Source organism: Rhinoraja longicauda, chromosome 12 (genome assembly GCF_053455715.1).
Source record: "Rhinoraja longicauda isolate Sanriku21f chromosome 12, sRhiLon1.1, whole genome shotgun sequence".
Taxonomy (NCBI): Eukaryota; Metazoa; Chordata; class Chondrichthyes; order Rajiformes; family Arhynchobatidae; genus Rhinoraja; species Rhinoraja longicauda.
This window is the reverse complement of record NC_135964.1, coordinates 39096185-39164104: the sequence shown is the minus strand read 5'-3', so window position 1 is coordinate 39164104 and position 67920 is coordinate 39096185. Positions and strand designations below refer to the sequence as shown.

The following is a 67920-nucleotide window of genomic DNA, read 5'->3' as shown; positions in this document are numbered from 1 at the left end:
ATCTGCTTTGTAAACAATTCTTTGGGTCCAGTAAAGTCATTTGCAATTGTCTTCACAGATAATTGAGTTAATTTTGTTATGACAAAGTTCTAAATGTTTCAAATTTATATAGCGTAAGAGAGGAGAAACAAGCAGCAACTGCTAAACCCCAGGGAAATTTCACAGGATACCATCCTCCAATCGTGCACGGTGGCGCAGCGGTAGAGTTGCTGCTTTACAGCGAATGCAGCGCCGGAGACTCAGGTTCGATCCTGACTACGGGTGCTGCACTGTAAGGAGTTTGTACGTTCTCCCCGTGACCTGCGTGGGTTTTCTCCGAGATCTTCGGTTTCCTCCCACACTCCAAAGACGTACAGGTTTGTAGGTTAATTGGCTGGGTAAATGTAAAAATTGTCCCTAGTGGGTGTAGGATAGTGTTAATGTATGGGGATCGCTGGGCGGCACGGACTTGGAGGGCCGAAAAGGCCTGTTTCCGGCTGTATATATATGATATGATATGATATGATATGAAAACATCCATTAACCAACTTTTGGTTTTCAAGGTTTTATTGAATTTAATATCACCACATTGTGTCATTGTGGTGTTTGACACTAAATTTTCAGGCTCTTTCGGGGTATTTCTGAAATTCAGAAAGCCAGAACAAAGAAGTAAAATCAATGCATTTCTGGTGCATACAAATAAGATTGCTGTCATAATAAGGTAGCTGTGTATTCCTCTGACATTCAAGTGACTTCAAAACATCATAGAATGCCCAAGGGGATATAAAACTAACATCAGTTTAACGTAATGGGAGATCCAATTGGAAGTATCCTTGGAATTAACAATGTCGCTCAACAGCTGATGAACTAAACTGAAAAATAGTTGCAGATGCTTCAAACTCAGAGCATCACCGATTATCAGAAAGTACTGGTAAGGTGCACTATTTATATAACAAATGACACGGCATGAAATGATTCCAACATAAACGTCAGGATGTTTGTCTGGCGTATTTAACATCACAATTTGTCATTCTGTTCCACAAAAGCTGTAGATTGATTGGGCAAATATATGCAGGGTCGTCGAGTAGTACTTTGCCACATGGAAACAAGACTTCAAGTGTTGGAATCTTAAGCAAAGAAAATATTGGAGGAACTCAGCAGACCAGGTAACATCTGCGGCCAAGGAGTTTGCAAACTCCACCGAGACATATTTGCCATTTCACAATGCTTATTATTCTCTTCGAAAAGTGTATTGTACAATGGCCTGAAACCAAAACCTTTGCATTTGTCACATGGAGGTTTGTGCAGAACAGAACTAAAATTTCCATAAATAAAAGATGATGCACCAGTCGAGATCACACGGAATATTCACCAATCTCGGTTTATCTGAAACGTAGCAAATATCAAGATACCAATACATAAGAAGCACTGCTCTATTTAGAGCTTAGAAGCTGCAACCTTCTCCAGAACATATACCCTTCCAACTAAGTAAAAGTGAAACAAATCTCGTTTGCGTTTAAATGGCGATCCCAAGAGTTGAATAAGAAGTGAAATACTAAAAGGGAGAACTTTACAACCCAGTTCCATGATGCATTGTAAGTAAGTGTGGAGCAGGGTGCATTGTAAGTAACGCGCCTGGTCCCCTGGAGTTCCACCACCGACCCGAGCCAGCGTCCACTGCCAGGGCTCCCCTCATTGAACCGAGTCATCGTCTTGTCAGCCCCATTGGCTCGCCCCATCACTGACCCGGGCCCCCCGCCTCCTCCAGCCCCACCCCCCGCCGCCGCCCGCTCCCCGGCCTAACACACAACGCACCGGCTGGGTGTGTACAACGCCGTCTCAGTTCGGAGAGCGCCGGCGGTGGTCGGCCTAACCCCAGTTCCAGCCGTCCTGTCCCGTCCCCACCCCCCGGCGGTCGGGTCGGGTCCGGTCCCTCACCTCGCTCAGCGCGCCGCGGTCGTCCGCCGACGAGTCCTCCCCGTTCAGCACCTTCTTCAACTTGTCCATCTCTCCCTGCCTGCCTGCCTGCCCGCCGACTGACTGACTGCGCACGCGCAGACCGCTCACAGCACCCCCTGTGGCCACACAGTGCATTCACACCACCAGCTGAAAAATAACCCGAGGCGGTCCCAGGAGGGCAAGGATAGAAAACATAGAAAATAGGTGCAGGAGTAGGCCATTCGGCCCTTCGAGCCTGCACCGCCATTCAATATGATCATGGCTGATCATCCAGCTCAGTAACCTGTACCTGCCTTCTCTCCTTACCCCCTGATCCCTTTAGCCATAAGGGCCACATCTAACTCCCTCTTAAATATAGCCAATGAACTGGCCTCAACTACCTTCTGCGGCAGAGAATTCCACAGACTCACCAATCTCTGTGTGAAGAAATGTTTTCTCATCTCGGTCTTAAAAGACTTCCCCCTTATCCTTAAGCTGTGACCCCTGGTTCTGGACTTACCCAAAATCGGGAACAATCTTCCCCCATCTAGCCTCTCCAACCCCATAAGAATTTTATATGTTTCAATAAGATCCCCCCTCAGTCTCATAAATTCCAGCGAGTATAAGCCCAGTCTATCCAGTCTTCATATGAAAGTCCTGCCATCCCAGGGATCAATCTGGTGAACCTTCTCTGTACTCCCTCTAAGGCTAGAATGTCTTTCCTCAGATTAGGAGACCAAAACTGTACACAATTGCCCAAGAGTCCATCATCTGTCATCTCTATCTGTCATCTCTATCTGTCATCTCTCTCTCTCTCTCTCTCTCTCTCTCTCCATCTCTCGTTTCCACATGAGATCTCGTTTCAGCATGGGGTCCATACACAAATAGAAACATTTCTTCCATCGAACGTGTTCAAAGACAGGCAGTTCGATTTGTTACAAATACCTATGAGAGAGAAGCGAATGTTACCAAACTTCTAAATTCATTGGGGTGGAACCCACTCCAAGATAGATGTAAAGTCCACTGTTTGACCTGTTTTTACAAAATGTTGAATGGTCAGCTTGACATTGATTACCAAATCTACACCAAACCCAAACCTAAGGAGCAGACGGGGGCATTCGATTCAATTCGAGATACCAGCTACCAAGACAGATATGTATAGCAATTCATTCTTCCCTCGCACAATTAAAGCCTGGAATAGTCTTCACCCTACTATAGTTACTCAACCAGACACAACTAAATTTAAGGTGGCTCTTGTTCTCCAAGAAGCCCTTCTTGCTTAAGTCCATACTCCACCACCTCCAGTTTAAATTCCATTTGGAATATTTTGGAGGACCAAGAACCAAGAACCACCCCAGATTAGGGGAATCGAGGACCAGAGGACATAGGTTTAAGGTGAAGGGGAAAAGATTCAATAAGAATCTGAGGGGTAACAGGAATTTTGAGGCAAGTGCCCTCCAATAGATCTCTTAATGGTAGGGAGGTCCATATCTGTGATGGACCGGCCAGCGTCCACCACTTTTTGTAATCCCCTTTGTTTTTTGAGCTGTAGTTGATGAACATCAACCTGGCGTATGTTTTTTATAGTCTAAGTGGTCCAGTAGAAACATAGAAAGTAGGTGCAGGAGTAGGCCCTTCAGCCCTTTGAGCCAGCACCACCATCCAATATGATCAGGGCTGATCTCCAGAATCAGTACCCTGTTCCTGCTTTTTTCCCCCATATCCTTTGATTCCGTTAGCCCCAAGAGCTATATCTAACTCTCTTGAATACAGTAGTGAGACAACGAGAGTACAATCCCCATTGATCTATTGTGGCAATTGGCAATTTGTAGTCGGTCCAAGTTCTTGCTTGATAGAAGTTAATATGCTCCATAAGTAACCTCTCAAAGCACTTCATCACCACTGCCTTTAGTGCCACCAGTCGGTAGTCATTAAGGTATGTCATCTTACTCTTCATGGGCACCAATATTATTGATGCCCTTTTAAAGCAGTTAAATAAGTTTGTATTTCAAGTATTTTGGCTGAAGAACTCTATTGGTATTAGTTTTCCCTATTTCTTTATTGCCAGTCACACCTTAATAGAGGTTTTCCTTGAAAAAGACACATCAGCCCACCATATCCACGCTCAGTGCCAAGTACCCGTGCCCATCTATCCTGACCTTATTTAGCAGCAGTTGGTCAGTATCCTGCTAGATCTTGATAATTCAAGTACATATCAGGCTAATTCCTAAATGTTGTGAGAATATCTGCTTTAACCACCCCATCTGAATAGTATCATATCATATCATATCATATATATACAGCCGGAAACAGGCCTTTTCGGCCCACCAAGTCCGTGCCGCCCAGTGATCCCCGTACATTAACACTATCCTACACCCACTAGGGACAATTTTTACATTTACCCAGCCAATTAACCTACATACCTGTACGTCTTTGGAGTGTGGGAGGAAACCGAAGATCTCGGAGAAAACCCACGCAGGTCACGGGGAGAACGTACAAACTCCTTACAGTGCAGCACCCGTAGTCAGGATCGAACCCGAGTCTCCGGCGCTGCATTCGCTGTAAAGCAGCAACTCTACCGCTGCGCTACCGTGCCGCCCCACCCTCGGGATCAAATAAATCTTACTCTGATTGCAAATCAATCACATGTTAATGGAATGGAATCCTTGTTGATTGATGTGGTTATATTGATTGTTCTGGTTATTTTGATTGCCTCTTATGCTATCTATCATCCCTGCACCTGTGGGAAACAGACCAGAGGCCAAAAAAAACACAGGTCTTGTTCAAGGAGCTGGTAGGGTTCTACTGCCACCTAGTGTTTTAGCCTGAGCCTCCTTATTTAAGAAAACAGAAAGTTGGTCAAGCTGTTACCTCTCCATATTGAAGGGCCAGTTTGATGTACCAGGATACCGTGGGTATCCAGGATAACTGACTCCAGGAGTCAGTCAGAAACATTGGGATTTTCAGTATCCTGAAACTGACTCCAGGAGTTAGTTCCAGGACACTGAAAATCCCAATGTTTCTTTGGCCTCTTTGGTTGGCCAGCCTGCACCTCCACTTCACATCACTGAATCACTTGCTGTGTGAGCATTACCCATCTTCAAATCTTGGAGACCTTTTAACTGTAAGCAAACCAGCAGGCAGATCCAAGTCTGAAGAAGGGTCTCGACCCGAAACGTCACCCATTCCTTCTCTCCCGAGATGCTGCCTGACCTGCTGAGTTACTCCAACATTTTGTGAATAAATCGATTTGTACCAGCATCTGCAGTTATTTTCTTATACTATAGGCAGATCCAAGTGTCTTGATAATGAGAACTACAATCAGCATGAATCTTTTCAAAATTCTTCCACGAATTTCAAAATGAACCAACATTTGCGAAAAACATCTATTACAGTCACTTGAAAGTTAGGTGAAATAGCAGGTCTTGCTTTTTTTTTTGCACTATTCCAATCCCTTTCAATATGACCCAAAGCCAATTAAGTCTCGCCCAAAATAAGGTCAAACAGAACATTAGTAGTCACATTGTGCTCCTCAGCGGAACATTGTTAACCCGCAGTATCTGTCCAAAGTCATTCAATTTTTTTTTTCTTGGCAACATTCAAAGAACTCGGGAAATCTGTGCTTCCATAAACTTCAGTTAAAGTCACTGTTAATGAGCAACTAATATACATGGAAAGGTCTGAAGAAGGGTTCCAACTTCCTACACATCATCTATCCATGCTCTCCAATGATGCTGCCTGATCCGCTGAGTAACTCCAGGAGGTTGTGTAAATTTTTTCAATCTCATTTTTTTGTAAACCAGCATCTGCAGTTCCTTTTTTCCAATGGAAGGGTCTTTGACCTGAAATATGAATTGTATTTCTCGTTCCATGGATGCTCTGAATGTTTCCAGCACTTTCTGTTTCTCTTGTGCAAATTACCAATTTGCTACTCCTGCAATTAAATCTAGGATTGATGGGTTTGAAGATGGACACAAAATACTGGAGTAACTCAGCGGGTCAGGCAGCATCTTTGGAGAAAAAGAATAGGTGGCGGGTCAGAACCCTTCTTCACACTGAAAGTAGGGGGGGGGGGAGGGGAGAAATAAACTGGAGGCAAGAAAAGGGCCAGCAACAGATGACCTCAGGAAGGGTGGAGCACATAATCGCCCATTGTTGGCTAGGGAAGGTGTGATAACAAGAGAAATATACAAGGATGCGACAGTGGAACTGGTCGGACGACAAGGGTGGGAAGGTTTCAGACAACTCTGTTGCCGCCCTTGATTTCCATAGTCTATTCAACTTTAACCTCAAAGCTGCAGATGACAAGAAAACTCTATTTAGGTCAGGTAACAAGGGGAAAGCAGAGTTAGTGTTTCAGATTAATTGCTTCATTTCAGAACACATTTTCTGCAACCAACCAGGAAACCAGATTTACAGAAGATATTAAATTCATTTTAAGTCCTCGGGGCTTTAATGCTTGGAGGCAGAAGGTGAGATGATGTTCCTGAAAATTACACAGGGCCTTATTCAAACATCTAAAGAGTCCAAAGAGAAGAATGTGGAGATGGGGTATCAGGACCTACAATGTTTTGGAAGGAAATGGAACAGATGATGTTTCAGGTTGCCACTCATCTTCAGACAATTCCTCCAACAGTTTGATTTTGGCTTGAGATTCCAGCGTCTGCAGTCTCTTCTGTTTCCATCCTAATAATCAGCTGGTCAAGCCAAATTTAGGAAATATTTCGTTCTGAAAGTAAATGTCCACACTGGTGATAATATAGAATTTTTAAAAGATTCCAAGTGTTAAAGGTATTCCTCTTTCTCTATTCTCGGAACTACAGCTGATCTTACAGCCAAAGACTGTTTAGCTATAGTCTACAGCTGTTCCTACAGCAGAACCACAGTTGGGCATATTTAGAAAATAAAGAACAAAACAGAAATGGTAAACTTGTCCGAATTGGATGAAAGTTTAAAGTGATGTATAAGATGAATAAATATGATCATGATAAATTGGTTCATTATGATCAGAGCATAAAATTAAATGAATGAAAAGTAAACTTAGATGCTTTGGAAACAATTGATCTGTTCCAAAGTATCTGCCAAAGAATGTGCCAGTGGTGGAGGGAAAGGGAAAGATTGGTGTTAATCAAGACAGTTGCCTTTTCCTGGTTGAGAGCGCTTTTTGAGGGTTGTTGGTGCTGTATTCAGCCAGGCAAATGGAAAGTATGTCATCATATTTAACCTATCCTGTGCCTCAAATGGTACTTTATTGTCACATGTACTCAAGTACAGTGACATTTTTTTTTTGCATACAGTTCAGTGACAATCCTGCTGTACATTAGGCACAATTGTACCAAGTACAAGTGCAAGTAAGTAGACCACACCGAGTCCATACATAAGTGTAATCATGTTTTAGGTGCTTCATTCATGTTACAGAGACTTTGGGACATGAGATGCCTTGCTTACCAAAAACGGGCATTAACTTGTTTATTAAATCCTTGACCACATTTATGATTCTCAAATTGGGAGATGGTAACATTATTAGATATCCTGGGACATGATAGACCTCCTCTTGTTGGAGATGTTCATTGCCTGGCATTAGTGTGACGTGATTATTACAACTACTTGCATTCCATGCCTGAATGATTGACTGGTTTTGGCTCACATGGGCATAGGCTACTACATTATTTAAGGAGATGCAAAAGCCATTGAATGCTGGGCAATTATTCGCAAATAGTCCAACTTCAGTCTTGTTATTGGTTGCCCTTATCTTAAGATATGGTGTCCTTCAGTCATTTATGCTTGAACAATTCATAGACTCATGAAAAATTAAATTAAGAACAGCAATTTTAATCTTTTTTGGAAACAAGAGGCAACAATATTTACATTACAATAACATTTAACAGAGACTAAAATATTTAATGTTACTTTTTATAATTAAAGAATCTTCATTTTTTTCAGCAATCTAGATCCACTGGCATAATAATACATTCTTATAACCATCTCAGCACAATTTGAAATGTTTTGTCGCCAACGTATTATAAAAGCATTACAAAGCTTAAGAAAATTTATGCATATCTGGCAGTAAAATTAAATGAAAAACAAATCAATTTAAAATCAAATTTTACCATTCTTTAAATTATGCACTAATTAAGACAGTTTGGAGATTGTTTTTGGTCCTTGCTGAAAAGAGATTGCATTGTTAACTAGCTCAGTGAATAAATGAAACAATACAACATTTAAATTAAGAACTGAATCAACTTCAAGAGTTGTGCTTGTTTAACAAAGAAATAACATCATATAATATATTTCTCAAAATATACATTTCATTCACAATATGTACTGCTTACCTGCCTATATATTATTTAGGAATGCATAAAGGGAAATTTACGTTTATCTACAATGCATATGTATATAAAATGCTGTTTCTACAAAATAATCTATTTAAATCCTTTTTGTTTTAATGGTTAAGCTTTCAGTTTCAAGGTTTCGCCTACTGCACACCAAGTATAGATCTTTATACTTTGTAAATATGACCTGTAAATGCTTAAGATTTTAAAATTGATTAGATAAGTATGCAGATTTGGAAGAAAAAAAATTGAATTTTATTATTGATAACATGGACCAGTAGCTTCCAAAGTGGCTGTCATCTGGAAAGCATTCTGAGCCCATGGGTACTCGATCAAATCAGTAAAGGACCATGGTTTGTTTGCCTTAATTGAAATATGTATATTTATATCATGTAGTAACATTGACATCCTACAATGCAGATTAAGTATGTAAAAGTATGCGCCAATGTTCTGGCAAAGCAGGTAATAAATGCAACATGTTTAGCTCTGTGGCCCTGGATCATCTTCCATCTCATTCTATACTTGTGCATCACACAGGGGTATTACATTTTAAAAAGGAAACACAGTGGCAGCAGTCTTTGATGATGGTATAATCTGTTCCAAATCAACTTTCTACCCAACATACTAGAAAATGTAAATCTTAGTTAAGAATAATAGGCTGGTTCATATTGTTAGTCTAGAAAATGATTCCAGATTAATTCCCAGTATCTTGAGTGTAATGGTCTAACATGACAGTGCTTTTCTGTAGCAAGAGGTAAATGAAGTCAAATATTGAGGTATTGAATAATAGGTGTCATCAATATCTCAGCACAAATAGTTATCATGTAGAGAACTAGAATGCTGATTTCCTGATTCTGAAAAATTAAGACATAATCATTTAAAATATATATTTTAAATGGTTAAGAAGTATGTTAATATCATAGTTTTGTGAGGACTGTTACATTAGGATACATCAATTTACTACATCTTGTTTAGACAGCAAAATCTGCATCAACCTTGACTAAATATTAATATTTCCACGATTAGACATGTTTGTGTTCTGTCTTCAGCCTCCTGTGCTTTTTTTTCTAAAAAAAAGTATTCTTCTCTCAAATGAAGTGATAAAGCTTTTTTTTTTAAGGAAGATTTTTTCTTCCTTTAACATTGTTTTTAAACACGATTAGAATATGCATAATGACAAGACAGCATTTCTATTTGTAAAATGGTCTAAGAGGGAAAAAAAAGCAGGGCATTCTATTATTGAGATTGGATTAAATAAACCCAAATAAGAATCGTCTTGGAACCCTTCAGGCACCATCACCTTAGCACAAAATTGTTGGAAGCATCACTAATATTCTGAACCAAGTGTAGTTGTGGCGGCCAAATTCAAAAATACCCCAGGAAACACAAGGCACCAATAATTTCTAAAGTAGAACTTAGACTTGATAATTTTATCTTGATTTGCAAGGTTTATATAATTGAAAAAAACATAAATATGAATAAAGTACATGTGACCTTTCTACAAATGAAAAACCCAAGACTTTTATCATTGTACAACTCCAGCAGAATTTTTGCAATGATGTTGCTGCAGATACCTTAAGCATACGATGGTGGGCAGCACTAGTGGAAAGAATTACAATTTTATCTTTGACTGGAACATGAAGTGGAGCCATGGGAATCCTTTAGCTAGCGTTGACATTCTTGTCAAATCAATGCAAAACTGATTTCTAGTTCTCTATGAGCCGGTTTCATATAATGGCACAAACCAATTCCATCCTGCTGACCTTTATTAAAAATTTCTATGTGATTTTTTACATTTTTATATTTTGTATACCATCATAAAACTATTGAACTTTTCTAACATGAATAATGCCAACCAAAAGCCAAGCCATTTTCCCATTCACATGGGATATTATTTATTATTGATAATCTATTTAAAAATGGAGGGCAGCCCAAGATGAATTGCCCTCTTTCAGAGCATATGTGGGTATTCAGAAAGGATAAACCTTTGAGATTCATGAAAAGTATCAAACCTTCTTGGATATGCATTTAGGTTACTTATTTTCTCTAAATGGAATCTACCCTGCAGGGACATTTTGGAAATGACTACAATTATGATTAGACATTTATTCTCTCAGACAGCCAGCCAGCCAACATTTACAAATCACCTAAATTTATATTCTAATTTTGCTGGAAACTAATCAGGAAAATTGAGATTCTAACAAAAATATAAATTTCTCCTATCTTCCATTCCCTTGGAAGAATAGAACACAATATTAAGTTCTGATTATTGCAAAAATTGCACAATACCACACATTGTTGCCAAACTTGTCAAAGGTTATGAACGATGCAAGAAAGTATAGATAATACAGTCCCTTTCCATGCATAAAGCATTTCATCATAGACACAGGTTTTCCCATAGGAAAGATGTCAACGAAAAATTACCAAAGGCTTTTTCTAAAGGTGTATTCTAGTAATAAAGAAGGCATGGTAGTAGCAAATATGAATATTTATCGTGCTACATTTCTTCTTCAGTCTCTTGGTCTTGATCAGAAGATTTCAGCAGTCCCATCTCCAGAGGATCAATTTGTTTTAACTTTGTATGAATTACCCTACAAGCACAAACAGTGTAAGTAAATTGGGCGAGTAGAACAGTGAGAATGATACTGATTGCAGCATAATGATTGCAGTCATGATGTTAAGCTTGGTCAATACCAATTAATAGCCTAAACTTTAATTCTGGTGCAATACAGCTGGAATGTGTAGCATTTACAAATTACTCATCAATTACTCGCCAATGGTTAGGTTTACTCTGATAGTACCTACAAAACCTACAGTCAAGGGCAGGGGTGGCAGGTACCATCGCCTTCACAGTTACTATCTCATTGTTTAATATAAATGCTTGATCACCCCACACAACAGGTTGCATTGGTAGCTTACTACCAAGTTCTCAAGGCGGAATTTGGGATGGCCAATAAATGCTGGCATTGTCACCAATACCCATGGCCTAAAAAAGTACTAAAGTATATAATTCAAAATTAAAAAATAATATATTTTCTGTTTATTACTGCTTTTATTTATCCACGTTTGTAAGTTACGCAAAGCCGTGTTTCTAATTGTTATCATATAACTGATCTTTTTCTCATGCAGAAATTACCGTAAAAATATCAGTATAGATTCAGGTTTTCTGGGATCTCAACAATTCTACTGAAGTCTTTTGAGAAATTATTTCTGCAGTCAACTTTAAAATGTTAAATGGCAGTAATGCCCTATTAATTAACAATACAGCTGCATTCTTACCCTACAGTATGTTTTTAAACACCAAGGGGCAGGAAAGCAACTGTATTGTGAAATAAAAATGCAAGCTAGCATGCACCAACATAGCCAATAAATTGCACATAACACATACTTTTGTACGTGGAGTAGCAATGCAATGATACATCTTTGTGTCATACTTCCAGAAGTTCCGATGTGATGGATTTTGATTGATGATCGGGATGGGATGGTGTTACTATATTATCAATATTGGCATCTTTGGAAGTGGCATTGCAAATTGTGTTGCTACCTCACAGCTTCAGTAACTCGGGTTCACTTTGTGTGACCATACGCGTTTCCCCCTACGTGCTCCAGGTTACTCCCACATTTTGATCGGTCACTTAATTGGTTGTTGCCAGTTATCCACAGATGGATGGTTGGGGAGTCAGGGTAGAGTTAGTGAACAATGTAAGAAGAATAGGCACTGAGTTAAAAGAGCCAGTAAACATTTGATGGACTGAATGGCCTCCAATGTTGTAGTGAAATACAAAATGATACGAAAATTGAAGGTTTGTTGTATGCACACAAATTCCAATAAATAAGCCATGTTATTTCAATGAGCAACAGAGCAAGACTGAGGTCACTATCTGTTTCCGATGTCAATGTTGGTTTATGGTGCAAAGATAGACACAAAAAGCTGGAGTAACTCAGCGGGTCAGACAGCATTTCTGGAGAAAAGGAATAGGTTTCTGATCGAGATACCATGGAATATATGCAAAAGTTTTAAAACATTCACTGTTTACTCTGCTGCTCCCTGATATCTTTAAAACAAATTAGTCAGACACTTCAAGCATTTGAGAACTCTAAGCAACTATTCAATAAAACCAGCCAACTTTTAAAGCCTGCATGTGGTTTGATATTTTGTATGGAGCTGATTACAATTAAAATGTTTTGTAATTAGCATCACAATGGCTCTAACCAATTTAGTAAAATAACAGTCAAAGACATCAATAAATGTAGGCAATAAACCAAGATTAATAATTCAGCCCAAGAATAATATAAAATCCAACTACTGAGTTTTATATTTTAACAGCCAAACATTTTGTTTCCCTTTTTGGAAGAGAAATAAAGCGAACCAATGAAAGAAAATAACTGTTTTGATTTAGTTATTTGGACAGTGCTTGTACATTTTCTATTTGTTTTTAAGTTGCAGAAGAAGAACAGTGGAGAATGACAAAAAAAAAGTCAACACAAATCAGCTTTTATAAAATTTGAGTTTCTTCATATCCTGACCACTTGGTACCAAGGTGATACACGTTCCAGGGCATTTGCCTACACTCGAGATACTGGTGGTATTTTTAATTTGGGCATTAATGCAAAGAAAAAATATTGCCTCCGTACAGACTGTCCCCAGATTGCAGCAGGGTTCCGCTCCTGTGAGCACCAACAGTTCACAAATCGCAAGTGCAGCCACAAACCAAGTTCCCACATTGCAGCAGCTGATAAATCTATCTCGCTGATATCCCAAAAACTTGATAAGATGTACAGAGTTTGGGCATTCATAATCTGGGGAGAAGTTAAGAAGAATGAAAGATGATCTCATTAAAACACACAAAATTATTTCAGCGCTCAGCAGAATGGATGAAGACTTTCTCGGGTATCTAGATCCAGGAATTACTATCTCAAAAGGAGTCAGTTGATCAGAGCAGAATTTAGAAGAAATATATTCACTCGGGACAGTTATCTCTCTTTTGGATTCTCTATCTGAGAGTATTGTGGTGGCTTAGTCACCAAATATATTCAAGGGAGAGATCAACAGAGTTTTAGATATTATATCAGTGCAGGAAATAGCACTGAGGTAAAATGTTAGCCATGATCACAATGGATGGTGGAATGAGCATGAAGGATTGAATGATGTACTAGTGCTTCCTTATTTCTTAACTTGTTATATTCTTAAGTATGTTCTTAACTACTTTTGGCTTCAGATACGTGAAAGTAAATAGATCTACTTACCAACTGACAATTGCATAGCTAATAGCCACAATCAAAAGCGCAACCATATAATGCCAACAGTAGCATATGGTCAGAAACATCATATTACCGGGGCTATTTTGTTCCCAATTAGTTCTTCCATTAGGATGATATAGAATAAACCCAATCTGTAAAAAGTTAAAAGATGTGCATATTAAAAAAAAATCTAATCTAATAAATTAAATGTCAACAAATGAAACCATGACACTATTTTGAAGATGCTGGTTTAGTAATAATAACTTTCAGAAAAGAGTCAAAGACACATCATTGTTACAAAACAGTGGGAAATGTATCTTTTGAAATGGGTTTTATTACATAACATTTACAGCAGTGGATCAATAATGTACAGAACAGAGGCACAGAGACTGCAGATGCTGGAATCTGGAGCAAAAAATTATCTGCTGGAGAACTCAGCAAGTTGAGCAGCATCTGTGGATGGAAAGGAATGGTCTATGTTTCAGGTCAAAATCCTGGATCAGTTCCGTACACAACGTAGTTGAGGACACATTCTGCAATAGGAGACTGGTAACTGGAAACGGCTTCAGAAAACATTTAAAGTTGATCAAATTTAGAATGTTCAACACAAACATTGTGTGTCGAAGGGCCCATTCCTGTACTGTTCGGTCCTGTGACCTAATTCAGACATAAACAGTGTGCAAAGACATGTTGGATTTACACCAGGAGGTATCAATCTAATTGTCACTATGAAACTGAGCACAGAATAAATATTTAAACAAATACAAAACTGATCTAATGATACTCATTAACTATTTAATTTAGTTTTTGAATGGGACAGTTAATCATTCTGCTATTTGTGATATTATCTGTTTGCCACCTGGAAACACTGCAAGTATGGCAGGAAACATACCAAAAGGAAAACATAATGCAAAACCTTGGAACATACACCATTCTGGCCATCATGGGTTGTCACTTCATTTTGTATTTTTTCCTTGCAAATTATCAGTATCATAACTTATAGATAAATGATCAACAGAATTCCATTAACTAGAAATAGAAATGAAGGTGACCACAATTGTGGAATGGCAACAATGCTGTATCCTCATTTGAAAATCTAACAATATAATTAACGTTACCATTCTATAACCAGAAACAAAGACATCAGCAACAAAGTGTTTGCAATGTTAACCAAAAAACGACAGTCCAAAGAGTTTGTGGAGGCATTAGTGGTGATCTTTCAAGGATCACTAGTCAGGAGTGGTTCCAGACGATTAAAAAAAAATGCAAATATTACTTCATTGTTCAAGAAGGGAGTGAAGCAGAAGAGTGGAAACCATAGGCCAGTTAGCCTGACTTCAGTGGTTGGCAATATTTGGGTCCATTAAAAAGGATGAGGTTTCTGAGTACTTTGAAGCACATGATAAAGTAGGCTGATGTCAGCATAGTTTTGTGAAAGGGAGATCTTGCCTGATGAACCTATGGGAATTCTTAGTAGTAAATAGCAGGATAGACAAAGGGGGGTCAGTGGATGTTGTTTACCTGAATTTTCAGAAGGCCTTTGATAAAGTGCCGCATGTGAGGCTGCTGAAGAAGATGAGAACCCATTGTATCAGAGGGATACCAGCATGGATAGCAGATTGGCTGTATAGCAGAAGGCAAAGAGTGGCAACAAATTTCTGGTTGGCTGCCAGTGACTAGCGGTGTTCCGCAGGGGTCGATGCTGGTGCCACTACTCTTCACATTGTATGTCAATGATTTGAATGAGGGAATTGGCAGCTTTGTGGCCAAGTTTGCAGATGATACGAAATAGATGGAGGGGCAGCAGTGTAGAGAAATGACTCTATAGAAGGACTTGGACAGGTTGGGAGAGTGAACAAGTGGCAGATGGAATACAGCAAAGCAAAGTGTGGAGTCATGCATTTTGGTAGTAGGAATAAAGGTGTAAACTATTTTCTAAATGGGGAGAGAATTCAGAAATCAGAGGCACAAAGGGACTTGGGAATGCTGGAAGAGGATTCCCAAAAAGTTAATTTGCAAGTTGAATCGGTAGTAAGGAAGACAAATGCAAAACCAGCAATTATTTCAAGAGGACTAAGATATAAAAACAATGTAACGCTGAGACTTTGCAAGGCACTGGTTAGACCACATATGGTGAGCAGTTTTGGGACTCGTATCGGAGGAAGGATATGTTGGCACTGGAGAGTGTCCAGAGGAGGTTTGTGAGAATGATTCCATGAATTATTGAGTTAACATATGATGAGCATTTCACGGTCCTGGGCCTGTACTAGTTGAAGTTTATAAGAATGAGGGGGGACTTCATTGAAATTTACCAAATCGTGAACGGTCTGAGTAGAGTGGATGTGGAGAGGATGCTTCCACTAATGAGAATCTAGGACCAGAGGCCATAGCCTCAGAATAAAAGGACATACCTTCAGAAAGGAAATGGAGGAATTTCTTTAGTTAGAGGGTGGTGAATCTGTGGAATTCATTGCCACAGAAGGCTGTGGAAACCAAGTCTATGATACTTTTAAAGTGCAGATTATCAGATTCTTGAATAGTATAGGGTTGGGGATTATGGGGAGAAGGCAGGAGAATGGGGTTCGGGGGAGAGATAGATCAGCCAAGATTGAATGGTGTACACTTGGTCTAATTCTGCTCCTATAACTTATGAACACACTATAGAATAAAACACAACAAAATAAACCACTTACTAGAATGGTATGAATCCCTTTAACCTACAAGGTTCAGTGTAGTTTACCATTGTCTAATTCAAATAGTCATTGTTGAATTTATCATATTGTCAACTGTATTTTAGCAATCTATATAATCAGTACCGACTCTCCCTGGAATGTGGAGAAGCAGCTTCTTCGTTGAACGACAATTTAGAGATCTGTGTTACTGAAATTGAGTAAAGATATAATTTGCATGTTTCACTAATACTTTAAATAGTTGGTAATAAGAGCCCAAAATCAATTCAATCCACACAAAATATTAAACAATTTATTGAGAAAAATCGGTTATCCACTTTCATCCCAGTACAATCTCTATAAAACTTCTATGATCCTATTAATCACGAGGGTCATTTCCCTCCATTCTAGTTCCAATTGTTTTTGCCTACACCCACTGATTTGGCCATGAAATATGGAAGGAAATACTAAGTTCTGCTTATTAGACTGGAGGACAAATGATTTGGTCACTCATAACTATCTGCTGCTAAACATGTTCTAGATGTTATGCATTGAGCAATAAAAGCAAGAGGAGCAAGTTGTTTGTGTCTCTGCAGAAGGTCTCGGTGTTTGAAGCATTAATAAAACCCTATCCCATCTGCATGCTTTAGGTTTTTCCTATTTTTTCTTACTACCAAGCCTAATGATGCTGTTATAATCTCATTGTTGTTTCCCCATTCTGTCTGCAATGTTATCGTCTTTCCTGTGTAACTCTATCATTGTTTCTTACTCCATGTTGATAGTAACATACCGAATTTAGTGGAATGAAGAATGTGGTTTATAAATGGCTAAAAAATATAACTGGGAGAATCTCTTACCTGCCAGAACCAGCTGCCCTGCAGTATACACAAGCTTGTCCTGAAAAGCTCCAGTGCTATATTCCCACGGAGAAAGACTTCAAGAAAGATGCTGATGGAGCCACTAAACACAGCCACCAACAAGAGAGTATGAAGATGAATGTCAAGCATCTGACGGCCATGCACATGATAATAAAATAAGAAACCTGTAAACAAAAAAAAATAAAATAGATGGATGTTGATTCCTTTATGATTCTACCAGACTCTGGACTTCACCAAGTAGTCTACTAATAGTACAGAGGTCAAAACGTAAGGAGGAATTGAAGGCATAAATATTTGTGGCGTTTTTCCATTTAACGTGAACACAGATTAACTAGAGGTGAAAAATAACAATGACATATATTAATGAAATTGCCATTCCTTGTTATTCATAAACCAGCAAATAATTTTCCTTTGGCAAACAAGAAACTACATATGCTGCAAAATTGAGGATAAAAAATAAACTATTGGAGGAACTCAGCAAGTCAGGCAACATCTATGAGGGAATAATATCATCTGTCCATTACCTCCATAGACGTTGTCTGACCCACTGGGTTCCACCAGCTGTTAATTTACCGTTTTTGCACTTGATTAAGCTTTGTGTGCTCCCCCCAATGCAAAAGATTGAATCACGACAAAGATTTTCCTAATCATCTAATCAGGTCATAAGGGATAGAAGTAGAATTAGGCCTTTCGACCCATCATGTCTACTCTGCCATTCAATCATGGCTGATATATCACTCTCTCCTTACCCCATTCTCCTGCCCACATCCACTCCATCCAAGACTTTCTCTATTCTGTAGGTTTCAATGAGATCCCTCCTCATTATTCTAAACTCCAGCGAGTACAGGCCCAGTGCCGACAAATGCTCATGATAGGTTAACCTACTCATTCCTGGGATCATTCTTGTAAACCTCCTCTGGACCCTCTCCAGAGCCAGCTCATCCTTCCTCAGATATGGTGCCCAAAATTGCTCACAATATTCCAAATGCGGCCTTGCCATCGCCTTATAGAGCCTCGGCATTATATCCATTTTTGTATACAAGCTCAATTGAAATAAATGCTAGCATGGAGTTTGCTTTCTTTACTACCGATTCGACTTGCAGATGAATTTTTTGGGAATCCTGCATCAGCACTCCCAAGTCCCATTGCACCTCCGATTTCTGGATTCTCTCCCCATTTAGAAAATAGACTGTGCTTTTATTCCTACTGCCAAAATGCATGACTCCATGCTTTGCTACACTATATTCCATCTGCCACTTCTCTGCCCACTTTTCCAACCTGTCCAATTCCTTCTGCAGAGTCCCTGCTTTCTCTATACTACCTGCCCTTCCACCTATCACAATGGTTTCTAGCTTTTGTTCATCATGGCCATTAAAAGCACAAAGTAAATAAATGAAACCTACACAAACTAGTGAGTAAGAAAAAAAAAACTGCCAGCATTTAGCACAGAATCTGTTAACACAAGCAACTGCAGATGCTGGAATCTGGAGAAAAACACAAAGTTCTGGAGGAACTCAGCAGGTCAGGCAGCATCATTGGAGAGAATGAATATGTACATTGCTGGTCGGGGCTTATCGTCAGAAAAAGGGTCTGAAGAAGTCTTGACCCTTCAACAAGAGGGTATCTCTATATCTCAAACTATACTAAACGACCCAAAATGCCACCTATCCATTCCCTCCACACATGCTGCCTGACCCACTGAGTTCCTCAAGCATTCAGTGTTTAACTCTCATCTTGTATTTTGCTCAAGAAAGAAAAATGGATACATATTTCAAAAATTCTATTAAACGTCACGGGGAACTGGGCTAATTGGATACCTTTACAGCAATCTGACATAAACCTGGGAGCCTCAGTTACCTCTTTCTATTAAGTAAAATTTGATGGTGCAGGTAAACATATGGGCTACATGGTAACATAAACATTAAACTCAACTTCTGATATCTAGTTCCACTGAGCAAAGAAACAACGCCCCATAAATGTTGGAAATTAAAACAAAAAAGAAAATGCTGGAAGCACTCAGCGGGTCATCCTTGAAGAGAGAGAAAAGGGCAATATTTAGTAAGTCATGTGTGGCAAGTTTGGTTTCTAATTGATTGGTTGATTGAAAGATACAACATGGAAACAGAACCGAAACTTTACCAGAGCAAATAAAGGGTCCTTGACTTGAAACGTCACCTCCGACCTTCTCCAGTTATGCCATTATCTGTTGTTAGTGCCATGAATAGGCGGCACAGTGGTACAGCTGGTAGAGCTGCAACCTCACAATGCCAGGCACAATGCTAGGCTTGTATACACTGGAATTTAGAAGGATGAGAGGGGATCTTATCGAAACGTATAAGATTATTAAGGGGTTGGACACGTTAGAGGCAGGAAACATGTACCCAATGTTGGGGGAGTCCAGAACAAGGGGCCACAGTTTAAGAATAAGGGGTAGGCCATTTAGAACTGAGATGAGGAAAAACTTTTTCAGTCAGAGAGTTGTGAATCTGTGGAATTCTCTGCCTCAGAAGGCAGTGGAGGCCAATTCTCTGAATGCATTCAAGAGAGAGCTAGATAGAGCTCTTAAGGATAGGGGGTATGGGGAGAAGCCAGGAACGGGGTACTGATTGAGAATGATCAGCCATGATCACATTGAATGGCGGTGCTGGCTCGAAGGGCCGAATGGCCTCCTCCTGCACCTATTGTCTATTGTCAGACACCCGGGTTCGTTCCTGACCTCGGGAACTGTTTCTGTGGAGGTTGCACTGACTACGTGGATTTCCTTCAGTTTCCTCTCACATCCTAAAGATATGCAGCTTTGGAAGCTAATAGGCCTCGTTAATTGCCCCTAGTGCATAGTTAGTGGATGCAAAAATAGGATAATATAGAACTAGTGTTGAAGGGTGATCGAAGGTTGGCATGGTCATGAAATGCTGAAGGGTCTGTTTCCATGTTGTATCTTTCAATCAACCAATCAATTAGAAACTAAATTTGCCACACATACCTTTCTAAACCACCTCTGTATGTAGGCCCTTGCGTCTATTATATCATGCACTATCTAAATGATTGTATGCATGAAAGGTTTTAATTTACTGCTTGAACTTTGAAATTTCCTTTGAACTGTAAGCACAAGCAAGCAATAACTTCTAATACCTGCTTCTTGCTTAAGGGAATGGATAAGAGAGAGTACAATTGTCCTGACAGGTACAGGCATTGCTGATAGGACCTATTCTCCTGAGTAATGGTGAAACTACTTAATTAAGGATGGGCAGCATGGTGGCGCAGCAGTAGAGTTGTTGCCTTACAGCACCAGAGACGTGGGTTCGATCCCGACAACAGGTGCTGTCTGTATGGAGTTTGTATGTTCTCCCCATGTCCTGCATGGGTTTTCTCCGGGAGCTCCAGTTTCCTCCCACACTCCAAAGACTCCAGGTTTGTAGGATAATTGGCTTGGTAAAATTGTTCCGAGTGTGTGTAGGATAGTGCGAGCGTATGGGAATCGCTGGTCGGCGCGGACTCGGTGGGTTAAAGTCCCTGCCTGATTCTTTAAACTAAAGGGCCTGTATCTTTAAACTAAAGGATATTCATTGTCTCTTTTGGGAAGCAAGGCATGCAGCTATCGATTGAGTAGACTGAAAAATAGCAACTGGAAAATGGGAGTGCGGTTGTTAATATGACAAGAAATATTTCGTACATTGTGTTTTAGTTCAAGTACAACAAACACCAGTTGACCGATGAGTCAAAAGATTTGGGCTCGAGGCTTAACTTCATATAATCAAGGCAGAGAGTGCATTTCTGAGCAAGTTCTGCATTGCCAGATGTTCTCACTCAGATGAGATGTAAAATGAGGGCCTTATCTATTCTAGTAATTCAGCTGATAATCTTTCTTTTAACAAAGAGCTGCCTGGGATAAGCATTTTGGGTTGTTGGCAGACCTCTGATGAACCGTGTTATGTGTATGCTCCTTTGGGCTATGACACAGTCACAAACAATATACAGGTGGTGCAGCAGTAGAGTTGCGGCCTTACAGCGCCAGAGCCGCTGATTTGAACCGAAGTGCGGGTGCGGTCTGTATGGAGTTTGTATGTTCTCCCCGTGGCCTACATGGGTTTTCTCTAGGTTCTCCAGTTTCCACCCACATTCCAAAGACGTACAGGCTTGTAGGCTAATTGTCTTGGTAAAATGTCCCTAGTGTATGTAGGATAGTGCTAGCATGTGGGGATCGCTGGTTGGCATGGACTTGGTGGGCCGAAGGGCCTGTTTCCGCGCTGTATCTGTAAACTAAACTAAAGTTACGTCAAAATAATTTGTGAAATTAAGAAATAATTGGCAAACCTTCAGCGAAGACTGCAAGAGCAAACACGAGTCTATCCAAGGCTAATGGGATTGCAGGTATTGTATGGACAATAATGTCCACAATACCCGAGATACCATAGAAGAAATACATCGTTGAATGCTGCCAGATGGCCAGATGATTCCAATCATTTTTCACATTGTCATATAGCATCAAGCCAGGTCCACCAGGGATAAATTGCTCACACAGCAGACCTGTAAAGCAAACAGAAAGTTCAAGATGGCATTTCAGACTGTTATTTAATCAGTCCTACTTTCCAAATGCGTAACACTTCACATTTCACAGGACAGAAGAACTTGATAAAACTATCCTGAACAAAATGTTTCCCATTTTCCTTTTCTAAATGCTACTCCACCATTAATGAACACATCAGTTTCCTTTTCCAAAATTTAGTTGCCACCTCCCGAAAACACCCAATATTGAGCAGAGTGAGCAGAACCTGGATTGTGGTTATATGGCAGACTAGGCATCAGTGCGGTGTGGTTCCTTGTTCTGCTGCATCTCGTATGTGATATCAGCTTCTGCAGTTTCTTGTGTCTATTCTATTACTCCACAGACCGTTCTGACCCAGGCTCACCACTTATCTATAAAATGCCTGGCTTTGCCCCACCCTCATTTCTCTTTTCCAGCTTTCTCTCTCTACTCCATCAGTGTAAAGAAGTATCCCAACAAAGTGGTGGCCTGACCCGAAACACCATCTTTCCATTCCTTTCACAGATGCTGCCAAACCTGCTGAGTTCCTCCAGCACGGTTTTTTTGCATAGGATTCCAGCATCTGTCGTCTCATGTCTCCTCTTGATGATATCAAACCCTGCCTCAAGCAGAACAGCCACGCAAAGTGATCCAAAATGTACTTACAGATACAGCACAGAAACAGGCCCTTAGGCCCACCGAGTCAATAGACAATAGGTGCAGGAGTAGGCCATTCAGCCCTTCGAGCCAGCACCGCCATTCAATGCGATCATGGCTGATCACTCTCAATCAGTACCCCGTTCCTGCCTTCTCCCCATACCCCCTCACTCCGCTATCCTTAAGAGCTCTATCCAGCTCTCTCTTGAAAGCATCCAACGAACTGGCCTCCACTGCCTTCTGAGGCAGAGAATTCCACACCTTCACCACTCTGACTGAAAAAGTTCTTCCTCATCTCCGTTCTAAATGGCCTACCCCTTATTCTTAAACTGTGGCCCCTTGTTCTAGACTCCCCCAACATTGGGAACATGTTTCCTGCCTCTAATGTGTCCAATTCCCTAATTATCTTATATGTTTCAATAAGATCCCCCCTCATCCTTCTAAATTCCAGTGTATACAATCCTAATTCCTCCAGCCTTTCAACATACGACAGTCCCGCCATTCCGGGAATCAACCTAGTGAACCTATGCTGCACGCCCTCAATAGCAAGAATATCCTTCCTCAAATTTGGAGACCAAAACTGCACACAGTACTCCAGGTGCGGTCTCACCAGGGCCTGGTACAACTGTAGAAGGACCTCTTTGCTCCTATACTCAACTCCTCTTGTTACGAAGGCCAAAATTCCATTGGCCTGCATGCTTCCTTTCATTGACTGATGCACTAGGACACACAGATCTCGTTGAACATCCCCTCTTCCTAACTTGACACCATTCAGATAATAATCTGCCTTTCTAATCTTACTTTCAAAGTGAATAACCTCACACTTATCTACATTAAACTGCATCTGCCATGTATCCGCCCACTCACACAACCTGTCCAAGTCACCCTTCAGCCTTATTGCATCTTCCTCACAATTCACACTACCCCCCAGCTTAGTATCATCTGCAAATTTGCTAATGGTACTTTTAATCCCTTCATCTAAGTCATTAATGTATATCTTTGGCTGCGAGTCTTCGGCGAGGAGGCTGAGGTGAGGAGGTTACAATTGTTTTAAGCCAGACACAAGGTAATGGCGGAAAAGTTGGTGCAGTGTGTTTCCTGCAGGATGTGGGAAGACAGGGACGTCGCTGGAGCTTCTGGGAGCTACACCTGCAAGAACTGTGTCCAGGTGCAGCTCCTGAAGGGACGTGTGGTGAAGTTGGAGAGGCAGTTGGATGACCTCAGGGCCATCCGGGAATGCGAGAGTTTCCTCGACAGGACCTATTGTGAGGCTGTCACGCCAAGGGTCCAGGTCGAGCAAAGGTGGGAGACTGTTTCAGGGGGGAGTGGACGAGGACTACAGGAGACCCCAGTGGCTGTGCCTATTGCAAGTAGGTATACCCTCTTGGGAACTGTCGGGGCAGAAGACGTTTCCAGTCCGAGTGGCGGACCTGTTGGCAAGGATACTCGACAGGGGAGACCGAAGTCAGGAAGAGCCGTAGTGGTCGGTGACTCCATCGTCCGAGGGACGGACAGAAGATTCTGTGGCAGCAGGAGGGACTTGAGGATGGTCTGTTGCCTCCCTGGTGCCGGGGTTCAACACATCACAGACCGGCTTCAGAAAATCCTAGAGAGGGAAGGCGATCAACCTGAAATCGTTGTGCATGTGGGCACGAATGACGTCGGGCGGAAGAGGAAGGAGGTGCTACAGCGGGAGTTTAGAGAGTTGGGAAAAACACTGAGAAGTAGGACGTCGAAGGTGGTTATCTCTGTACTGCTACCGGTACCTCGTGCTGGTGAAGCCAGGAACAGAGAGATAGAGGGTATGAATTAATGGCTGAGGGGCTGGTGCAGAGAGCAGGGATTTAGATTTCTGGACCACTGGGATCTCTTCTGGGCTAGGGGTGACTTGTACAAAAGGGACGGGTTACATCTTAACAGCAGGTGGACAAACATTCTGGCAGGCAGAATACGACCACATTCTGGCAGGCAGGTTTGCTAGTGTGACACCTGTGGCTTTAAACTAAGTAGTGGGGGGGAGTGGTTGACAAATTGTGAATATGAAGATGAGGTAAAAAAAAGGGAATACAGGAGATATTGCAAAAGACTCTCGGAAGAATGGGAACAGAAGTTCTAGAGGGGAAAAGAAATTAAGGGCAGGGCCAATTGTGACCGATGTGAGAGGGGAGGTAAATACAGAAGTTAAAGTGTTGTACTTAAATGCGCGTAGTATAAAAAATAAAGTGGATGAGCTTGAGGCTCAGTTAGTCATGGGCAAGTATGATGTTGTAGGGATCACTGAGACATGGCTACAAGAGGACCAGGGCTGGGAACTGAATATTCAGGGGTACACAACGTATAGAAAAGACAGACAGGTGGGCAGAGGGGGTGGGGTTGCTCTGATGGTAAGGAATGATATTCATTCCCTTGCAAGGGATGACATAGAATCAGGAGATGTTGAATCAGTATGGATAGAAATGAGAAATTTTAAGGGTAAAAAGACCCTAATGGTAGTTATCTATAGGCCCCCAAACAGTAGCCTCGACATAGGGTGCAAGTTGAATCAGGAGATAAAATTGGCGTGTCAAAAATGTAATGCTACGGTGGTTATGGGAGATTTCAACATGCAGGTAGACTGGGAAAATCAGGTTGGAAATGGACCCCAGGAAAGAGAGTTTGTAGAGTGCCTTCGAGATGGATTCTTAGAACAGCTTGTACTGGAGCCTACCAGGGAGAAGGCAATTCTGGATTTAGTGTTGTGTAATGATCCTGATCTGATAAGGGGACTAGAGGTAAAAGAGCCATTAGGAGGCAGTGATCACAACATGATAAGTTTTACTCTGCAAATGGAAAGGCAGAAGGGAAAATCGGAAGTGTCAGTATTACAGTATAGCAAAGGGGATTACAGAGGCATGAGCTGGCCAAAATTGACTGGAAGGAGGCCCTAGCAGGGAAGACGGTAGAACAGCAATGGCAGGTTTTCCTGGGAATAATGCAGAGGTTGCAGGATCAATTTATTCCAAAGAGGTGGAAAGACTCTAAGGGGAGTAAGAGACACCTGTGGCTGACAAGGGAAGTCAGGGACAGCATAAAAATTAAGGAGAGGAAGTATAACATAGCAAGAGTGGGAAGACAGAGGATTGGGACTCTTTTATAGAGCAACAAAAGTTAACTAAAAAGGCAATACGGGGAGAAAAGATGAGGTACGAGGGTAAACTAGCCAATAATATAAAGGAGGATAGCAAAAGTTTTTTTAGGTACGTGAAGAGGAAAAAAATAGTCAAGGCAAATGTGGGTCCCTTGAAGACAGAAACAGGGGAATTTATTATGGGGAACAAAGAAATGGCAGACGAGTTAAACCGTTACTTTGGATCTGTCTTCACTGAGGAAGATACACACAATCTCCCAAATGTTCTAGGGGCCGGAGAACCTAGGGTGATGGAGGAACTGAAGGAAATCCACATTAGGCAGGAAATGGTTTTGGGTAGACTGATGGGACTGAAGGCTGATAAATCCCCAGGGCCTGATGGTCTGCATCCCAGGGTACTTAAGGAGGTGGCTCTAGAAATAGTGGAAGCATTGGAGATCATTTTTCAATGTTCTATAGATTCAGGATCAGTTCCTGTGGATTGGAGGATAGCAAATGTTATCCCACTTTTTAAGAAAGGAGGGAGAGAGAAAACGGGTAACTATAGACCAGTTAGTCTGACATCAGTGGTGGGGAAGATGCTGGAGTCAATTATAAAAGACGAAATTGCTGAGCATTTGGATAGCAGTAACGGGATCGTTCCGAGTCAGCATGGATTTACGAAGGGGAAATCATGCTTGACAAATCTACTGGAATTTTTTGAGGATGTAACTAGGAAAATTGACAGGGGAGAGTCAGTGGATGTGGTGTACCTCGACTTTCAGAAAGCCTTCGACAAGGTCCCACATAGGAGATTAGTGGGCAAAATTAGGGCACATGGTATTGGGGGTAGGGTACTGACATGGATAGAAAATTGGTTGACAGACAGAAAGCAAAGAGTGGGGATAAATGGGGCCCTTTCGGAATGGCAGGCAGTGACCAGTGGGGTACCGCAAGGTTCGGTGCTGGGACCCCAGCTATTTACAATATACATTAATGACTTAGACGAAGGGATTAAAAGTACCATTAGCAAATTTGCAGATGATACTAAGCTGGGGGGTAGTGTGAATTGTGAGGAAGATGCAATAAGGCTGCAGGGTGACTTGGACAGGTTGTGTGAGTGGGCGGATACATGGCAGATGCAGTTTAATGTAGATAAGTGTGAGGTTATTCACTTTGGAAGTAAGAATAGAAAGGCAGATTATTATCTGAATGGTGTCAAGTTAGGAGGAGGGGGAGTTCAACGAGATCTGGGTGTCCTAGTGCATCAGTCAATGAAAGGAAGCATGCAGGTACAGCAGGCAGTGAAGAAAACCAATGGAATGTTGGCCTTCGTAACAAGAGGAGTTGAGTATAGGAGCAAAGAGGTCCTTCTACAGTTGTATCGGGCCCTGGTGAGACCGCACCTGGAGTACTGTGTGCAGTTTTGGTCTCCAAATTTGAGGAAGGATATTCTTGCTATGGAGGGCGTGCAGCGTAGGTTCACTAGGTTAATTCCCGGAATGGCGGGACTGTCGTATGTTGAAAGACTGGAGCGATTGGGCTTGTATACACTGGAATTTAGAAGGATGAGGGGGGATCTTATTGAAACATATAAGATAATTAGGGGATTGGAAACATTAGAGGCAGGAAACATGTTCCCAATGTTGGGGGAGTCCAGAACAAGGGGCCACAGTTTAAGAATAAGGGGTAGGCCATTTATAACGGAGGTGAGGAAGAACTTTTTCAGTCAGAGAGTGGTGAAGGTGTGGAATTCTCTGCCTCAGAAGGCAGTGGAGGCCAGTTCGTTGGATGCTTTCAAGAGAGAGCTGGATAGAGTTCTTAAGGATAGCGGAGTGAGGGGGTATGGGGAGAAGGCAGGAACGGGGTACTGATTGAGAGTGATCAGCCATGATCGCATTGAATGGCGGTGCTGGCTCGAAGGGCTGAATGGCCTACCCCTGCACCTATTGTCTATTGTCTATTGTAAATAGCTGGGGTCCCAGCACTGAACCTTGCGGTACCCCACTGGTCACTGCCTGCCATTCCGAAAGGGACCCATTTATCCCCACTCTTTGCTTTCTGTCTGTCAACCAATTTTCTATCCAAGTCAGTACCCTACCCCCAATACCATGTGCTCTAATTTTGCCCACTAATCTCCTATGTGGGACCTTGTCGAAGGCTTTCTGAAAGTCGAGGTACACCACATCCACTGACTCTCCCCGCACATTAACGCTATCCTACACGCAATATTTACATTGATACCAAGCCAATTAACCTACATACCTGTACGTTTTCGAGTGTGGGAGGAAACTGAAGATCATGGAGAAAGCCCATGCAGGTCACGGAGAGAACATAGAAACATAGAAACATAGAAAATAGGTGCAGGAGTAGGCCATTCGGCCCTTCGAGCCTGCACCGCCATTCAATATGATCATGGCTGATCATTCAGCTCAGTAGCCTGTACCTGCCTTCTCTCCATACCCCCTGATCCCTTTAGCAAAAAGGGCCACATCTAACTCCCTCTTAAATATAGCCAATGAACTGGCCTCAACTACCTTCTGTGGCAGAGAATTCCACAGACTCACCACTCTCTGTGCGAAGAAATGTTTTCTCATCTCGGTCCTAAAAGACTTCCCCCTTATCCTTAAGCTGTGACCCCTGGTTCTGGACTCCCCCAACATCGGGAACAATTTTCCCGCATCTAGCCTCTCCAACCCCTTAAGAATTTTATATGTTTCTATAAGATCCCCCCTCAGTCTTCTAAATTCCAGCGAGTACAAGCCCAGTCTATCTAGTCTTTCCTCATATGTAAGTCCCGCCATCCCAGGGATCAATCTGGTGAACCTTCTCTGTACTCCCTCTAAGGCAAGAACGTCTTTCCTCAGGTTAGGAGACCAAAACTGCACACAATACTCCAGGTGCGGTCTCACCAAGGCCCTGTACAACTGCAGCAGAACCTCCCTGCTCCTAAACTCAAATCCTCTTGCTATGAATGCCAACATACCATTCGCTTTCTTCACTGCCTGCTGCACCTGCATGCTTGCTTTCAATGACTGGTGCACCATGACACCCAGGTCACGTTGCATCTCCCCTTCTCCCAATCGGTCACCATTCAGGTAATACTCTGCTTTCCTGTTCTTGCCGCCAAAGTGGATAACCTCACATTTATCCACATTATATTGCATCTGCCATGCATTTGCCCACTCGCCTAATCTATCCAAGTCACTCTGCAGCCTCCTAGCATCCTCCTCGCTGCTAACACTGCCACCCAGCTTCGTGTCATCCGCAAACTTAGAGATGTTGCATTCAATTCCCTCGTCCAAATCATTAATATACACTGTAAATAACTGGGGTCCCAGCACTGAGCCTTGCGGTACCCCACTAGTCACTGCCTGCCATTCCAAAAAGGACCCGTTTATTCCTACTCTTTGCTTCCTGTCCGCCAACCAATTTTCTATCCACCTCAACACTGAACCCTCAATACCGTGTGCTTTAAGTTTGTACACCAATCTCCTATGTGGGACCTTGTCGAAGGCCTTCTGAAAGTCCAGATATCCACTCTACTAGTTACATCCTCGAAAAATTCTATAAGATTCGTCAGACATGATTTGCCTTTGGTAAATCCATGCTGACTTTGTCCGATGATTTCTCCACTTTCCAAATGTAATGCTATCACATCTTTAATAACTGACTCTAGCATTTTCCCCACTACCGATGTTAGGCTAACTGGTCTATAATTCCCCGTTTTCTCTCTCCCTCCCTTTTTAAAAAGTGGGATTACATTAGCTACCCTCCAGTCCTCAGGAACTACTCCAGAATCTAAAGAGTTTTGAAAAATTATTTCTGAGGCTACTTCCTTAAGCACTCTGGGATGCAGCCTATCTGGCCCTGGGGATTTATCTGCCTTTAATCCATTTAATTTACCTAACACCACTTCCCGACTAACCTGGATTTCCCTCAGTTCCTCCATCTCTTTAGACCCCCGGTCCCCCGCTATTTCCGGCAGACGGTTTATGTCTTCCTTAGTGAAGACAGAACCAAAGTATTTGTTCAATTGGTCTGCCATCTCCTTGTTCCCTATGATCAATTCACCTGTTTCCGACTGCAAGGGACCTACATTTGCCTTAACTAATCTTTTTCTCTTGACATATTTATAAAAGCTTTTGCAGTCTGTTTTTATGTTCCTTGCCAGTTTCCCCTCATAATCTATTTTCCCTTTCCTAATTAAGCCCTTTGTCCTCCTCTGCTGGACTCTGAATTTCTCCCAGTCCTCTGGTATGCTACTTTTTCTGGCTAATCTGTATGCTTCATCTTTTGTTTTAATACTATCCTTGATTTCCCTTGTTAGCCACGGATGCACTACCTTTCCTGGTTTGTTCTTTTGCCAAACTGGGATGAACACTTGTTGTAGTTCATCCATGCGACCTTTAAATGCCTTCCATTGCATGTCCATCGTCAACCCTTTCAGCATCAATCGCCAGTCTATCTTGGACAATTCACGCCTCATACCCTCAAAGTTACCTTTCTTTAAGTTCAGAACACTTGTTTCTGTATCGACTTTGTCACTCTCCATCCTAATGAAGAACTCTACCATATTATGATCACTCTTGCCCAAGGGGCCTCGCACAACAAGACTGCTAACTAACCCTTCCTCATTACTCAATACCCAGTCTAGAATGGCCTGTTCTCTCGTTGGTTCCTCGACATGTTGGTTTAGAAAACCATCTCTCAAACATTCCAAGAAATCCTCTTCCTCAGCACCCCTGCCAGTTTGGTTCACCCAATCTATATGTAGATTGAAGTCACCCATTATAACTGCTGCGCCTTTAGTGCATGCATTTCTAATTTCCTGCTTGATGCCATCCCCAACCTCCCTACTGCTGTTAGGTGGCCTGTACACAACTCCCACTAGCGTTTTCTGCCCCTTAGTGTTTCGTAGCTCTACCCATATTGATTCTACTTCCTCCAAGCTAATGTCCTTCCTTTCCACTGCTTTAATCTCCTCTCTAACCAGTAACGCTACCCCACCTCCTTTTCCTTTCTGTCTATCCCGCCTGAATATAGAATATCCCTGGATGTTGAGCTCCCAGCCTTGGTCACCCTGGAGCCATGTCTCCGTAATCCCAACTATATCATAATCATTAATAACTATCTCCACATTTAATTCATCCACCTTATTACGTATACTCCTTGCATTGAGACACAAAGCCTTCAGGCTTGTTTTTACAACTCTCTTACCCCTTGAACGATTATGTTGAAAAGTGGCCCTTTTTGATTTTTGCCCTGGATTTGTCTGCCTGCCACTTTTACATTTCACCTTGCTACCTGTTGCTTCTACCCTCATTTTACACCCCTCTGTCTCTCTGCTCCAGCTCCCATCCCCCTGCCACATTAGTTTAACCTCCGTTCAGAGAGCACCCATTGTCAGGATTGAACCTGGGTCTCTGGCACTGTGAGGTAGCAACTCTACCTCTGCACCACATGCTGCCCCACTTGTAACGTTCCGTGCCTTAATATTTTATCCTCGAACAGAGGCAATTCTTTATATTGTTAGTTTCCTCCAAGCTGGAAAAATCAAATGAAGAGGGTACTCTTCTGACTTGGATCAAACCCTGCCAAAGATACTACACAAAGCCAAAACAATGAGGGTTCTTTGCCATTGTCATTGCAGAGCTTCAAAACTTACCAGTTCTTTAATTATATTATAAAGATCAATAACACAATTCCAAAAGTCATTGTTGTTGTGGTAATACCATTTATAGTAAGTTACCAGAGATCTCAGCATATAATCACAAAAAATAATGTAGATGCAAATTTGGCTCCACCAAATCATAATTATTAAAATTGGGGTTTGGAAATTAAGTTTAAAATGTTGTGAAAGTACAGTGCATTATCTACGATTTGGACTGTAAAATTTAATTTTGGTTGAATTTTTACGTAAGCTTCACTATATGACAATTAAGAGTTACTTTTCATTATTTGAAAATGTTCCTGCATTTACTTGAACACAATCCATGTTGGTGAATGTTTTTGCTTGCAGTAATTATAAGCGCCATTTTGATCCCGTTCACTTTAACTAGATGGTTATCTAGCCACATTCCAGAAGAAACTAGCTACAACAGGGACAAACTGAGGTCTCTTTTAAAATAGAAGGTATCACAAAATGCTGGAGTAACTCAGCAGGTTTAGGCAGCATCAAGGAGAGAGGGAATGGGTGACGTTTCGGGTCAAGACCCTTCTTCTCCTGCCATCCTCTATTTTAAAATATGTATCATAATGTGAATAAAAAGTTGCATGCAATCTCAAAAGTATAACAGCAACAATTTTTGTCATTGCATGTCAAATAGTAAACTTAAACTGTTTCCCTAACAGTACCATTTGATTGGGCATTAATAAATGCTTACATTCAATCTACAGCGGTAGAGGTGCAGCGGTAGAGGTGCTGCCTTACAGCGCCAGATACACGGGAATGATCCTGACTACAGATGCTGTAGGTACGGACTTTGTACGTTCTCCCCGTGACGGCGTGGATTTTCCCTCCACACTCCAAAGAGGTACAGATTTGGAGGTTAATTGGCCTTGGTAAAGATTGCAAATTGTCCTGAGCGTGTAGGATAGTTCTATTGTATGGGGTTCACTGGTCGGTGCGGACTCAGTAGGCCGAAGGGCCTGTTTCCTTACTGTATCTCTAAACTAAACAAATCATTAAATAGCTTGGGCTAGAAACTTAGTGTATTTCTACTTCTATGTTACCACCATTATTAGTCTATTTTCTCCAACTTCAGATCAGAGTTTAACACCCGAATGTAAACCAACTCTACTGCCCAACACCTAACTGTGCACCAACTGTACGGCTCAACACCTGACTGTACATCAAGGTTGAATGGCTAACTGACCTCCAGGTTCAGCAACAGCTTCTTCCCAATAACCACCACAAACACCAACTAAACTTAGAATTAAAAACTGTCTTGGTTGCACTCGAGACTTCGGCTTTTGCTTTGCACTGCACAAATAATGCTTATTTTCTAATTTATTGAACTTTTTGTTGTTTATTTATTGTGTTATCTATTGAGTACTGTGTTTACAGACCTGTTATACTGCTGCAAGTAAGAATTTCATTGTTCCGTTTCGGCACACATGACAATTAAACACTCCTGACTCTTGTTACCCATATGACAATATATTTGAGTTAGACACAAGAAGCTGGAGTAACTCAGTGAGTCAGACAGCATCTCTGGAGAAAAGGGAATAGGTGACTCTTCGAGTCGAGGCCCTTCTTCAGAGTAAGAGTCAGGGGAAAGGGAAACGAGAGATATAGACAGTGATATAGAGAGATATAGAACAAATGAATGAAAGATATGCAAAAAGGTAATGATGAAAAAGGAAACAGGCCATTGTTAGCTGTGGGGTATGTGAAAACGAGTTACAGACAATGAGACTCAACAAGACGACTTTGAACCAAGTACAACGACTTAGGTAGGGGAGGGATGGGGACGAGGGGATTCAAGAAAATAATTGAAGTTAAAGAAATCAACGTTCATACTGCTGGGTTGTAAGCCACCCAAGTAAAATATATTTGAATACTTTTGAGAATATGTAAATGTCTACTATAAATGTTTGTTATTTTAAAAGCACAGCTGCAACACCCAATTCTGCAGCAGCACCATCAATGGAATTGAATACTTATCTATGGAGAATCTGAAAACACCTGGAACTAAAGTTTAATTATCCAGACTTTCAGAAAGAATGTGGTTAATGTCTTGAGTCAGGTCCCTTTGATGGAAACCTCCAGGGAAAATGGCAGCAAGGCATGCTGACATGGTGCAAATATCCAGCTATTTATTTTATTGCACATTTCCAGCAGAAAATAAATCCTCACTTTTTCACCTCTCTTAACCCATCATTTTGCTTTACGTCATTTTGTTTTCTCAGTGCCACCTGCTCAACACTGATTTACAGACAGACCAGGCTAGAGCCAATTTAGATCATCAACAGTAATTGAAGCTTTGATTTGTATAGTCAAGAGACCACACCATGACAACAGATGAACATTAAAGCTAGGCAGGATTAGCTCCTCACAGGTAACTTGGTTGAAAATATACCTCACCTCTAATCACAATGAAAAACAAAATCAATGACCAAAACATATGTAAAATGGAAAGGTACAGACCACAATCATCAGCATGTTTTTGGTGTTCTGCTTCTTAGTGGTTTCCAATAGACCTGATTTAAGGTAGTAAGCATTTGTAAAGAGAAAATCGAATCATTTGGCTGTACGTTCCATTTAAACAGTGGTTCTTTCATTATGCAGATGCTTTGAGCTGCAATCCATTTTGTTTTTATTTCAGATTTCTTGCTTTTATAGATTTATATATTTTTAATCATGTTCTTGATTGTTATATTCAAGTGTGAGAGGGGAATTTGCACAGTGGAGCAGCTGGAAGAGTTGCTGCCTCATGGCTCTATTGGTTTACATTCTGGCCCCTGTCAGCGTGGAGTTCGCATGTTCTCCTTGGGATTGCGTGTGTTTTCTCTGACATCCCAATGATGTTTGGGTTGGTAGGTTAATTGGCCATCGTAAATTGCCTGTAATGTTTGGTGAGTGACAGAATCTGAGGGCAGATGGTGGGGAATGTGGGCAGAGGTAAGTGGAATCACTACAAGATTAGCGCGAGTGATGGTCAGGGGCCGAAGGCTCTATTTCTATGCGGTACAACTATGAGTGCTTTATTCAGTTGAGAGCACAAGGAATAAAACAGAAACTTAGCATGCCAAGCAATATCTGCAGAGTGAAACAGGTTTACTGAGTCAGGTGATGACCTTTTATCAGAAGTGAGAAAAGTTGGACAGGAAGTGAGACATGCAGAGAATGAGGGTAAGGGCAGCAAGAATAAATGGTTTGAGATTGGGTTGCAGGGCAAGAGAGATTTGGTGACAAGTAGGTGAATAAGGCAGGTAAAAACAATGGATAATAAAAGTAAGTATAACAAAATGATTTAGAATTGTATTCACATAACACTTCAAGTCTGATAATTATTTTATTTCTGGAAAGGAAATCAATGGCAAATTTTTCCGATTAACTCAACACATCCCAGGTAGTTCAACACTTCTTAAGATGTACATCAAAACAATTATCCCAAGTTGTTCCGAACTGCATGGTTAGAGGGCATTCTCACACCAGCCAGATTGTTCTTCAGTCTCGAGCTCCACGGGGAGAAGTTCAATTATTTCCCGCATCCGCAGGCCCCTCTATTTACCAGCTTCATCCTTGGTTAGCCCAGACCTAAACCCTTTCCACCTCCAACTGAAGCCTCAGACCCACAATCAGGCACTCGACGTTTGCCTAGCAATCATTGTTGCCATTCCCCATTCTGCAGCACTTGAAAGAAATGTGCAGTAGCATTCAGTGGTACCGTTTGCATTGGGCTAGAAACTATACTGAAGTTTGCAGCAGCAGGCCCATGACTGATGATTCATTTAGTGTGGCACAGTGGCGCAACAGTCGAGTTGCTGCCTCACAATGCCAGAGGCCCAGGTTCGATCCTGACTACGGGTGCTGTCTGAGCGGAGTTGGTAAGTTCTCCCTGTGACTGCATGGGTTTTCACTGGGTGCTACTGTTTCCTTCCACATTCCGAAGATGTAGGTTAATTGGCTTCTACAAATTGCCCCTCGTGTGCAGAATGCGAAAGTGGGATAACATAGAACTAGTGAGAATGGGTGATCATCGACAGTCAGTGCGAACTCGGTGGGCTGAGCGGCCTGTTTCCAAGCTGTATTTCGAAACTAAACTATAAGGTGGAGGTTTCAGCTTGATGGACTGTATGGAGTTTGTTACTGGTACTATTAATTAACACTCATGATTTCAACTTTTAGAAATTGCACTTTAGAATTGGGGAGCTGCGTAAATATGGGAAAAAAATCTTAATTACAACTTTGTTTACAAGTTACATTCTCTGGGAATAACAGCAATATACACAAAGAAAGATAAATAAACCTCCCGCATACTGTGAAACTTCACCTGCTATTAATATCCAAAGATACATAAAGGTTGTGTAGGAAGGAACTGCAAATGCTGGTTTACACCAGAGGGGCACAAAACGCTGGAGTAACTTAGCGGGACAGGCAGCATCTCTGGCGAGAAGGAATGGGTGACGTTTCAGGTCGAGACCCTTCTTCAGACCCGAAACATCACCCATTCCTTCTCTCCAGAGATGCTGCCTGTCCCGCTGAGTTACTCCAGCATTTGGTGTCTATATTCAATACATAAAAGTTTTTAAAAAAAAACAGAGATAGAGAGATGGAATGCACCAATTTGTTTTGCGATCTAACTCGCATGATAGATCAAAGGATACAATCAGGCTAGTGGTCCTGACTGTGTCATTTACCCATGGACAATCATCACCTCTACACTTCCATCTCCCACTGGGAGATCCCAAGTCCATGCTTCTCCTCCTTGTACGGAGGGCAAAAACAATAGCTCACATTGAACAGTTTCTGCTTCATTGTTATGCTAGGCATCGTCATGGGAAACCTAGCAATACCCATCTCTTCCTGGGATACACGGGGGAGAAAACAGCCCATATCTCTGATCAAAAGCTATAATTTGTTCCTTCTCAACAACTGCTGGCTAACCAATTGTGTATTTGTACCATTTATAATTGACCACAGAATATATATATATTCTGTGGTCAATTATTAATGGTACAAATGCACAATAGGTATATATATATATATATATATACATATATATATCTATAGTAAACAGTATATGAATTGAGAAAAAAACCCAGAGTACTTTGTTTACATATTCTGTGGTGCTTCTGCAAGTAAGAATTTCATTGTTCTATCTGGGACATATGACAATAAAATACTCTTGATTCTGTTGCAAATCTTCAGCTCTGACATGAAGAACTTTTTTCAGTGAACTTCCTAATGTTTGTCAAGTTCCATAAGCAGCAGTTCGAAATGCAAAATTATATATTTGAAATATCATTCTTAAAACATGATTTTAAAATATAACTTTATTAACAAACAGGAGCTTATATCTAATGATGGGAAGTAAGAAACACACTCTACCAACCCAAATGATGTTTTGTCAGCTATATCAAGCATAGCCTGTTCTATTGCTAGTTTTTGGTCCTTCTTTACATTCCCTATTAGTTTAACATTCTCCTTTTTGGTTCAGCACACATTGTTGCCCTAAAGTATACTGTGTCATTGAGTCATAGAGTTATACAGCATGGAAACAGGCCCTTCAACCCAACTTGCCCACATCGGCCAACATGTCCCATCTACACTAATCCGACCTGCCTGCATTTGGCCCATGTCCCTCTAAACTTGTCCTACCCATGATCCTGTCTAAATGTTTCTTAAATGTTGTGATAGTACCTGCTTCAACTACCTCCTTCGGTAGCTCATTCCATACACCTACCATCCTTTGCATGTAAAAGTTACCCCTCGGGTTCCCATTAACCCCCCCCCCCCCCCCTCAACCCCAACTTAATCCGATGTCCTCTGGTTCTTGATTTGCCCTACTCTGGGCAAGAGACTGTGACGCTACCCGATCTATTCCTCTCATGAATTTGTACCTGTGATGAAGTAACATTGTACAGCAATGGCATTATCTACAAGTATATAGGGTAGATGTACTTACAAAGAACATGGTTCATTTGTTTTCAAAACAGAAGAGAAGTAGATGAACAAGCATAAAATTGCCCAATTAGATTCATTTGACTTACCTGTCAGTGCAAAGATAGCTTTCACAATTCCCTCAATGATGTCTATTCGCCGATGAACCGATGTTGATGATAGATAACAAACATTCTTATTCTTTTTGCAGAGGTACCTCATCGGATATTTCACTGACCACCAGATGCCAAATAGGAGAAAAAAGCTTCCAGGGAGTGCATGTCCCTCGAAAGTACCCATGGGTCTTGAATGGTGAAAAAGAGGAAGCACAATCAAAGACAGATTTTAAAAAAATTAAGAATACATATCCATTCACACGTGTTCATAATTCCTCCACGATAAAGGATAATTCTCAATTACTTAATAATTTAGTTAATTGGTAATTAACCTGTGTGGCCAGGTTCAGCTCAAACTCCATCATCAAGTTTGTTGATGACACTGTGATGGTGGGCCGGATCTCCTACAACGATGAGAAGGCCTACTGGGAGGAGGTGGCTGATCTGGCACTCTGGTGTCAGGACAATAGCCTCCTCTTGAATGTCACTAAAACTAAGGAGCTGATTGTGGACTTTAGAAGGGCTCAACTTCCAAGGACGTACATGCCACTGGAGATAAATGGGTCTACTGTGGATAGGGTGAGCAGTTTTAAATACTTGGGAGTCCACATCACAGAGGATCTGACGTGGGCAACGCACATTGCCGCACTGGTGGGTAAGGCAAAGCAACGCCTTTACCACCTTAGACAGCTGAGGAAATTCAGTGTCTCTGAGGATCCTTCATTGCTTCTACTCTGGGGCTGTAGAGAGCATCCTGTCCGGCAACATTACAGTCTGGTTTGGGGACAGCTCTGCCCAGGACAGGATGGCCCTGCAGAGAGTAGTGCGTTCAGCAGAACGCACCATGGGAACTACACTCCCCCCCCTGCAGGACCTAGACATCAGGAGGTGCAGATCCAGAGCAAGCAAGATTATGAGGGACCCCTGCCACCCCAGCAACGGACTGTTCCAGATGCTACGGTCAGGCAAACGCCTCCGCTGTCACGCTGTGAAAACAGAGAGGATGAGATGGAGTTTCTTCCCACAGGCCATCAAGACTGTTAACTTTTATAACTCCAGGGACTAAATTTTGTCTTCTCTATATTAACTTTATTAACTTTATTTATATGCTGTAACTGTAATTCTTTTTTGTGCACAATCCGCAGGCATTGCCACTTTCATTTCACTGCGCATCGTGTATGTGTATGTGACAAATAAACTTGACTTGACTTGACTTGGTACATTATTTTACAAACATTTTTAAAAATCTACCTTTATATAAGATTTGATCAAATTTAATATCATTTAATTTTCAAACTGTCCATAAAGTTAACAGAAAAAATGTTAGACTTCTGACATTTATATTATTTTTGAAAGCTAGTACAATAAGAATGATACATATAATACTGACCCTTTTTTACGTAACACAATAGGCGGACTACAGGAAGGAGATAGAGAACTTCGCGACACGGTGTCAGGACAATAACCTCTCCCTTAATGTCAGCAACATGAAGGAGGTAGACATCGACTTCACGAAGCATGGAGGAGTACATACCCCATTCAGCATCAATGGTGCAGAGGTGGAAATGGTTAAGAGCTTCAAGTTAATGTTACAAATGATCTATCACGGACCAACCACATTGATGTGACAGTTTAGTTTGGAGTTTAGTTCAGAGATCCAGCATGAAAACAGGCCCTTCGGCCCACCGGGTCCATGCCAACCAGCGATCCCCGTATACTAACACTATTCTACACACATCAGGGACAAGTTACAATTTTACCAAGCCAATTAGTCAACAAACCTTTACGTAGAAGTTGGGGAGAAGTTGGGCACAGGTTACCGATTCTGGATGATCAGCCATGATCACAATGAATGGCTGTGCTGGCTCGAAAGGCCGAATGACCTCCTCCTGCACCTATTTTCTATGTTTCTATGTCTTTGGAGTGTGGGAGGAAACTGGAGCTCCTGGAGAAAACCTACGCAGGTCACGGGGAGAACGTACAAAGTTCGTACAGACAGCACCCGTAGCCAGGATAGAACCTGTGTCTCTGGCGTTGTAAGGCAGCAACTCTATTACTGCGCCACCATGCCACCAATGCCTTTACTTCCTGCAGATTCTAAGGAAATTCGACTTGTCTCCATTGATTCTTACAAACTTGTACACATACCACCATAGAAAGAATACTGTTGGGTTGCATTACAGCTTGGTTTGGGACCAGCTCGACCCAAGACTGAAAGAAATTGCAGAGAGTTGTAGATGTAGTTCAATCCATCACACAGCCCAGACTTCTCACCATTGACTCCGTCTACATTTCAAGCTGCTGCAGAAAAGCAGCCAACGTTATCAAAGACTTGTTTCACCCTTGTTGTCCTACTTCCCCCTGCTCCCTACCTGCAGACGGTACAGAAGCTTGAAAGCATGCACCACCAGACTCAAGAAAAGCCGCTTCTTCTCTGTTATCAAGCTTCTGAATGGTTCTTCCATAAGCCAGGGTATTGCCTGATTCATCTCTATTGAGGACATTGGACTTTGTCTATGGACAATAGACAATAGGTGCAGGAGTAGGCCATTCGGCCCTTCGAGCCAGCACCGCCATTCAATGTGATCATAGCTGATCATTCACAATCAGTACCCTGTTCCTGCCTTCTCCCCATACCCCCTACCCCCCCCCCCCCCCGGAACTGATGTGCTATAACGCTGGGAACAATATTCTGCATTTAGTATCTTTCCCCTTTGCTCTATCTATCGTTCTTGAGTTTGATTTGATTGTATTTATGTGTGGTATATCTGATCTGTTTGGACAGCATGCAAAACAAAGCTTTTCACTGTACCTCAATGTACTTGGCATTAATAAACCCAAATAGATAATAATGACTCTCCATCCCCAATGTCAATCAAATACAGTGGTTAATAGCTTTAGAGGGATGCAAATAGGCTGACTGGGATTGAGTGAGACATGGGAAGAATTGTTTTTGCCAAGAGCTTCCACACTGAGAGGTCTGTGAATTATAGTGTAAACACATTCACAATAACTCTCAAAGAATGTCAGCACCTTCAATCTACCCTGTATAAAAGGCCTAGCAACTTCCTCTGGCAGTCCTTTCTGGGCCTACCTTTCAAAATCACTTGCATTTGTAGTGTGCTATTCTTTCCTTCTCCATTCAAATCATTATTTTGCTTTCATTAATTTTTGCTTCCAATTATGGATTTTCCCACCATTTATCCCTCATTTTACCACATTCACAACTGCTCTTTCAAACTAATAATTGGCAATACTGTTGGTGGGCTTCTCTAATCATCTTGTTTCTGCTCAAATATCTACACTTTGCTTAAATGAAAATTAATCCCTACATGGCAATGCTATTCGACATAATATCCGAGGTTGGTACATTTGTAGTTTAGTTCAGTTTAGAAATAATGCGCGGAAATGGGCACTTCGGACCATTGAGTCCACACCGACCAGCGATCCCTGCACGTTACGACTGCACTAGTGACTATTTTTTAAAACATTTATATCAAGCCAATTAACCTACAGCCCTGTACATCTTTGGAGAGTGGGAGGAAACCGAGGATCTCGGAGAAAACCCATGCAGGTCACAGGGAGAATGTACAAACTCTGTACAGACAAGCATCCCGAGTCAGGATCGTACCTGGCTCTCTGGCACTGTAAGGCAGTAGCTCTACCACTATGCCACTGTGCCGCCCTTAAAAAGGCCATTTGGCTTAAGAGTAACTTTGACATATCTTTGTGAATCATTGACAATTTTTAAAATGGTAGAGCAAAGGATTATTGATCGGGGGGGGGGGGGGGGGTGTGACAGACTACATGGAAACACATTGATGGAAAATAAAATACTTCATGTACATCTTGATAAGAATAGCAGGAAAGTAATTACAATTTCTAGGTGTGCTAAATCTCAATATACCAATTAAATAAACATGCTTTGTTCGTGGTACTTCATGTTTTAAGATCGTCAGATACTTTGTCAACATAATGACACCTGGATACTTAATCTTTCTAGTGTGCTTGTGTGCTTGTGTGCTTGTGTGCTTGTGTGCTTGTGTGCTTGTGTGCTTGTGCAAAATGGCGGCACTGCCCTAGCAGCTGCGGCTCACCTGCGGTCCATTTGTCTTTGTGTTTTTGTTGGGTTTTTTTTTGGTCTTAATTGTAGTTGTGATGTGGTGTTTTTGTGTTTGTGTACTATGTGTGTATGTGGGGGGGAGGGGGAAACTGTAACATTGTAAATATGTGTCCCTTCCGAACGGAGACCCGACCTTTGTTTTCTGGGTGTTGTCTCCGTTCCTGCTGCGGCCTACCATCGGCCCAACTCCTGGAGCTGGCGGCCTCCAGGGCTCTGGTTCGCAGAGCCCGCGGATCGGACTTACCACCACCGGAGCCGGCCGTCTTCGGAGGCTGCGGGAGCGGCTGCGACTCGCCTTAGACTCGGGCCGCGTGGATGCCGACATCGGGAGCTCCGGCAGCGGCAGCGGGTTCGCCCGCCCCGAATCGCGGGGCTTGGGTCGCGGACATTTCACCGTCCGGCGCGGCCTAAGATATGCCGTGGGATATTTCTCTGCTGGGCGGGGGCTTCAATGTCGGGAGCCACGACCGCCCCAACGTGCAGCAACAGCGGCAGCAGCGTGTTCGCCCGCCCCGGATCGGACTTATCATCGGCGGAGCCGGCCGTCTTCGGAGGCTGCGGGAACGGCTGCGACGCGACGCGCCTTGGGCTTGGCCCGCTGTGGACCGTCCGGTGCGGCCTGCAACCACAACAACCTGACTGCGGGCGAGGACAGCGGGAGAAGGGAAAGACATTGTGGCCTTCCATCACAGTGAGGAGAGGACTGGAGGAGACTCACTGTGATGGATGTTTCTTTGATGGATGTTTCTTTTTTTGTGTGTTTTTGGGGTTGGGTGGTTTGAGTGCCTGTTTGATGCTTTTATTGTTGGACTGTGTTTTTGGGGGTTTTTTGGGGTTGTGTAATTTGAATGCCTGTTTAGCGCTTTTATTGTTGGACTGTGTTTTGGGGGGTTTTGGGGTTGTGTGATTTGAATGCCTATTTAATGCTTTTATTGTTGGACTGTGTTTTTGGGGGTTTTTGGGGTTGGGTAATTTGGGTGCCTGTTTAGTGCTTTTATTGTTGGACTGTGTTTTTGGGGGTTTTTTGGGGGTGTAATTTTGATGCTTATTTAATGCTTTTGTTGTTGGACTGTGGGTGATTGAATTAACATTTTGTTCAAGATGGCCGCGCCGTTGTGTTTGGCTGCCTGCCACTGTATGTTTCTTTTTTTTCCTAGTCAGATGTGCAGCACTTTGGTCAACGTGGGTTGTTTTTAAATGTGCTATACAAATAAATTGACTTGACTACAAATAAATTGACTTGACTCTTCAGTATAATTAATTATCGTCAGAACACACTATACACTGATTGGAAAAACTGACACAATAAGTGGAACAGAAAAGCTCATGAGATCAAAAGTAGCACATCCACTGCAGTATACACCTGTTGCTGATTAGTAAAGCATTCCTGTCTTTGATCCAGTGAAAATGAAATCTGAAACTCGATGTAAGTGTTCCCTGAAACTGCACAACAATAGGTTGCATTTCAATTCATTGTACAATTTTTGACTATCAAAGTGTCTTAGTCAAATTCAATTATTTCAAATTAATAAACACTAGGGCAGATGTACTGTAAAAATAACAATGGTGTTAACAATACTCACTGTAATTTATGTGCAAATTAAATTGCCACATCCTTCTTGCTTATATTGACAGTTAAACGAGGTGCACTGTTCCCTCATGAGCTGATTAAACACAATTTTGTCATCCGTCTCCCTTTTGAAATGTAAAGAAAGCTACGAAGTTCCATGTTCTGACCGAATAGTTATGGGGTAAATTTACCACCGGAAATCTAACCATAATCATTTCATTTGAAATGCATTTATAACTAATGTTACTAATATTAATTACAGATGCAAGTGTGGCACAGAAAATTAACTTTTATTTTACAAGCATGATGCGTTACTCCTTCACATTAATCAGATGTCTCTTTTCGCCCTCTCAAAGTAAAACAAAAGCATTGCATTACATAACTACTTTTTCTCTTAAGTTACAATTTTAACATGTTTTAACAATTTTCTTGGTTCACACTATCACTGAATAACCATTCCTCAATCAGATATCTCAAATAATTCCCATTCACCAACCTTTCAGTGCTTTTAAGGGTGATATGCTATTTGCATCTTCAGCTGACAAAACATGCTGTGCAAAACATCATAAAAAAGAATATGGCAAAGGTAATTCTTTGAATAAAACCAGTTGAATTCCAAAATACATAGCAAACAAACTTGGAAAATCCAGAAATAGTTTATTACAAATATTAGTACAGGGCTCCTTTAATAAGATTCTGGAAATAGCTCAATTCCTTTTGTGAAACATCCATTTTATACAGAAACAAAGAACAGCAGATGTCAGACCTGTCAGAAGAAGGGTTCGGACCCAAAACGTCACTCATCCTTTTTTTCCAGAGATGCTGTCTAACCCGCTTACTTACTCCACGAATTTGTGTCTATCCACTTTTACAGTTGGATGGTTACCAGGCCTTTTATACTGGGCTAAGAACTAAAACATCGTACAGATGCCTGAATAGTATCATAGCGCTTAATTTAAGTAACAACTTGCATTTGATGCCAGTGCATGACCAATCACAATATTAGATGAGTGTAAACTGTGCAAATATTCATCAAGATTATTTTTTAACCATTTTACCTACTGGCTGCTGACATTTTACTCCTAACTATTGCAAGCAAATAATAAAAAAATGGACTCCTGAATCCACATTCCAAACACCCAAACTTAGACAAGACCGCGTGTTTATTAGTTGGCTAAATTAATTCTCAATATTCCTCTTGCTGCATCTCCAGAGCCAAACAACACCTTCATAGTCAGTGCTAAATAGGATTAGTTGCATTTGAATCTATGCAATTATCAACTTAACTAACAACCACTACACATAGGAGGTTTCTTCATTTTATGTTTTATTTTATTTTAAAATTAACGTTGTTTTACCTCATCCAGGAGAATAAATTCAAGTATTTGTTTGTGTCTTTATTTGCTGCCTATCCACTTAAAAAAAAAATCATAGCATTCAATTATAATTACCATTTTAAATAAGGAAGATTTTAAATATTGGGTCCATTCCTATTGAACACGTATGTTTGCACTGCAAAATCCACCATTTTCTTCTCTCTCCTACATGTTAAAATGTAGAAAATTAAACAACATTGCCCTATCGATCTTATTAAATCATTCAAAAGCAAACTGATTCGATTTCATCGGTGCATGCATTACATTAACCAAGTTTACCCAAATATGCAATTAAATCTCACTGAAAGGGAGTATGGTGGACGATGATTTTGTATGAAGAGCTGCATCAAGATGGCTTACTGTTCGTGTTTAGAGTATTGGAGTAAACACATTTGTAGCTATGTGTATCCATCTTTTTTTTAATAGTGTCAATATAAAAAGGTAGAAAAAGGGAAAGCTTATAAAAAATATTCAACTCGTTTATGTTCAATTGGAATTCCATAGCTGAATTGCTGTTTTGAAATGAATGCATTAGTGAACAAACTGCTGTGAAAAACAAGCGTCCTCAAAATCAAACCCGATTGAATACTGACATCACTCTACAACCAAATTTATTGATAAATCTCAATAATCAGCCACAAGTCTGACAAATGGAATGAAAAAATTCCACTTATTTTGCACAAATATTTAATTTTTCTGAAATAACCTGGCAGTTTATATGCAGTACAAGTCTTTTTTTTAATTTGTAGATTAATATTTAGCAAGACACTTGTCTACCATGTATTGGTACAACATGTACCTTTACTTTAAGCATATATTATGTGGAGCAAGCTTCTACAAAACGATTTTGCATTAGAAGGAAATATCATACCTTTGTTGGACTGTGGGTGACTGAATTTCGTCCAATATTGGATGACAAATAAAGCTATCTTGAATCTTGATCTTGAATCTTGAATCTTGATATCAGCACTCTTCTAATTCTGTAGCCTAGCAGGATATACTGTAATGAAGAAATTGAAAATATAATTTCTGCTTGTAGGTTATATTCCCAATATTTGGATCCCAAAGGAAGAAGATTCCAAGAGAATCGACCAGTTCACGATCATCTCCTTGCTAACCGTTGAAGGCAAGATTTTCTTCAGCATAGTAGCGAGGCGGCTGACCAACCTCCTCTCCAACAATGGCTACATCGACACCTCAGTGCAGAAGGGAGGCGCATCTGGAGTGCCGGGATGTCTCGAGCACACGGGAGTGGCGACCCAGCTCATCAGAAAAGCCAGGGAGAACAAAGGAGACCTGACAGTGCTCTGGCCAATGCCTACGGCTCCATCCCGCACAAGCTGATCCAGACAGTCATGGCTGGGAGAAAAAGGAGAAAGCCTGGAGATGGCTCTGGATCAGGAGAGGAGGTCCATGGGGAGGAGCAAATGCCACCTGAACACAAGTCATGGTCTGATCAACCACGGCTGAGTTGCCCGGGTGAGGGTGTCTCATGTTGAAAGACCCGAAACACCCAATGACCCCTGGTTACATCACTAATGATGTGTTTAGGAGCATCAAGAGATGTATTTTATCAATCCTAACAGATTGGCAATGCAAACATATGGTAGTACAGCAATTGAGACCGTAGAAAAAAACACATTGATACAATCATGAAGAAAACCCATCCTTACCTCTACTTCCTTGGTAGATTGAGGTTAGGTATATCATCGAATACTCTACTGAACATCTGTGGTGTACAGTAGAGAGCATACAGATTGGTTGTATCATGGCCTAGTCAGGTTATTTTAATGCCCAGGAACGAAAGGGGTTGCAGAAAATACTAGACATTGCCCGGTCCATCATGGGCACTAACCTCCCTTCCATTGAGGGGATCTATAGGAGGCACTGTCTCAAAAAGGCAGCCTTGTCATCAAAGACCCACACCAGCCTGGCTACACTATCATCTCACTACAACCATCAGTAAGACGGTAGGGCACATCAAAATCCTTGACCTCCAGGTTCAAGAACAGTTTCTTCCCAACAATCATCAGGCTCTTGAACACTGCACAACACAAACTCCAATCCTACCTCAGCAACTATGGTCTACTATGGACTTTGTTTTGGTTGCACAACAGACTTGGTTTATGCAATATTATAGTTTGATAGCCTAGTATTACTGAGGATTAATTTATTGTATTTTTGGATTATTGTATATTTATGTGTTACTGCATTAATGGGCCTATAAAGCTGCAGCAAATATGAATGCCATTGTTCTGTTGCCAGTATATATATATATATATATATATATATATATCAATTAAAGACTTTTGACTTATTTGACACTCATTAGAAGTATTTAACATTATGAAGGGTATAGACAGGATGAATAAAAATAAACTTCCTCTTGGCACAAGGCCCTAGAACTAGCTGTGTAGGAAAATAACTGCAGATGCTGGTACAAATCGAAGGTATCACAAAATGCTGGAGTAACTCAGCAGGTCAGGCAGCATCTAAGAAAGAAGGAATGGGTGACGTTTCGGGTCGAGACCCTTCTTCAGACTGATGAAGAGTCAGACTGATCAGTCTGAAGAAGGGTCTCGACCCGAAACGTCACCCATTCCTTCTCTCCTAGATGCTGCCTTACCTGCTGAGTTACTCCAGCATTTTGTGATACCTTCGGGCCCTAGAACTAGAACAGAATTAAGCTAATTCACAGAAGAAGCAAAAGTGATGATTTTTCTGAACCCAGTGTTTTACAGTGGGCATTTAGTATGTGGGTGCAGATTCAATTTAAGTGCTCAAAAGGAAACTAAGTAAGTATCCAAAAGTAGAGAGTTTGCAGGGTTATGGGGAGCAGGCTGGAAAAGTACAACGAGCTGGATTGTTCCTGTACAGAGGCAGTACGGACGTTGCAGGCCAGAAAGCCTTCTTCCATGCTGTAAGCTATTGAGTGCTCGCGTACAGGGTCAAAAACTGCAGAGACTTTAGCTAGTATATGCCCAGCAGAAAAAGAAAGTGTCATGAGGAGAGATAGTAACAATGAGAGTAAACTACTTAATTACAAAACCACTGTGATATTCGTTAGAAGGTGCACAAGGAATTCTTGGACTATTTGGACGGGATGAAATAATAAGGTTTGCACAGAATTAACAAGGCATAATACCTTTACCATATGGACTGTCATAACCAAACCACCCCCTCCTGCTCTTATTCTTGTAAATGCAGTACTTTTTAGAATTGTTGGTCTAAAAAGCTGGGAGGCAACAGAAGGTCATGGTAAATTAGAACTGCTGGAAGTACCTAACTATATGTGACTCAAGTATTTTTTTAACTTTCCCCCCCACCTCTTCATTCCTGAAGGTTGTGGCTTTTTGAAATCTTTGTTCATTGATGCCAATAGCCCCCATTTGTCTTCCTTTAAATATAAACTTTGAATGTCTGCAGAATTTAATTCAAAATATCCAGCTCTGTGTAAAACCATTGGAGAAAAATGGCAGATGTTATTTTTTTAACAAATGTACAAAGCTCTCCTCTTAAATCAACTGATTAAAGTGTTAAATTTGGAGGCAATAAGAGTTCATTATTCTTAGCAAGGATTGGGGAAAAGCAGTAAAGAACAGGTCATAAGATTTGGTAAGCATGAAGGAGACGTGTAAATGTCCAACAAGCGACCTTTGTTTCTGTTTGAAAAACTCACTAATTTTGTGCCACATCACCTGAGAACAACATCTCTAATATAAAAATAGGCACAGAGAGCCCATTATGCCATCGGAAATCAAAAGAGCAGATTCAAGAGGCACCACTGCTGCCCAGGCTGAAAATAAAATGCTGCGTTTGATGCATAGATAGGGTAGACAGTCTGAACCTTTCTCCCAGGGTGGAAATGTCAAAGACTACAGGGCATAGCTAAGGTGAGAGGGGCAGGTTTTTTTTCCCCACAAAGAGTGGCAAGTGCCTGGAACGAGCTGCCTGCAATTGTGGTGGAGGCCAAGACGATAAGTGTCATTTAAGAGGCTTGTAGATAGGCAAATGGTATGCAGAGAATGGAGGGACAGGGATCAGGTGCAGGCAGAGGAGATTAGTTTAAGTTGGCATCATGTTCAGCATGGACTTTATTTAGTTTAGTTTAGAGATACAACACGGAAACAGGCCCTTCAGCCCACTGAGTCCGTGCTGACCAACGATCCCCAAACACTAGCACTATCCTACACACTAGGTACAATTTATAATCTTTACCAAAGCCAATCAACTTACATTTAAAACTGTACGTCTTTGGAGTCTGGTAGGGAATCGGAGCACCCGGAATAAACTCACAGTCGTGGGGAGAATGCACAAACTCCATACAGACAACACCTGGAGTCCGGATCAAACACGGGACTCTGGCACTGTAATGCAGCAACTCTACCATTGCGCCACCATGGGACCACCGGGTGGCGCTGGCAATGGCTGCGCCGCCAACAGTCTGTTTGTCCTTACTTCTGTTTTGTTATTTTAATTAGGTGTTAAAGAGTATGTTTTAGTGTTTCTGGTTTGTTTAATGTATGGGGTGGGGGGGTGGGTTGGGGAGAAACTTTTATTTCAATCTCTTACCTAGTCGGAGATGCGATTTTTTTCTGGATCGTATCTCTGGTCGCTCTGCGGCCTAACATCATGGAGCTGGCGGCTTTGCTCGAGACTGACTTTGAGTCCCACCGCAGGGCCATGGACTTACCATCGGAGCCTGCGATGCCTTGCTTGGGATCGATGCTCCAAACGCAGCCTGTGGATTTCAACATCAAGGAGCTCGCAGTCTCGGGTAGAGACTAATGTTGGGAAGCTCCAAGCCGCAGGAGGTTCGTCCAGCCCCGACCCGGGAGTCCGATCGCCCGGCACGGGGAGCGGAGATCCCCCTGATGCGGGAGCTTGTTCGCCCCAATGCGGAGGGCTCGACCGCTGGTTGCGGGAGCCAAGATTGCCCCGACAACGGAAGGTTTGAGTGCCTCGACCGCGGAAAAACAAAGAAAGGAAGTAGATTGAACTTTTTTTGCCTTCCATCACAGCGAGGAATGTCGCTGTGATGGATGTTAATGTTAAAAATTTATTTAGGTGTCTTGTTGCTCTCTATTGGTATGACTGTAGAGCAATCTAAATTTCACTGTACAGTACCTTAATTGATACGTGACAATAAACAACCTTGAATCATGTCGCCTGTTAGCCGAAGGCCCTACTCCTGTACTGTACTGTTCTATATTATATCATTACTGTTTCTTATACAGTCAGAAGCTGGGTTTTTTTAAAGACATAGAAATTGACCTTCACCTTTGGTGACAGCTCAGAAATATGCACTCCTCATCCAGATCTTCATCCAAAACTTAATAATAATTATTATTATTATTTCCACCCCATTCCCCACCATTGTTTGCCAATGGCGATTACAAAGAAAGAGGCTGCAATTTTGGAAGCTGGGAAGGGGAGGAAAAAATGTAATACAATCTTAAAAGGACAAGTGTCTGGCAAAAACACTGGCTGCACGCAGCAAAAGGCATGAAAGCACAGATGATCATAACAACAGGGCTTTAGTTAAATGAAGATTATGGGAGTCCTGCATGGCACTTGGCTAGGTTTACTTCTTAGCAGGTGGTATGGATGTGGAAAGAAGTTTAGTTTAGTTTAGCAACACAGCTTGGAAATAGGCCCTTCGGCCCACCGAGTTTGCGCCGACCAGCGATCCCCAGACACTAACACTATCTTGCACACAATGGAGACAATTTACAATTATACCAAGCCAATTAACCTGCAAACCAGTACGTCTTTGGAGTGTGGGAGGAAACTGGAGCTCCTGGAGAAAACCCACGCAGGTCACGGGGAGAATGTACAAACTCCATACAGACAAGCATCTGTGGTCAGGATCGAACCCAGGTCTCTGGCGATGTAAGGCAGCAACTCTCCCACTGCGCTACCACGCCGCCCCAAGTGTGGAAACGGAGATTAGGAGAGGTTAGTGGGAGTAGGAAGCAGGATACTGGCAGAAGGAAGGCAGAGCTGGAAGGAATCAAACCCAGTGGTCAATGGGAGGAAGTGTTTGGAAGAGAATGGGATGTGGACACGTGGAAGAGAGTTGTGTTGGTTTTAAGTAAGAACAGTTCCAGAGCAATTAGAGACCTAAGGGAGGATGGGTTATTCCAGATACCGAGGGGGGTAACCACATGTGGGGTTGCCAATTTTGCATTTCCACAATGAAGATCAGGTTGTGGTCAGAGCTTTTGGTTTATTTTGCCAGATCAGGAAGCATTTCTCTCAGCAATTCTCTGAAGTTCTCGCCAGGAGCATTACTCCGAGGTTAATTCAATTCACTTATGTTGGAGGTCATCAATCACAAAATCTTGGGTCACTTGGTTAATCAGTTAGCTTGAGAGTATAAATGATTCTGGGATAGCAATCAGCTCAAAATTGGCGCAGGACTGTTTCATTGTTGCTGCAGTTGGTGCCAAGGAAATTTCCTGGGAATTCCATTCAGATACAGAGCATCCGGGCAGATATGCAATTGTGAAAAAACCTATTCCTCATCCCTGCCTCCTCTTACCTATATGCCCCCACCTTCCTCATTTCCTTTTTGATACCTGCCCCACTCAGCTACCCTTTATTTTTCTTCTGTCTTTCTTCCTTTATCCTCCCTCTATTTTTACTTTGTGGTCCATCATCGGTCATCATCACCTCCTCGAACTTTGTCAATTTTCTCCTTTCTTCACCACCACCTCTTCTCTCTTTCTTCACTACCATCTCTTCTCTCTTTCTTCACCACAACCACTTCTCTCTTTCCACAGTCCCTCCTTTTTACTGCCCCTTTTAAACTCAACTACTACTTGCTCCCTTAACTCCTCCTGCCTCATCCTTCTGCTTTGGTAGATGCTCCTGCCCCTGCTTCTCAACCTCCCTTCCATATAACATATAACATATAACAACTACAGCATGGAAACAGGCCTGTCCGGCCCTACCAGTCCACGTCGACCATTCTCCCTGACCTAGTCTCATCTACCTGCACTCAGACCATAACCCTCTAATCCCCTCTTATCCATATACCAATCCAATTTACTCTTAAATAATAAAATCGAGCCAGCCTCCACCACTTCCACCGGAAGCCCATTCCATACAGCCACCACCCTCTGAGTAAAGAAGTTCCCCCTCATGTTACCCCTAAACCTTTGTCCCTCAATTCTGAAGCTATGTCCCCTTGTTGGAATCTTCTCCACTCTCAAAGGGAAAAGCCTACCCACGTCAACTCTGTCCGTCCCTCTCAAAATTTTAAAAACCTCTATCAAGTCCCCCCTCAACCTTCTACGCTCCAAAGAATAAAGACCCAACCTGTTCAACCTCTCTCTGTAGCCCAAGTGCTGAAACCCAGGCAACATTCTAGTAAATCTCCTCTGTACCCTCTCCATTTTGTCGACATCCTTCCTATAATTTGGCGACCAGAACTGCACCATACTCCAGATTCGGCCTCACCAATGCCCTGTACAATTTTAACATTACATCCCAACTTCTATACTCGATGCTCTGATTTATAAAGGCAAGCATACCAAACGCCTTCTTCACCACCCTATCCACATGAGATTCCACCTTCAGGGAACAATGCACAGTTATTCCCAGATCCCTCTGTTCCACTGCATTCCTCAATTCCCTACCATTTACCCTGTACGTCCTATTTTGATTTGTCCTACCAAAATGCAGCACCTCACACTTATCAGCATTAAACTCCATCTGCCATCTTTCAGCCCACCCTTCCAAAAGGCCCAAGTCTCTCTGTAGACTTTGAAAATCTACCTCACTATCAACTACTCCACCTATCTTAGTATCATCTGCATATTTACTAATCCAATTTGCCACACCATCATCTAGATCATTAATGTAAATGTCCATCCTCTCTCTCTTCTTCCCATCTCCTTCCCTTCCTCTTCTCAGAAGAGGATGGGTGACATTTTGGGACAAAACCCATCTTCAGACTGCTTCACCCATCCTTTTCTCCGGAGATACTGCCTGACCCGTTGAGTTACTCCAGCACTTTGTGTCTAACTCCAGTATAAACCAGAATCTGCAGTTCCTTCCTACACTTAGTTTGATTGTTTCCCTCAATCTTTTTAAAACTCTGACCTTGCCAAACAATGTAATTCCATATCCTGTGTTATAGCTTAGCCAAAGCTATAACACCATCATGACAGCTATAACAGCTTTATATTTACCGTCAGTCTAAAGACTCGAGAGTCTGGGCCAAGTGTTCTTTCTCAGCTGGAGTTCCCAATTACAAGTTAAAACAGCAGTCTTTAATTTTCCAAGGATTTGTTTGCACAGGTTTTTTTGCAGCAAATGGCAGTTTCCACGACAGATGGTTTCTGTTTAAAAGAACCCTGTGTGTAAAAGCCTATGAGTGCGCGCACACGTACACAAATAATCGCCGACATACGTCACGATCATTTAACTACGAGTATACCATCCTCTGTGGTGTCTGACGAGCGGAATAGGTCAATAATCATGAATCTCCTTTATTGGCCTCTTGGCGGATTAACAAAAACACTTCACCTGCTCCCAGTTCGGAGTATTGCAGCAACTCACTCATTGTATTGTTATCGCCTTTAGGGTAAGTTGCTACTTTCGTTGTTTTGTTCTAAGGAACAGGAGATTAATTTCAAAGGTTGACACAAAAAGCTGGAGTAACTCAGCGGGACAGGCAGCATCTCTGGAGAGAAGGAATGGGTGAGAAGGTCGATACCCTTCTTCAGACTGATGTCAGGGGAGCGGGCGGGACAGAGATAGAATGTAGTCGGAGGCAGTAAGACTGGTGGGAGCACTGGGGAGGGGATGGAGAGAGAGGGAAAGCAAGGGCTATTTGAAGTCAGAGCAGTCAAAGTTCATACCGCTGGGGTGTAAGCAACCCAAGTGAAATATGAGGTGCTGTTCCTCCAATTTGCATTGGGCCTCACTCTGACAATGGAGGAGGCCCAGGACAGAAAGGTCAGATTGGGAATTGGAGGGGGAGTTAAAGTGCTAGGCAACTAGGAGATCAGGTAGGTTATGGCAGACTGAACAGAGGTGTTCAGCGAAACGATCGGCAAGCCTGCACTTGGTCTTGCCGATATACAGGAGTTGACACCTGGAACAGCGGATACAGTAGATGATGTTGGAGGAGGTGCAAGTGAACCTCTTTGTTTATTATTTTTTCGTTTTTATTTCAAAATATACTTTATACAAGAAATAAATATATACAATACATCATCTTTACAAAACTCCATCTGTCATTCTCGGAGGCTACACATACATTCAATACCGTTTACACAAATTTACCTCCCACCCTTACCATTCATGTGGCCCACTGGTGTGGAATCTTCCCTTATTTTGAGGGGCGTCTCCACCCCCCCCCCCCCCCCCCCCCCCCCCGCCCGGGTCGAGCAGCAGGAGGACCCTAGACTGTGCTCCTCCCCCACAGAGTCTTGGCGTTGGCTGCACCAAGCTTCAGTGCGTCCCTCAGCACGTACTCCAGTAGTCTGCAGCGGGCCAGTCGGCAACATTCCCCGACGGACATCTCGCTCCGCTGGGAGGTCAACAAAGCTCGGGGCAGACCAAAGAGCGTCTGTCACCGAGTTGATGACCTTCCAGCAGCACTCGATGCCAGTCTCTGAATGCGTCCCTGGAACAGTCTGTAAATATCAGAGTCCTCTGTGACGGAGCTGTTCGGAATAAATCGTGACAGGGACCCTTGCAAACCACTCCAGACTCTCTTTGCAAATCCACACTGCGAAGAGGTGGGCAACCGTCTCCTCTCCATAGCCGCCCTCCCAAGGGCAGCGTGCGCTGGTAGTGAGGTTCTGACGGTGCAGGAAGGAACTGACTGGGAGGGATCCCCTCACCGCCAGCCAGGTCAGGTCTCGGTGCTTGTTGGTGAGTTCTGGCGATGAGGCATTTTGACAGACAAGCTGGGCAGTCTGCTCTGAGAACCACGCCACAGGATCCATGGAGTCATTTCCTTGCAGTGCCTGCAGGACGTTCCGTGCTGACCACTGCCCGATGGACTTGTGGTCAAAGGTGTTGGTCCGGAAGAACCTTTCCACGAACGACAGATGGTGCGGCAATGTCCAGCTGACTGGCACATTGTGTGGCATCTGCGCCAGGCCCATCCTTCGCAACACCAAGGACAGGTAGAACCTCAACAGGTAGTGACACTTGGTGCCCACGTGCCTTGGCTTTATGCTTCGCCTGATGCAGCCACACACAAAGGTGCCTATCAGGATGAGGGCGACGTTGGGCACGCTTTTACCCTCGTTGTCTGCCGACTTGTGCATTGTGGTCTTTCGCACCCAGTCCATCCTCGAGCGCCAGATGAAGTGGGAGACCGTGTGATCCCCATGTTGTGGGAGGGGGGACAAGTCACACTTGCGCCAGGTACAGCAGCTCCGAGAGCACCTCACACGATGATCAAATTTTTGCCCATTATAGAGAGAGCAAATCTCCAAATCTCTCTGGAGTTGCTTCCTCAGCTCCAGTTTTCTCCCCACCTTGGCTATCGGCTCCAGCCAATTCTTGTCACACGTCTCAGCCCCCCGAACCAGAGCCCCAGCACCTTCAAAGTGTCAGGCTTGATGGTGAAGGGGACGGAAGAACAGTCAGGCTAGTTGCCAAAGAGCATGGCCTTACTCTTGCTGCGGTTCACCCCGGCTCCCGTGGCCAACTCAAACTGATCGCAGACGCTAATCAATCTGCGGACCGACCCTGGATCCAAGCAGAATAAGGCAACATGATCCATGCACAGGGCGGTTTTGACCCGAGTGCCCCCACTGCCTGGCAATGTCACTCCTCTTATGCTTGCGTCCTTCCTGATGGAATCGGCAAAAGGTTCAATACAACAGACGAAGAAGACAGGGGAGAGAGGGCAACCCTGCCTGACTCCAGACCCGACGGGAAAGCTGGCTCTTTCCTCATGTACGTGTGTGATATCCTGTCGAAGGCCTTCTCCTGGTCCAAGCTGACTTGGCAGACCTTGGCTACCACCCATCTGTCCTGCACGTAGGCAGTGGTGTCTCTCAGCAGCGCCAGGCGTCTGAGATTTTCCTGCCAGGTACAGCAAAGGTTTGGTCTGGGAGGATCACCTGTCCTAGAGCAGACTTGACCCAGTTGGCGATTAGCTTAGACAGGATCATGTAATCTACATTCAACAATGTGATTGGTCTCCAATTCCTTATATCATTCATCTCCTCCTTCTGCTTGTAGATTATGGTGATCTGCGTTTCCTCTTCGGGTCGGAAATGCTGCCGGCTAGAAGCATGTCATTGTACACTTCCAGCAGGTCCGGGCCCACCCAGTCCCACAACTCATCGCTTCCGAGTGTTTTCCTCGAGTCAAAGGAACGGATGGAGCAGTCAACTCCTCTGGGGTCAGTGGTAGGTCCAGACTCTCCTGCTTGCTGTCCTCCAAGACCTCCGTGATAGAGAACAGGAAGTTCAAGTTGCTATCTGTGGCCTTTCTGTTGTACAAACCCGTATAAAAGGATCTGCAGATCCTCAGCATGTCCATCCTCCTTCCTACGGCTGTTGATCACAGAGCTCCCCCTGTGAACCTTATGGAAAAAGACACCTGAGCATGTCTCATCCTGCTCCACGTGGCGGACCTTGACTGGAAGATGATCTTGGAGGATTCGGAGGTAAAGAGCCGAGCTTGCCGGCCCTTCAACTCTCTAAGTTCCTCCCTCACATCCACCCCTCTCGACTGCAGAAGGAGCAGTTGCTGCAAATCTCTCTGGAGTTGACACAATTCCCTCTGACTCTGTCTTGCTCTCTGAACCCCTTTGGAGGTGAAGAACCTCGATGTTCTTGGTTGCTTCCCACCAGTGTGTTGGAGAGTCAAAGAGGGGCTTCACAGTTCTCCAACATGCCCTCTTTAGCTCCTCAATGTTCTCTGGGGTCAACAGCTTTGCATTTAACTACCTCGTCCCTCTGCCTGCCTTCCGGTCCTCCTGCAGGTGACAGGAAGCCTGAAGGATGCAGTGGTCAGAGAAGAACACCGCCGTGAGGTCGTTGTGTCTGGCCGTGACGGTCTTCGATGTGAAGGGGAAGTCTATCCGGGACCGGGCTGAGCCGTCCGGTCTCGATCAGGTGAACCGTGACAGGGACCCGCCTGCAGGATCGCTGAAGGCATCGCGCAGCTTTGCGTCTTTGACCGTCTCCATCAGGAGCTTGGAGGTGCCATCCAGTCTGTGGTCGGCACTGCCAGATCGTCCAGCCGCATCAATGATGCAGTTGAAGTCACCAGCCAGAACGAGCGGCCAGGACTTGGCCAGCAACGGTGGGAGCTGCTGGAGAACGGCCAGCCGCTCGCTCCGCACAGGTGAGGCGTACACATTAATCAGCCGGAGCCGAGATCCACGATACATTACATCCACCACCAGGAGACGCCCCCCAACCACCTCCCTGACCTCGTTGATGGCGAAGCTCCCTCCCCACAACAAGATCCCCAGACCAGAAGCGCAACATTCATGGCTCCCCGACCATACTGACAGACCGTGGGGCCACCATCGCGACCACCTTCGATAGTGGAGGTGTGGCAGCCCACACTCCTGCAGAAAAGTCACGTTTGCCTTGACCTTGGCCAGGTACTGCAAGGAGTTTACACATCGCGCAGTGTACTTCACACTGCGCACGTTTAGCGATGCCAGTTTTAGCTCCATTGTCCTTAAAAAGTCACTGACTGTCATCTTATCCTCTCATGCCCTCCTCTTTGGTAAATTGCAGCACCGTTTTCGGGGCCTAGGTGCTGGCATTCTCAAGGGGGGGGGGTCTTCTCTGGCATAGCTGTTGTCGGGGGACCCTCTTTGTTCCACCCTCTTCTGGGCGCACTGCCCCCTCCGTCTCCTGTCGCTGTTGTGGCTGATTCATTGCTCCCGGTCTCCTGGAGCTGGGGCCCATTGGCCGCTGAACTGCTCCCGGTCTCCTGGAGCTGGGGCCCATTGGCCGCTGTGTTGCTCCCGGTCTCCTGGAGCTGGGGCCCATTGGCCGCTGTGTTGCTCCCGGTCTCCTGGAGCTGGGGCCCATTGGCCGCTGTGTTGCTCCCGGTTTCCTGGAGCTGGGGCCCATTGGCCGCTGCACTGCTCCCGGTCTCCTTCGTCAGGTCCTTGATGTCGCCTCATCCTCCAATGAGGAGGGGTTGCTGGCGTCGGTCTGGGAGAGGACTCTTTTCTTAGACTTGCCCGTTCCCTCCGGCCTTGGCTTTTTGGGCAGAGCCCTCCGGTGTTTCTTACTTTTCACCACCTGCCATGCCTCCTCCTGTTCCCCGTCTTCCATCGACTCACCCTCATGGACAGGGGACTGGGGGTCTCTGTCCGGCGGTTGGGGGCTCGAGGTAGTCGGGCTGTCGCATTCCTGTTCTCTCTTTCTGCAGGGGTCATGGCTTCTCGCCCACCCTGGGGGTGTTGGCAACTGCCCCTCTTATCGCCTGTGCGTAGGTGCTGGCTCTTTAAGGGCAGGCCCTGTAGAGGTGGGTGCCTCCCCGCACAGGATGCAGTTCTTGCTCACTTGAAAAGACTGTCTGCAGTTCTCTCCTACAGATTCAAATCTACACACTGACAAGTTTACAATGCCCTTTAAGATAAGTAGGCCACGCTTGAAACTCAAACAAAATAAAACTAGATTTACTTGAAAGAAATTTTCACTCATCTATTCAGAGAAACCTGTAGAAAGTAATCTTGGAACAGTGGGCAAGAACAGAATTATATTTGACTACCACATTCACCACAGCGTGTTTGCTGGACTGCTCAGCTCAGGCTCAGGAATGTTTAAAATAGCTATTTAAACAGGGGACTGGAAAGTTGCTAAGTCAAACAATCCATAAAGATCAATGGCTCATTTATCTCTGCAGAAAATAGAGATTTCTCACACCTTGGGTTATTGCCTTCAATACTAAAAGTTTAAGTTAAAAGTAAGCAAAACACACTTTTTTTTTGCACCCCACACACCACCTTGAACGACCAAGATTGGCAACACTGTCGTTATTTATCGACCATAAGAATGTGCTACAATTTTAATTCTTGGTCATGCTTCCTAACTTCTCCCACTTCAAAGCTAAAAATGCATCTTTGAAGGCATGAAATGTCAAAGTAGCTGATGACTTGTCAATTATTAACAGATTTCTCAATCTTTAAAATAGTGCTACATCACAAGAACTGATTTTAACTCCCGGTTAGGAACCGTGCAGTGGGGGACTATGATGGAAAATGTATTGCACAGAATTCCAGACCACTAGGGTCAGGCAGCATCTCGGGAAAAAAGGAATGGGTGACATTTCGGGTCGAGACCCTTCTTCAGACTGAGAGTCAGGGGACAGGGAGACAGACACAACATGCTGGAGTAACTCAGTGGGTCAGGCAGCATCTCTGGAGAGAAGGAATGTGTGACGTTTCGGGTTGAGACCCTTCTTCGGACAGATCTGGAGGGGTAAGGTGTGAATACAAGAGATCAAAAGGGGACGAAGATCAAGGAAAATGTAGAATGGATCACTGTTAGCTGAGGCAAGGTGACAACTAGGCATAAAATCAATAAACTCTAATCAGGAGGACAGTGAAACATGGCAAAACTAGGATGGGGAGGAATGTAGAGAGAGGGAAAGCAAGGGTTACTTGAAGTTAGAGAAGTAAATATTCATACCGCTGGGTTGTAAAGAGAAATACGAGGGGCTGTTCCTCCAATTTGCGTTGGGCCTCACTCTGACAGTGGAAGAGGTCCGGGACAGAAAGGTCAACTTTACCATCAAGCTTTCAGTACTATTCTTGGATTCGATTTCTCTTGCCCCTGGCAGCAATGCTACAGCACTGTTACACTTTAGGTCTCTGATTTACATTGCAATGAAGCTTGAAGAGAAAAAATAAATCATAGCCTGACCTGCAATTTTTTTTTTTTTTAAAGAGCAACTTTCTGCCTCAGTCCCCTCTCCCCTATTTAGGGCAACAGAATAACATTGGAAGGCTGGTGTTTCAGTGAATGCAGCCCATCCATTTTAACTCCCCACAGTCTCTTTCCAACCTCCACTTCCCAAGGGGGCTACTCACCCACCACTCCACCAAGCCCACCGCACTTCAGTCCCACAATGGTTTTAGTGGGTTGATGGGGATGGAGAGAGAGGGAAAACAAGGGGTTCCTGAAATTAGACATCAATATTCATACCACTAGGGTGTAAGCTGCCCAAGCAAAATGAGGTGCTGTTCCTCCAATTTGCAATGGGCCTCACTCTGACAATGGAGGAGGATAAGGACAGAAAGGTCAGTGTGGGAATGGGAGGGGGAGTTAAAGTTGTCTTGCCGATATATAAGAGTCCACACCGGGAACAGCGGATACAGGAGATGAAGTTGGAGGAGGTGCAAGTGAACCTCTGCCTCACCAGAAAAGACTGTCAGGGTCCTTGGATGGAGTTGAGGGGGGAGGTTTAGGGACAAGTGTTGCATCTCCCATGGTTGCAGGGGAAAGTACCTGGGAGAGGGTGGTTTGGGTGGGAAGGGACGAGTTGACAAGGGAGTTGCGGAGGGAACGGTCACTGCGGAAAGCGGAAAGGGGTGGTGATGGGAAGATGTGGCTAGTGGCGGGATCCTGTTGGAAGTGGTGAAAATGTCGGAGGATTATGTGCTGTATGCGACGGCTGATGGGGTGGAAGGTGAGGATTCGGGGGACTCTGTCCCTGTTGAGACTGGGGGGAGGTGGAGCTGTGGGATATCGAGGAGACCCTAGTGAGGGCCTCATCTTTGATGGAAGAGGGGAATCCCCATTCCCTAAGGAATGAAGACATCTCCGATGTCCTGGTATGGAACCTCACCTTGGGTGCAGATAGAAACATAGAAAGTAGGTGCAGAAGTCGGTGATTCGGCCCTTCGAACCAGCACCGCCATTCAATATGATCATGGCTGATCATCCAGAATCAGTACCCTGTTCCAGCTTTTTCCACCAAATCCCTTGGTTCCATTAGCCCTAAGAGCTATATCTAACTCTCTCCTGAATACATCCAGTGAATTGACCTCCACTGCCTTCTGTGGCAGAGAATTCCACTGCCACCTAGATGGAGGAATTGGGAGTAGGGGGATAGAGTCTTTACAAGAAGCAGGGTGGGAAGACGTGTAGTATAGATGGCAGTGGGAGTCAGTGGGTTTATAATGGATGTCAGTCGATAGTCTGTATCTCCTGTGATGGAGACGGTGAGACCAAGAAATGGTGGGGAGATGTCGGAGATAGTCCAAGTGAATGAGTGCAGGATGGAAATTAGCAGTAACGTTAATGAAGTCAGTGAGTTCTGCATGGGTGCAGAGGTAGCACCGAAGTAGTCATCAATTATCGGGAGTGTAGAAGTCCTAAAAGCTGTTGAAGATGTGCAATTTATTAATATATTAAAACAAGTCATCATTTAGGATATGTTATTTAACATATTTATTTTTCCCTACCTTTGTACTCTGCTGTGTGCGAAGCTCAGAAGACACCAGCTAGTTCATGCTATTTAACATACCCAATGGCATTACGTGGCAACAACAGCCTGACCGCGGGAGAAGACGGCAGGGGAAGAGACAAGACATTCTGGCCTTCCATCACAGTGATGAGGTGACTGGAGGAGGCTCACTGTGATGGATGTTTCTTTTTTTGGGGGTTTTGTTTTGGTTGGGGTTGTGTAATTTGCTTATTTTATTTCTTTTATTGTTGGACTGTGGGTGACGAAATTTCGTCCAAAAAATGAAAACGTCGAAGGCCGTGTCAATTGACCGCCTGAAGCCGGCCTACTTAGACATTGACCAACCGGTGAGGGTTGCCCAGCCTCGGCCACGAGGTCGCCCCCCTTTGCGGGTCCCACCACCTGTCCCTCCAACTGTCCCTCCAACTGTGCCTCCGCCAGCCCCTCTGTCGACCGATTTCCGTACGCGGTCCAGTCGGGTTGTGCGACCACCAGTGCGGTTCGTGCCTCCGGTTCTGGGGGGGGGGGTCCTGTGGCGGCACCCAAGGGTCGGGCCATACCACTACCGACCCCTCGGCACGGGAATGGACCAGTCCAGGGGGGCGGTCCGGTACTAGTTATATAAGGACAAGGTTTTGGGCGCAAAGCCATCCCAGCAGACTCGACCCGTCTGATAACCGAGTAATAAATCAAACACCCCAAAACACCCGGCTCCTTGCCTTTATTTCGGGGCCTCTCTCGACGCGCCACAATATCCTGAATCCTGAATTATACCTCCAATACACACAGACTTGCTGTTAGCATATTCGTTTTCATTACCTTTCAACTCCAACTCCACTGCGTGCAAAGTTCAGAGGATGCCAGCTAGTATCAGTTGTCAACGTTTTCAGTGTTCTTACCTTGACACATGCGCCACTCAGAAGCCGCCAGCCCAGTATTTGCTCGTAACACATTCACTGTCATTATCCTTGTATCCTGTTTCTCGCAGAACTGAGAAGTCACAATCTAGTGTCAGTTATTAAGTATCCTTACCTTTGTACTCCATTGCGTACCAAGAAGTCACAACTTTTGCATAATGGAAGAGTAAAGTAGAGATCCTGTAATTAACATATCAATCTACCGCACCTTAGACTTTCTCCCGCCTGCATCTGCATCTGGGTGTATAAATGCCCTGCTGTCCCAACTTAACTTTGGAGTTGTGATCACTGCCTTTGACTGAGACACTTGCCCCCCCCTTGTGCCAGAAAAAGAAACCCACTGTTGATGGTTAATGATTTGAGTCCTTAAGTCTTATTACAGGTCGACTTCGACAGTTGGATGACAAGACCAACGTTAGCTCCACCCATATCCACCCTTTCACAGAGTGAAGTAGTAGAAACAAGGAAAAGCACATTCTGGTTTACACAAAAGGACATTAAGTTCTGGAGTCTGAAGGGCCCTGACCCAAAACATCACCTATTCACATTCTCCAGAGATGCTGCCCGACCCGTCAAATTACTCCAGCACATTGTGTCCTTTCACATAGAGATGAATATGATTTATAGACAATAGGCAATAGGTGCAGGAGGAGGCCATTCGGCCCTTCGAGCCAGCACCGCCATTCAATGTGATCATGGCTAATCATTCTCAATCAGTACCCCGTTCCTGCCTTCTCCCCATACCCCCTGACTCCGCTATCCTTAAGAGCTCTATCCAGCTCTCTCTTGAATTTAAATATAATTTGTGATGTTGAACTAAGCTGTCCTGCTCTCTGGAGTAATAATTTCTCAAATATCATGAACCAAAGCATGTAAAATGAAATGCCATGTACAAAGTTCATACTATTTCCCATATATTAACTGATAATTAAAAAGGGAACCGACTCCAAACCAAATTTGTGCAAAATAAACATAAGCTGAGTTACAGACTGTGATATTGCTACCAAGTAATTATCCCAACAAATAATCTTAGTGTAACCGTCGAGACTCCTACCATTTATTTTCAGTAGACTGCTCGTTTCTTAAAGAATCTGAGTCAAGGGAAGGAAAAATAGCAATTCAACTAATCATTGTTTGTGCAAAAGGCAGCCAATGTCTAAAGAGGAGGTGTACATATTTTATGCCTCTGCTGAAACTATCTAAAATTCTAGACAAATGAATACTTTTGGTAGCCCTTTCCTTTCTCAAAATACAGATTCTTGATGGCATTGATTACATAGATTACTCCATTTATGCCAAATAAGAGTAGACTTGTTGGAAGACACATGGAGGTACTCAAGGCAGCTAAAAGGTAAACACCCATAGTCATCTAAGGCCTCTAAGTAAATAAAGCTTATTGGTCCCAAATGACCCCATCCTTTCATTTAACTACTATTTTTTTCAAACATTTTTTGAGTACACAAACTTTAGGGTTTCATTTGTGTCAACTGCTCAACTAACTTTTTGCTTGTATCATGAGGCTTGTTTCTGTTGCCTTGATAATTATGTCAGTAAGTAGTAACTGCATGCTATAATCATCTTCCAAACTTCAGCTCCATTGAAGTCAATTGAAATGAAATTTGAACACAGCCATGACGTTTTTACGTGTTTATTCAATCTGCCAGGAATGAGTTTCTTTAAATAGTCAAGAAGCTCGTGCTTTCTGATCTTTCCCCCATCACAAGTAAGGTGCCCAGTCTGTATTCAGACTGTAATTTGAAACAAAAATAAGAGCAGCAGGACGTACTCAAGTCAGGCAGTATGGGAGATAATACGATATTATTTTATACATTTAGACATTGTTGTTTAAGGTTTGTAACTACTTAGGCATTAGGCGCCTCTCTGTAACTAATTAAGGCGCTCTAGACATTCCTTGCCCTTGACACGTGTCTATAACTGCTGAGGTGGCACTCAACAATATTCCTTTGCTTTAGCCTTTACCTACCCCTGCCAAAAGATAATTAATGGTGGAGCGAGGAGGAGAAACATATGAGTTGGAATGATGGATGAACCAGAATAGAAGATAAGGGTGGCAAAATGTGAAGAGATACAGACATTCATCAATGAGTGGGGTTTAATGGTGGCAGATAAGGAAAGACATAGGCCTTGCGGTGATGAATGGATGTGAGGGATGGACTAGCAGGAAATGAGGGAGGCGAAGTATGAAGGGATGTGAGCATTGAGATAAGGATATATTACTGAATGGGATTTAATGGTGGCGGGACAGACGGGTGACTGCAAAGAAATGAATGACTGAAGAAAGGAGTGTGGGTATGAGGTAATGTAAAGAAGATAAGGTTTGGAATAATCCTATAAACATAGACTGCCCGATGTACTAAGGAGCAGTCAGATGGTTGACATCCTGATTGTTCCAGCCGTTGTTTGCAAATAAAGGCTTTTAACTTCTTGAAGAATTCTCCGTGTCATCTGCTTCATTTTTGAACACCGGTAACCACGACAGCAGCTGCTCCAGCTGGTCTTTTTTTGCCACAGATTCCAGCATCTGCAGTCATTTGTGCCTTCATTTTACTGCAATTTGGAGGTTTAGTTTAATTTAGTTTCGAGATCCAGCATGGAAACAGGCCCTTCGACCTACCAAGTCCACACCAACCAGCGAGCACCTATGCACAAGTTCTATCCTACACACTAGGGACAGTTTACAGAAGCCAATTAGCATAAAACCCGCATGTTTTTGGAATGTGGAAGGAAAACCGGAGCCACTGGAGAAATCCCACACAGTCACTTGGAGAACGTACAAGCTCCATACTGACACAACCCGAGGTCGGAATCGAATCTGGTTCTCTGGCGCTGTAAGACAGCAACTTCCCAAATGCTCTCCCATTAAATTGTACTCCTCCAACTACATTTCATTCCCCAGGTGCTATTCCCTTAAATTAGAAAACTGTGACCACCAAAATTCTCTCACACACATTTCAGGAACCTTCCTCCCGTTTCTCTTTATATTAAAGCTAGACACAAAATACTGGAGTAACTCAGGAGGAAAGGAAGCATCTCTGGATAGAAGGAATCAGTGACGTTCCAACCTCCACTTCCCAAGGGGGCTACTCACCCACCACTCCACCAAGCCCACTGCACTTCAGTCCCACAATGGTTTTAGTGGGTTGATGGGGATGGAGAGAGAGGGAAAACAAGGGGTTCCTGAAATTAGACATCAATATTCATACCACTAGGGTGTAAGCTGCCCAAGCAAAATGAGGTGCTGTTCCTCCAATTTGCAATGGGCCTCACTCTGACAATGGAGGAGGATAAGGACAGAAAGGTCAGTGTGGGAATGGGAGGGGGAGTTAAAGTTGTCTTGCCGATATATAAGAGTCCACACCGGGAACAGCGGATACAGGAGATGAAGTTGGAGGAGGTGCAAGTGAACCTCTGCCTCACCAGAAAAGACTGTCAGGGTCCTTGGATGGAGTTGAGGGGGGAGGTTTAGGGACAAGTGTTGCATCTCCCATGGTTGCAGGGGAAAGTACCTGGGAGAGGGTGGTTTGGGTGGGAAGGGACGAGTTGACAAGGGAGTTGCGGAGGGAACGGTCACTGCGGAAAGCGGAAAGGGGTGGTGATGGGAAGATGTGGCTAGTGGCGGGATCCTGTTGGAAGTGGTGAAAATGTCGGAGGATTATGTGCTGTATGCGACGGCTGATGGGGTGGAAGGTGAGGATTCGGGGGACTCTGTCCCTGTTGAGACTGGGGGGAGGTGGAGCTGTGGGATATCGAGGAGACCCTAGTGAGGGCCTCATCTTTGATGGAAGAGGGGAATCCCCATTCCCTAAGGAATGAAGACATCTCCGATGTCCTGGTATGGAACCTCACCTTGGGTGCAGATAGAAACATAGAAAGTAGGTGCAGAAGTCGGTGATTCGGCCCTTCGAACCAGCACCGCCATTCAATATGATCATGGCTGATCATCCAGAATCAGTACCCTGTTCCAGCTTTTTCCACCAAATCCCTTGGTTCCATTAGCCCTAAGAGCTATATCTAACTCTCTCCTGAATACATCCAGTGAATTGACCTCCACTGCCTTCTGTGGCAGAGAATTCCACTGCCACCTAGATGGAGGAATTGGGAGTAGGGGGATAGAGTCTTTACAAGAAGCAGGGTGGGAAGACGTGTAGTATAGATGGCAGTGGGAGTCAGTGGGTTTATAATGGATGTCAGTCGATAGTCTGTATCTCCTGTGATGGAGACGGTGAGACCAAGAAATGGTGGGGAGATGTCGGAGATAGTCCAAGTGAATGAGTGCAGGATGGAAATTAGCAGTAAAGTTAATGAAGTCAGTGAGTTCTGCATGGGTGCAGAGGTAGCACCGAAGTAGTCATCAATTATCGGGAGTGTAGAAGTCCTAAAAGCTGTTGAAGATGTGCAATTTATTAATATATTAAAACAAGTCATCATTTAGGATATGTTATTTAACATATTTATTTTTCCCTACCTTTGTACTCTGCTGTGTGCGAAGCTCAGAAGACATCAGCTAGTTCATGCTATTTAACATACCCAATGGCATTACGTGGCAACAACAGCCTGACCGCGGGAGAAGACGGCAGGGGAAGAGACAAGACATTCTGGCCTTCCATCACAGTGATGAGGTGACTGGAGGAGGCTCACTGTGATGGATGTTTCTTTTTTGGGGGGTTTTGTGTTGGTTGGGGTTGTGTAATTTGCTTATTTTATTGCTCTTATTGTTGGACTGTGGGTGACGAAATTTCGTCCAAAAAATGAAAACGTCGAAGGCCGTGTCAATTGACCGCCTGAAGCCGGCCTACTTAGACATTGACCAACCGGTGAGGGTTGCCCAGCCTCGGCCACGAGGTCGCCCCCCTTTGCGGGTCCCACCACCTGTCCCTCCAACTGTCCCTCCAACTGTGCCTCCGCCAGCCCCTCTGTCGACCGATTTCCGTACGCGGTCCAGTCGGGTTGTGCGACCACCAGTGCGGTTCGTGCCTCCGGTTCTGGGGGGGGGGGTCCTGTGGCGGCACCCAAGGGTCGGGCCATACCACTACCGACCCCTCGGCACGGGAATGGACCAGTCCAGGGGGGCGGTCCGGTACTAGGTATATAAGGACAAGGTTTTGGGCGCAAAGCCATCCCAGCAGACTCGACCCGTCTGATAACCGAGTAATAAATCAAACGCCCCAAAATACCCGGCTCCTTGCCTTTATTTCGGGCCTCTCTCGACGCGCCACAATATCCTGAATCCTGAATTATACCTCCAATACACACAGACTTGCTGTTAGCATATTCGTTTTCATTACCTTTCAACTCCAACTCCACTGCGTGCAAAGTTCAGAGGATGCCAGCTAGTATCAGTTGTCAACGTTTTCAGTGTTCTTACCTTGACACATGCGCCACTCAGAAGCCGCCAGCCCGGTATTTGCTCGTAACACATTCACTGTCATTATCCTTGTATCCTGTTTCTCGCAGAACTGAGAAGTCACAATCTAGTGTCAGTTATTAAGTATCCTTACCTTTGTACTCCATTGCGTACCAAGAAGTCACAACTTTTGCATAATGGAAGAGTAAAGTAGAGATCCTGTAATTAACATATCAATCTACCGCACCTTAGACTTTCTCCCGCCTGCATCTGCATCTGGGTGTATAAATGCCCTGCTGTCCCAACTTAACTTTGGAGTTGTGATCACTGCCTTTGACTGAGACACTTGCCCCCCCTTGTGCCAGAAAAAGAAACCCACTGTTGATGGTTAATGATTTGAGTCCTTAAGTCTTATTACAGGTCGACTTCGACAGTTGGATGACAAGACCAACGTTAGCTCCACCCATATCCACCCTTTCACAGAGTGAAGTAGTAGAAACAAGGAAAAGCACATTCTGGTTAAACAAAAGGACATTAAGTTCTGGAGTCTGAAGGGCCCTGACCCAAAACATCACCTATTCACATTCTCCAGAGATGCTGCCCGACCCGTCAAATTACTCCAGCACATTGTGTCCTTTCACATAGAGATGAATATGATTTATAGACAATAGACAATAGGTGCAGGAGGAGGCCATTCGGCCCTTCGAGCCAGCACCGCCATTCAATGTGATCATGGCTAATCATTCTCAATCAGTACCCCGTTCCTGCCTTCTCCCCATACCCCCTGACTCCGTTATCCTTAAGAGCTCTATCCAGCTCTCTCTTGAATTTAAATATAATTTGTGATGTTGAACTAAGCTGTCCTGCTCTCTGGAGTAATAATTTCTCAAATATCATGAACCAAAGCATGTAAAATGAAATGCCATGTACAAAGTTCATACTATTTCCCATATATTAACTGATAATTAAAAAGGGAACCGACTCCAAACCAAATTTGTGCAAAATAAACATAAGCTGAGTTACAGACTGTGATATTGCTACCAAGTAATTATCCCAACAAATAATCTTAGTGTAACCGTCGAGACTCCTACCATT

At 43.3% G+C, this 67920-nt stretch overlaps 2 protein-coding genes across 2 annotated transcripts in view; both read right to left on the bottom strand.

Moving 5' to 3' along the window:
- The window catches only part of sft2d2a (SFT2 domain containing 2a), a 19443-nt gene extending 17423 nt beyond the window's left edge, over nucleotides 1-2020 (bottom strand). Inside the window, exon 1 of the mRNA XM_078409589.1 lies at nucleotides 1918-2020. Within this exon, the coding sequence (XP_078265715.1) occupies nucleotides 1918-1986 (69 nt within the window). The 5' untranslated portion in view covers nucleotides 1987-2020. The remainder of the gene's footprint in view (nucleotides 1-1917) is intronic.
- A 7821-nt stretch (nucleotides 2021-9841) lies between these two features.
- Nucleotides 9842-45104, bottom strand: LOC144598566 (transmembrane protein 45A-like). Its single transcript, XM_078408746.1, has 6 exons — nucleotides 44993-45104; nucleotides 37047-37240; nucleotides 21352-21564; nucleotides 17017-17201; nucleotides 13497-13642; nucleotides 9842-10840 (listed from the first exon to the last, which is right to left on the bottom strand). Exons 2-6 carry the CDS (start codon nucleotides 37234-37236, stop codon nucleotides 10747-10749), a joined length of 828 nt encoding a protein of 275 aa, XP_078264872.1. The 5' UTR covers nucleotides 37237-37240; nucleotides 44993-45104; the 3' UTR covers nucleotides 9842-10746.
- Between the last annotated feature and the right edge of the window lie 22816 nt (nucleotides 45105-67920).

Bases quoted from the DNA above. Each gene is read 5' to 3' on its own strand.
- LOC144598566 (XM_078408746.1), bottom strand. From the start codon at position 37,236: ATGGGTACTTTCGAGGGACATGCACTCCCTGGAAGCTTTTTTCTCCTA. The intron at 21,565-37,046 runs GTAAGTCAAATG...TTTGCTTTACAG, and splicing joins AGCTATCTTTGCACTGACAG to GTCTGCTGTGTGAGCAATTT. The intron at 10,841-13,496 runs GTAAGTAGATCT...TTGTGCTTGTAG, and splicing joins AGCTATGCAATTGTCAGTTG to GGTAATTCATACAAAGTTAA.